Below are 72089 nucleotides of genomic sequence, written 5' to 3' on the forward strand. Positions count from 1 at the left end.
GGCCTATGTTTGATACTAGTATTCCCTTGGCTAGGAAAGCCCTTTTTGCCAGTGCTAGTCTGCATTTGATGTCACCTTGCTCGGTACTCATTGGTTATTTTTCTGCCCAGGTAGCAGAATTTCTTAACTTCATCTACTTCGTGGCCGTCAATCCCGAAGTTAAGTTTATAGCTGTACTCATTTCTGCTACTTCTCATTACCTTCGTCTATCTTTGATTTACTCTCAACCCATACTCTGTACTCATTAGTCTGTTCATTCCATTCAACAGATCACGTAATTCTTCTTAACTTTCACTCAGGATAGCGATGCCATCAGCGAATCGTTCGTCTCTCCCTCAATTTTCCTCACATTATGGAACATCTTGCACTATTTTACATTGTCGAACGCTTTTTCCAGGTCAACTAACCCTATGGACGTACCTTGATTTTTCTTTAGTCTTGCTTCTATTATCAACCGCAACGTCAGAATTGCCGCTCTGGTGCCTTTACCTTCCCTAGAGCCGAAATGGTCGTCATGTAACACATCCTGAATTTCCTTATCCATTCTTTTGTATATTATTCTAGTCAGCAACTTGGATGCATGATCTGTTAAGCTGATTGGGCGATACTTCTCGCACTTGTCAACCCTTGCAGTCTTCGGAAATGTGTGGATGATTTTTTTTTCCAAAAGTCAGACGGTTAGCCTCCAGACTTATGCATTCTACACACCAACGTGATTAGTCTTTTTGTTGCCAATTCCGCCAACGATTATAGAAATTCTGATGGAATGTTATCTATCCCTTCTGTCTTATTTGGTCTTAAGTCCTCCAAAGCTATTTTAAATTTTAATTCTAACACTGGATCCCATATCTCTCCTAAGCGGACTTACTAATAGTTATTGTGAAATCGTTCCTTCGGATTTAGATCTGTAAGTTCCTCTGCTGCCTCATCTCTAAAAGTTCTCAGGACTGAAGAAACTTTGGTCTATCGTGGACATTATCTCTATTATAATATATTGGTAGTAGAAAATGAATTTTCATTTCGAAAAAGTAAAGAAAGTGTAGTGTCGGACTAAATGGACTAAAATCTGTTGACATTACACCAAGAAATAAATGTTTATCTGGCAAAGTAAAATGTCTGCCATGATTGTTTCACAAAACGTATTGTGTGATAATCATTGTAGCAGCATCCGAGTTACTGAGGATTTTATTTAGGAATGGAAGTTTGCAGAAACTTTAAGAGTCAAATTACGAACAGTGTACGCAAAGCAGGAATTTCACCTCTCCAGTTCGGCAAGAATATTTCTAACTGCACCTCGAGTTCGATTTCCAATCTCGTCCACAGCAGCCGCTATTCTCATATTAGCGACAATGTTCCGGCTGACAACTGGCTTGTCAAGAGAGGGTGCTGTTGTCAGCCTACTGAATTTCGGCGAACTACAAGCAGAATCCGTTCTAAAACGAACGCTCGAAAACCAAGTACTAATGAGAAAATACTCTCGGTCTCTTCACAGCGGCATTTGGACCATAACGGAAACAGCAGCAAGACCATTCAACCGAAAGCTGTATCTTACCCATATGCGTTCTATTGTACATTCAGGAATACGAAGCACATTTGAATATCGATATTAGTTTAATTTTGTATTCCTTACCAAGTCCTTCTGCGGTATAAGAATTGCAACAGAATTAGAATTGTTTTCCGACGCAACTGTGTTAGAAGAACATCTACGAAACGCTAAGTGCTGTTGAAAATAATAAATATCTCTAATGCCTGTTAGTATGTTTATTATCTGCATACAGTACTCCACAGTATCTAAAGGATACAATCATTCATTAAGTATATCAATGAACACGTGTTACATAGCAATTTCAAACAGGTTGTAGATTTTCCATATTTTATCGTTTAGAAACGTAAACTATTCTATATTACAAGTAAATACCCTTTTCAGAAAAGAAAATCAAAGTAATAATGATGTGTTCTAAGAAAATTAAGCAAAACGTAAGCTGCAAGTTAGTTGAAGATAACGGTGAGTGTCAAGTAGAAACGTTAGTAATTTAGAAGAGAATAAAATGAAAAAAATGGAAGGATAGATGAGATGACAGCCAGTCACAGTCATTGATGGGAAAGGAAAGCATTGGAACTGAATCGAGCCTTTGGGTTTCGAGGTTATACTACGAGTTTTGTGCGTAAATGGACTGTATATCAAGAGTAACTATTTGCTGATATATGTACTGAGTTGTGTTATTTGGTTGTACAGTTAGTTTCCTAATTTAGTTGCACTTTTTAAGAGTTTCTTAAGCAACAGTAGCCAGTCTTCCTATGATTTATACACACTGCGTCGTGAATTCTCAAAAGTAGACATAAGTTTTAAGTTACTTTTAAGCAACAATAGTCGGTCAATGTTTACGTACTATTGCGAAATACACATTAAAAATAATTATTGTAGGTCTTACTACTGTAATTCTTTAACTGGTCTATCAGGATTAGATAATTGAGTTATGTATTACTGGACAGCACTTGGAACCAATTATCCTCGGAGTAGTGAAGCAACTTAAATCGCTTAATAAAAGCAAATATTCCAGTCCTGAATGTATACCAGTTAGGTTCCTTTGAGAGCATGCTGATGCAGCAGCTCCACACTTAACGATCATATACAACCACTCGAGTCTACCCCTCGCTTTTCGTTCGTGATATGAAGGAACAACAGAGGAGAGGGATGAAAATTCTCCATTCGCATGAGCAAAAGGTACTGCATCTTTGCTACGAAACGACACTGCAGTACCATAGATAAAGAATTTAAACTTTTAGATGACAATGAATGAGAAAAAAGTTACAACGACAGACATCGTTCATTATTCTGTAAATCAAGAAGCAGCTTTTGCTAAATTTGCAGGCATGGAGCACATGAAGAAATTGGTGGTACAAATAGTAAAATTTCTGAAGTCGCACCCATTAGTCAATTTACAGCTGCAAACAGTTTTCAATGGAAATGAACGAAGAGTATGGAGACTTCATATATTTTTTCGAAGTAAGTTGGTTAAGACAAGGGGCACGCGTGGAACGACTTTTCGATTTAAATCTCGCTGTTGTTGAATTTATGAAGGAAAATGGAGCCCAGGAACGAAAAACAGAACATTTGGAACTGATTACAGACTTAGCATTTTAAGTAGACTTAACTGCACACTGCCCACAGTCAGACATCTGTTTCCGAACTGTTTTCAAGACTAGTTGCCATTTCAATAGAAAGCGCCCGTGCCCATGTGCAGATGTAACTGACTGAGGTGCAAGATAGTTCCAGTTTTAATTACAAATATTTTTACATTAAAACTGTTCAGGACATCTACATTACTTTTCGCAGATTTTCCAAGTCTCCAGTACGAGGTTCCAAACGTGCTACAATGTTTCGATTTGCTATTTGTGTGAATGACTTTTTTTTCGATTATGAAACTAAATAAGTCACGATTACGTGGCAGTGAGTGATAAACTCTGTGAAATTTTCTGCGTCTGTCGGTATGATGGCAAGTTGTACCAGATAAAAACTATATTATGTCTTCAGCGCGCCAAAAATAATTAATCAGTGCTAAAATCTTTTTTCGTTTGTGATCTGTGTTGTTAAGAAAAGTGAAGCACAGAACTAAGTCATATGCAGTACGACCGTTCTGACATCTAAATGCAGCGCGTTCGCTATTTTTCCCTCTTGCCCCTCGTTGCACTCAGACAGTGCTGCGTGGTGGTGGGGGAAATGTGAAACGTGGCTGAGCACTGACGCTCGGACAAAGTTCGCGACGGAAAATTTTGGCTAATGCTGCAGATATCTACCAAGCAGCGGTATCCGGTTTGCTGCCCTTGTTACTGTTTATCTTTAAACCGAGTATCGTCTGAGCACTATGGGACTTTACATCTGAGGTCATCAGTCCCCTAGAACTTAGAACTACTTAAACCTAACTAACCTAAGGACATCACACACATCCATACCCGAGGCAGGATTCGAACCTGCGACCGTAGCGGTCGCGCGATTCCAGACTGAAGGCCCTAGAACCGCTCGGCCACTCCGTCCGGTTCTCTTCACTAGTCATTGGAGTTCAATTTCAATTGGGACTCAACACACCAGTCAGTGATGTACCAGAACGAAGACGTGTTTGGCGACGCCCAGGACAGTGACATGTTAGTGACCAATCTGGTGCCAGCCATACACCCCGACATCAGGACTGAGTGTCTTGGGTGACATTTCATAACAGGACACCTTTGGTTGTCATCCGCGATATCCTTACAGCGCAGCGTTATGTCTACGATGTTGCACGCCCAGTTTTTGTGGCCCTACATGCCAATCCACCCTGGGTTTACATTTCAGCAAGATAATCCCCTATGACACTATGTGAGAGTTGCCACCGCTTGTCTTCGTGTTTCCCAAACCCCATCTTGACCAGCAAATTTGCCTGATCTCTACCGAGTTGAGAACGTTTGAAACATTATGGGCAGGGCCTTCTAACCACTCGGCCACTTAAGACGGCCACAAATAATTCAGTTGACTGGAAAGATGAAGGAACATCATGATGGGACTATGTTAAGACCTCAGGGAATAACTTTATATTTTTACTGGATGGAGCCATTGGGGTTAAAAACTGTAGGGGAAGACAAAAATCTGAAATAATCTAGGATGTAGGGCGTGGGTGTTACTGTGAGAAGATGTGGTTGGTAGAAGTGAGGATTTCATGGTGGGCTGTAAGAGATCAGTCTGATGACTGACGAAAGAAGAAAAAAGAACAATGGTGACTGGTAGCAGTAGTGACCCATAGTGGGGGTGGGGAAAATGGCAACACAGATAATTATTCGGACATACTGTTATCTGTGTAATATCTGAAGATTGTCAGGACCACTGAATGATAAATGACAACCTGAGATATTTTACTACTACTGAAGGGATAGGGGTTGCGAATTGGGTGAGGAAAAAGATTTACCCGGCAGATTTCTGACTATTAGGGAACTTGTAAAATTTTAAATTTTGAGTGTGAAGTCGAAACCTCTCTCGTGTCAAATACGACAGCAGCTTTATTATTGTTGTTGTTACAGGATTAATTAATACAGAGATTAACTAATAACAACATTTTGTTGTATTCCTGTTATCGTCAGCCAAGCATCGCTATTCAGTTCCTCCTACTTGCACATCCCGCGATTGGCCGGCCGGAGTGACCGAGCGGTTCTAAGCGCTTCAGTCTGGAACCGCGCGACCGCTACGGTCGCAGGTTCGAATCCTGCCTCGGGCGTAGATGTGTCTGATGTTCTTAGGTTATTTAGGTTTAAGTAGTTCTAAGTTCTAGGGGACTGATGACCTCAGGAGTTAAGTGCCATAGTGCTCAGAGCCATTTGAACCATTTGAACCATCCCGCCCATTGTTCATTATTCCACCGACATGGTCACTAGAGGAACGTTGTGCTCTCCCTTGTTTATGTCTGCCAGGTGGTTTGAGTTAAAAACTTTTCTTTGGCCATCGAAGATCTGACAGTCTCAACAGATGTCCATACCACTTAAGAGATTTTCTATCATTTCCGTCTACCAGTGTTTCATCTGCCTTCATTCGAGCCAGCAATTCGTCATTAGTTTTCTTTTCGAGTCCTGATGTTGTAGCACTGCTTCATCAATAATGAATTTCCACAGTCGTTATTCTTCTTTTCACGCCATCATTTAAAATTCGTAGTTCTGTCCCATAGCATAGAACAGATTCAACCATTAGCCTACCCGCTCTGTTCTCACTTTTATTAGAGATGTTCTTGTCCCACCAAAAAGAATTCATACACCCTATTACTTTTCTGCTTTGTTGTATTCTGAATTTTATTTCTATAGTACCCAGGGCATTTTTGTCAATAATGCCCTTAGATATTTAAATTTTTCTACCTGTATCATAGCTGCTCCGTCACTTACGTGAACTTCAAATTAAGTGTCACTATTCACTACCAGATATTCGGTTTTTGTCAGACTCATTTGCAATTTCCATTGATCATATTCCTCATATAAACACCGTATCACTAACTCAAGATAAACCTGATTTTGTACTAGAACAGCTTGGCCGTCAGCGAAACTTAACGATAACAGCTGTACGTCGTTATTAATAATTCCCATTCCTCCACAGCTCTTCTTCCACCTTCAGAGAGCCACCACCAAATATAAATTGAACAAGGCGAGTGACATACTGCAACCTTGTCTCAGTCATTTTGTGTCAGTATTAGGTTCTGATAATTTTGACTTTCGTTGAATCTCTACCTCACCATCTCGGTACATTTCAATAATAATCTGTAAAAGACGGTCATCAATATCTAAATCTTTCAAAGCTTCCCAGAGGTTTACTCTAGAGACCGTGTCATAGGCTTTAGCTAAGTCTACAAGGGCGATGTGTAGCTCCATCTATATTGCTATGAATTTCTCCATTAGCTATTGTAAAATGTGGATTTTCCTGTACTAATTTTATCCTGCACGTGAGCTCCCGTCGTGGCCGGCCTCGGTACACGATTACTGGAGGCGTTGAGAGGCACACATGGAATATTCCGGCGGTAGGGTCGAACCTCCGGCGACCGACAGACAGACAGGTGTTATTGCGGCAGGCCCACCCGTCACTGCGCTAATCGCAGCCGCTAAAGGAAAACAATGGCCGCGGGGCGGGGGGGGGGGGGGGGGAGCGGCGGACGTTATTGTGTTCCGCCCAGCGGCGCCGGAATCGACAACACACACAAACACACACTCACACGTGCAGAGAGAGAGAGCGCGCGCCGCTGACAGCGCGGCAATTACGCGTCACCCGCCTGTCACATCGATAGGTCGATACGTTCCGACCACTGTGCGGTTGCACAGGGGAAGCCCCCTTCCCTCTGCCCCATACGGACGGGATTCCAGGCGGCCGTTCGATGCCATTGTAAAGCACCCTTCTGACGGCGGTAAGCACTTGTCCAGTAAGCTACAAGTCAAGGACTACTTTCCACACCCAGATTGCCAGCGTCGCAGAGCAAAGAAGCAATTGTTACTGCACAGTCAATCGATTAATGGACACATAAAGAATCCAAGAAATATATGTACACTTGTCAAGTGGCTTCCAGTAGAGGTTATTAGTTGCTTGGTATCTGGAGTCTTTTTAGATTCCAAGGCTACTTTAAATACAAAGAAACATTTTTAACTTGGACATAGGCTTCTCATCTTCTAGATATGCTTTTTATTGACTTTTATTATAAATGCGCAAAATATTTGTCGTTATACCACCGTTCGCAGTATAATAATTTGAAATATTAGCAATGAGGTCAGAAAATACCCCAGCGGTGACTTTAATGTTGTATTTCAATTTTGTTACGAAAATTAACACTTGGCAACAATGCATCTACCCAACTGACCCACTTATATATTCATTGTTGTAACCAATTCGTGCAAAATACATACACAAACATTGTTGGAACAAATTGTACTTACGAATTGCTTTTGCTTGAAACAAGATGTCTTATCATATTTTATTCGTGATGGATGATGATATACGCTTTGAAAGGGGCTGTAGGCTGCAGCAGGTTTCAGTTGACATACAGAAGAGAAATACTGATAATGAATCGATATTGGATAATGGAGATGAGAGTGGTACCGATGCAAATGTGATATAGGAAGATATACAGCTCAGACATGAGGCGGATGTGAGTGGCTGTGAAAAAGACTATAATGGTACAGCATTCAGGAAACCAGTGCGCCTACTCGCGTATCTAGAAGTTGACAGATAACGTAATATGCCATGGAGATCATCCGACTTGTGCAAAAAGTCTTCCAGGAATATAATACGTGGAACTGCACAGAATCCACGTCACCTTAGGCCACTACTGCAGACAATGGCAGATTGTTCCAGACTTTTTTCACCAATCGCAAGCTGTGTGTAATAGTAATGAATACCAAAGTGGTTCAAATGGCTCTGAGCACTATGGGACCTAACATCTGCGGTAATCAGTACCCTAGACTTAGAACTACTTATACCTAACTAACTTAAGTACATCACACACATCCATGCCCGAGGCAGGATTCGAACCTGCGACAGCTGCAGCAGGCGCGGTTCCGGACTGGAGCGCCTAGAACCGCTCAGCCACAACGGCTGGCAATGATTACGAACAATTGTGCAGATTGCCCATATCTTGAACGCTTGATCAAACTTCATTTCACAGAAATACAGGCATTCTTTTGTCTACTGCTAATTGTTGCTTTACGGAAGGCACGTGGCAAACATTTGAGTGATTTTTGGTCAGAAGAGGATGGCTTACCTGATTTTCGGGCCACGATCAGTTTTTCCAGATTTCGTGACATTTTGATGTCCCTTCAGTTTAATGCTAAGCTTACAAGAGAAGAAAGAAAAGCCATTTCTGGATCAAAAGCTGAATCTATGCTGGATGAGTTTTAAATCCACGTCTCCATCTATATGGACACTCTGAAAATCACACTTACGTGCCTGGCAGAGGATTCTTCGAACTACCTTTACACCTCCGCTGATGCATTCATTTCGTCTTAATTCCCTGTGCTTTACATCACAGTTGATGAACACAAGTGTACTTTCTGAGAGCTATCTCCATTCAAGCTGTAGATGCCTTCAAAACCCAGAAAATTAAGTGGAGAAGTGTTAGTCGCCAGTAGACTGTGAGACTAGTCATAAATCTACACATGCTTACAGGGAAATATAAAGGAAAGGAAATAAACCAGTGGAAACGAGTGGTACATGACTTCGTTGATTTCCTGAGCGGAAGTTCAAAAATGGTTCAAATGGCTCTGAGCACTATGGGACTTAACATCTGTGGTCATCAGTCCCCTAGAACTTAGAACTACTTAAACCTAACTAACCTAAGGACATCACACACTTCCATGCCTGAGGCAGGATTCGAACCTGCGACCGTATCGGTCACGTGGTTCCAGACTGAATGAGCGGAAGTGGTAGGACCACTACCACTGATATGTTTCTTACAGGTTTTCAACTTAATTATAGAATACTACAATGGAGTTGCAATTTTAACAATATCCATGTGTCTCACGATAGTTCATTATTATTTTCGTGGAAATTACGTCTCATCGCCATGTGGTCTGCTAATATCACGTTGGAGTCATAAAAGACCCTGCACATGTACTATATTTTCCAGAGCCGATAATGTGCGAGGATTAAGGAGCAACAATTTAGCGGCCGCCGAGGTAAGAGGTAACCGTCGTTAGCTCTGCTCAATAAGGTACAATACACAGTCCTCTCGTCGATGTGATCCGCTCAGTTCGACCTGGGCGACCCAAATAGTTTCTTCACAATGTGCTAGACGAATCTTGGCAAAGCGGGGAGGGGCGTAAATATTCAAGTGTGCGTGCAGGATACCTACTGAGACCTGGCTGTGAACAAAAGCACAGTGAGTCGCTGGGCAAGTCGTGTGCTATCATGGCAACGAGGTGGAACAAACCTTTCTTATCTCGCGCGTGTCGACCGGCTACACACAACACTGACTCCCGCAATATTAGAAAGCGCGGACACTCTCATTCGAGAGAGATAATATTTTAAATTCTACTGTAACAACAATTTGTGTCTTGTGATGTGTCTAAACACAAATATCGTCCTCCATTCACTGCACTTTACTCTTTTAGGGAGTACCCAATTAGGCATTTGACCCGTTTTGAAGAATAACAGTCTGCACACCTGACGAAAGAACATGAGCATTTTCTGTGTTTTGCTGTACTGCAGCATCGAAATGCATAGCAATCGCTTTATGCGTATCTTTGTCATCAACTATCCCATCCCGCTATATTTTAATGCCGGCCGGTGTGGCCAAGCGGTCCTAGGCGCTTCAGTCTGGAACCGCTCGACCGCTACAGTCGCAGGTTCGAATCCTGCCTCGGGCATCGATGTGTGTGATGTCCTTAGGTTAGTTAGGTTTAAGTAGTTTTAAGTTCTAGGGGACTGATGACCTCAGATGTTAAGTCCCATAGTGTTCATAGCCATTTGAACCATTTTTTGCATTTCAATAATTATCATTGCGTCCCCACACTCCCTCTTCCACGATGAGTAAGAGACGAACATACGATAACAAAGGATCTTCTGTTTTGGAAAATATGACCGTGTAAAAACTATAGATGTTGAGATGTAATGTTCAAAACTAACTTTTAGCTCTTTGCGTCATTCATGATTGCTGTAAATCTGCTTATCGAAATTGTATGTTAGGTCGTGTTGTTTCGTTAGCAGCTTCTGATTCTTCCGTCCTCAGGTTCGCTAACCTTCAAACAGTGATTGTGTAGAGATGCAGAGAAGTACAGATTTATTTATTTGTCGTATGGCATACGTCATGAGTTTCCGAATCACAAGAATAGCTATACATATACAAAGAATACCTAACTGGTACCTATCAGCTTTTCAACACAATTCTCCAGCATAATTTAACACAAATAAAAACAGCTGTAGGCGAATATCGAAGTCTTTTATGTAGTTCATTACATCTCTCGTCACTGTCAAAACAAATCTTATAAAGGACTATGTTGATTCGCAGCACAGTCACGTGATGGTGATGAAGATTTGACCACTTGTGGTGAGTGTTGATATATCTACCACGGCCCGTCGAAACTGCCCAAGGCTTGTCAAATCTAGGGGGTTTCTTCTGGATTCCGGAAAGTTTAAGACAATTTAGAAGAAATTTTGCTGCCAAAAGCGTTTCTGTTAATCGATTGCGTTGAATTCATTTTCAGTAACAGTCCAGACTGTGATAAGCGTGGGCTGTGCTGACCTTAATCTCTTTCACTCCAATGGGAATACGTCGTTCAGTATTACAAGGTCGGGCTTATCAAAAATCACCGAGCGAGGTGGCGCAGTGGTTAGCACACTGGACTCGCATTCGGGAGGACGACGGTTCAATCCCGTCTCCAGCCATCCTGATTTAGGTTTTCCGTGATTTCCCTAAATCGTTTCAGGCAAATGCCGGGATGGTTCCTTTGAAAGGGCACGGCCGATTTCCTTCCCCATCCTTCCCTAACCCGAGCTTGCGCTCCGTCTCTAATGACCTCGTTGTCGACGGGACGTTAAACACCACTAACCTAAGACCTAACCTTATCAAAAATCTTCCGATATTCTCTCAGTAGCGCACTCCTCCTTCTTATATCGGGACGGGGAATCTGACTCAAGGCAGGTAATCAGCAGTAGATCGTACTGATCCACTAACAATGCGCACGGCACCTATCTTTACTCCATAAGGGCTTCTAAGCCACACAGGCTCACAGTACTCTGCTGCTGAGTATATCAGTCCGCTGATGCCTACATCTACATCTACATGGTTACTCTGCTATTCACGCTTAAATGCCTGGCATAGGGTTCATAGAACCATTTTCATACTACTTCTCTACCATTACACTCTCGAATGGAGCGTGGTAAAAAGGAATACCTACATCTTTCCGTTCGCGCTATGATTTCTCTTATTTAATTGTGATAATCATTCCTCCCTACGTAGGTGTGTCTCAACAAAATATTTTCGCATTCGGAAGTGAAAGTTGGTGATTGAAATTTCGCAAAATAGATCTCGCCGGAAAGAAAACCGCCTTTGTTTCAGTGACTGCCACCCCAACTCGCATGTCATATCAGTGACATTCTCACCCCTATTGGGCGATAACACGAAACTGTGCATTTTTCCGATGTCCTTCGTCAATCCTACTTGGTAAGGATCCCATACCGCACAGCAGTATTCCAGCAGAGAACGGAGAAGTGTAATGTAGGCTCTTTAGTGGGTTTGTTGCATCTTCTGAAGTGTTCTGCCAACAAAGCGCAGTCTTCGTTTCGCTTTCCCCACAATATTATCTATGTGGCCTTTCCAATTTAAGTTGCTCGTAATTGTAATTCCTAGGTATTTAGTCGAACTGACAGCCCTTAGATTTGTGCGATTTATCGTATACCAAAAATTTATCGGATTTCTTTTAGTATCCATATGGGTGACCTCGCACTTTTCTGTGTTTATTGCCAATTGCCACTTTTCGCACCATACAGAAATTCTATCTGTATCATTTTGTAATTAGAATTGATCGTCTGATGATTCTACTAGACGGTAAATTACAGCGTCATCTGGAAACAATATAAGGGGGCTGCTCAGATTATCACCTACATCATTTATGTAAATCAGGAACAGCCCATGGCCTGTGACACTACCTTGCGGAACGCCAGATAGCACTTCTGTTCTACTCGATGATTTACCGTCTATCACTACGAACTGTGACCTCTCTGAGAGGAAATCACGAATCCAGTCACACAACTAAGACGTTACTCCATATGCACGTAATTTGATTAATAGTCGCTTGTGAGGAGCAGTATCAAAAACCTTCTGGAAACCTATGAACATGGAATCGATCTGAGATCCCTTGTCTACAGCACTCTTTACTTCATGGGAATAAAGAGCTAGCTGTGTTGCACAAGAACGATATTTTCTGAATTCGTGTCGGTTACGTATCGGTAAGTCATTTTCTTCACGGTGATGCCTTATGTTCGAGTACAGTGTATGCTCCAAAATCCTATCGCAAATTGAGGTCAGTGATATGGGCCGGTAATTCAGTAGGTTACTCCAAGCTTCTTTCTTGAATATTGTTCTGACCTGTGCAACTTTCCAGTCTTTAGGAACAGACCTTTCGTCAAGTGAGCGATTGAATATGATTGCTAAGAAAGGCGCTATTGTGTCTGCATACTCTGAGAGGAACCTGACTGGTATACCATCTGGACCGGAAGACTTACCTTTCTTAAGTAATTTGAGTTGTTTCGCAACGCCTAAGAGACCTACTTTTATGTCACTCATGCTAACAGCTGTTCTGGTTTCGAATTCTGGAATATTTACTTCGTCTTCTACCCGGAGAGTGTCTGCTGACGATCACCAACGAGTGCCACAGGGTTTATAAACAGTATTATTTCTGCTTTTGAGCTTAGCAGAAGTTCGTCTCAAGTGCTCCTTAAAAGAAAATTGCGTGATTCCTAAGTATTTTGGATGCATGTTATGACGGAATGTGTCTCCCTCAAGATACAAATCAAGGGTTCTGTTTGACAATCTACAGGCCAGATGGAAGAATGGAACTTCTGTTTTAGTTTTGTAACCCACGTGTACGGAAATACTTCCATAAGATATCTAGGTCAGAAGTCAAGATTTCATTAGTTGTTGCGGGGCTTTTGTGTTGAGCATGTACTGTCCAATTACCCGCCTAGCAAAGAAAAGGGAAATAGGGCCGAGAAGTGGAAGCAAGCAAATATTCTCAAAGATCTCCTGGCTAAAGGGATTTGTCACAGGACATGGCCTACAGGTTACTTTAAGGACCCTCCAGTTATGAAATCTGGATCAGTATCACAGGTAAATGATGTTGAAGGGTGGCGCAACAGACACATCTCCGAACTTGAAAATAACTTTTATTCAGCTTTAGTCTTGTAATGGGGAATACGTACCATGTACGTTTAGGTGAAACCTGTTCGAAGATCTGTTGCCACACGTGTGTGCAACTACATCTATATCCGTTCTGCACAAGCCACAGTGCGGCAAAATATACTGCGAACACTGTGGCTTATTTTCCGAGTATTCATCGAACATGGCTTCGTGTGTACTGATAGTACCAGCAGACTACTCTTTGAGGTCTGCGGATTTTCATACATCACAGACCGAGAGAGATTATCAGAGTAAAACATGTCACTGTGTTCTAGTTTTAAGATCTATAGTAAACCTGTCTGCCGCTCCGTGGAAAAAAAGTTAAAATGTAACCCAAAAAACGGGGCACACCGAAGCGCTCAGAGAGCTGCTCGTTAATTAACCATTCTGCAAAATGGAAACTGTGTAAAAAATTAACCCTTCCCTTCCAACGCGACAAGTTGACTGCTCGGTAATTAGTTGGAGTTTTCGAAAGGTGTAATTAGCCCGGTTGCCAATCAAGCATAAGGCCTGAGCCTCCAACGCAAATGAGACACAGCGCCCAGTGCAAAAAACCATGGCGTGTCATGGCACGGCATGGGCCCACGCACAAACACGCACCCACACACACACACACACACACACACACACACATACACGGGTATATGCTCAAAATTTAATAACCTGGCGGTGAAATATCTGCCAATATCACAAACACTGCTCTTCTATCATTGTGGGTCTAAATTTTTTTTAAGTAGTCCCCTTGCATCTATTTCTACGGAATGCTAGTGACTAGACTATAAAAACAGGCGAGCATGTTACTGATCCCTTCTGACACGTTTACGGGCTGAATTTTGTATCCCAGATTAAGCGTGTGATATTACTGAAAATCTGTGCGAATTATCTGGTGAAGGTATTACAGGACAGCTGAAAAAAGTTGTAGTTCTGACGACACAGGCATGTTGATCTAGAACTGGGACTCATTGACGCCAAAACACGCTACGGAAGTAACTGAAAAATCCCTGGAGCAGTTTTTCAGGCCTTCCGGTGTGGCCGAGGGGTTCTAGGCCCTTCGGTGTGGAACCGCGCGACTGCTACAGTCTCTGGTTCGAATCCTGCCTCGGGCATGGATGCGTGTGATATCCTTCGGTTAGTTAAGTTTGAGTAGTTCTAAGTTCTAGGGGACTGATGACCTCATTTATTAAGTTCCATAGTGCTCAGAGCCATTTGAATCATTTTCGAACAGTTTTTCAGCGATAGACTCAAATCTTACCTATATATTGGTTAATCATTACCTTAGGGCAAGGATTCCCAATCTTTTCCTCTAACGGATCACAATGAGAATTCAGTTACACCTTGTTTATTTTGAAGGTTAATAAAATCAAAAACTAACGAGAAAAACTTGTCTAATTCAGTGATTACTTCAATTTTAAATCGTAAGTAATAGTGCAGAAATGATTAATATAATTTTAAAAGAAATAATTAGGCAAAGAACTGGGAGAATATCGGGTTGCTCTTCGAAGTGGAAGATCTTGCACTTAAAATTAATAATTTGCCACAGAATGTTAACCAGCTAATCTATAATAGTAACATTTATTGATTTCAAGAAAGTATCCGAATCTATAAGCAGAGAAACAATATCAAAAGTCATTAGGGAGTTTGGTATTAAACCCAAATTAGCAAAAAAAAAAAAAAATCGTGAGACTCTAAAAAATACGATATTTAAAGTAAAATTTATAGGAGAAGTGTCTCAACCTTTTGAAATGAAAACTGGTGTTAGATAAGGGGATAGTGTATCACCTTTACTGCCTAAATCCGTACGAGAAAATATTGTAAGCATCTGCAATCTCTAGATAAAAATTCACAAAACTGAAGCAACAATTCGGCGAAGGATAACAAACGGAATTAAGGTAAATGCCTGGCTTTTGCAGACGATTTTGCAGTATTTTGAGGATATCTGGCAGGAGCAATTATTCAAATAAACCATAAAAAATGTCAAGTAGAACTCATGTCATAATATCAGCTGATAAAACAAAATTCACGACAAATTTAAAAAAATGTACCAAATTTTACAGAATGCAAATAGCTAAAATAGAGCGAGTAAGTAACTTTAAATATCTTTGAGTAACTATACAACACAATGGACCAGAAAAACTTGCAGCAGGTGTAAGAATCAACGAAACAGAAGGAGCATATAGTTTTCAAAAATATGTGTACAACGAGAATCGCAAATCTACCACAGTGGTATGAACAGAATGTTTATATGGATGTGAATATCAAACAACGAATTTTACAGGATAGAGATTGGAAGACCGATTGATAGTAAGTTAATGGGTGCAATAAAAACTACAAATGGTTGAAAACTGAGGCGTGATGAGGAGAGCTACAGAAATCTAAAGTAAATATCGGAAGTAACGTCGGAGAAATGATTAAACTTCTTGTGATACCTTTTTGAGGACTGGCTAACGAAACAAATATTCATGTGTTTCTGAAAGAAGAAATCGATAGTAGCATTGATTTCAGAAAAAGTGGAATAACTAGAAGAAAAAGAGCATCCAAAAATTGGAAATAACAGACAGAAACTTTTTTAAAACTACGATACCAAATAAGAACGCTTTCAAAGCAGAAGAAGCAAGAAATAGGAAGCAACATCTACTGAAGAAAGGAAAGGAGAAAACGGGGAGAAAATGAGGGAATACTGGAAAAATAGGAAACAAGAAGGAAATGAAGTTGTTTCGTCATCCTAGTTGGACACTACGAAATAAAAAAATTAAGAAAACAATATTATCAAAATGTCGGAAAGAACTCTATGTAATTAATATGTTTTGCGGAGCACATATCCACTTCGTTTGGCACAACTGTGGCTCGCGAGACACAGTTTGGGGAACCCTACCTTAGGTTACTATCCCATAGCAAAAGGACTGCGTCCTCATCCCACGTCAGAACACTGTAGGGTGTTCGTGCTATTCTTTTACTTTTTCTCCTCAGTTGCCTGGAAGAACTGTATTTGGGGACCGGTTACTATTGTATCGCATAAAGTAAGTAAAGCTGTCCTCAACCAGAAAGTTTACTTTGAACACCGCAGAGCTCTACTAGGCGTGGTTCCATTAGACACGGTCTGCCCTTGTTTTCGTCTGAACTGATTTACCCACCCAACTGTAGATGGAACTATAGTGTTCCGTATTCAAGGAGATGTAGTTTGCAAGAGTTTTGCAGAAACGCAGAGGCTTGCACGAAATAACCTAGCTTGAAGAGGTGAATCAACTCAGTATTTTGACTGACGAACGCAACAACATCATCATCAACAAGAATAGTTTAAAGTGGACCGAAATACAGTGCAACTTAGTACTTAACATGTTATCACCTTATTGCTAGAGACGGAAGAAGCGAAGAATCACAGAGTAACCTTTGGATCGACAGCATAGGACCATGGAATTTAGAATTTATAGCCTGACACTTGTTCCGATGGTCACCTTTTTCATTAATCGAACCTCAAAATCGTATTACTTGATGCTTTATTGGTTATTATGTGCTCTACATTTCTTTAACAGCTGTTCAATGACCAGGTCTATCGCCTCTGGATAAGATGGCTCTCTCCATGCTATTCCACCCCCCTTCCCCAACACTGATGAGATCTTAATAGAAATAAATAATTTTTCAAAAAAAAAACGTACAAAACACATTCAAAAGAAAAAGAATATTATATATGGGGTCAAAAATATATGGTAGTAACACAACAACTGGCACACTATGCACAAAAGTTGTTGGGATCAGTGTGGATAACAAATTCCACAGTACACTACAACGTTTTGAAGCGACTGAAGTAACACAATTGGACATATTGTGAAGCTTTTATTTCGTTGATGAAAAGACTTTAGGTTGTTTTTCACCCTTCTGCTGCCAACAAGAACGTCAAATACGCTGTGTGGTAATACGTTTTGTTGGCCCCAGTTAAATAATATTTGCCTCTTTTCACATTTACTGCTTTATAAAAAGGAAAGTGAATCTGATTTGAAATATTCTTATTATCAGCATACTTATTACCATGAGAGCCCAATGCCGTTGGGAAGTGAAAAAACTTAAACTCTTATAGAGCTTCTTATACGCAAAGTCCATAGATCAACATCCCTATTGATAGCGCACTTGACAAGCAGACGTTCACTTTTACAACAAGTATATATTTTTCACAGTCAATAGTGCTCTCATAGAAATGTGTGCATTAGTACTAGAGTACTGATTTTAGAGTTCCCCAAGGTAGTGTTATAGGCCCTTCGATGTTTCTTACCTATATAAACGAGTTGGGGGACAATTTGAGCAGCCGTCTTAGGTTGTTTGCAGATGACGCTGTGGTTTGTCGACTAGTAAAGTCATCAGAAGATCAAAACAAATTTCAAATAGATTTAGAAAAGATATCTGCATGGTGCGGAAATTGGCAATTAATCCCTAAATAACGAAAAGTGAGGTCATCCACGTGAGTGCTAAAAGTAATCCGCTAAACCTCGGTTACACGATAAATCAGTCAAATCTAAAGGCCGTAAGTTCAACTAAATACCTAGGAATTACAATTACGACCAACTGCAATTGGAAGGAACATATAGAATATGTTGTGGGGAAGGCTAACCAAAGACTCCGTTTTTTGGCAGAGCACTTCGAAAATGTAACAGATCTACTAAGGGGACTGCCAACACTACGCTTCTCCGTCTTCTTTTAGAATACTGCTGCGCGGTATGGCATCCTTACGAGATAGGATTGACGGAATACATAGAAAAAGTTCAACGAAGGGCAACCCGTTTTGCATTATCGCGAAATAGTATAGAGAGTGTCACTGAAATGATACAGGATTTGGGGTGGACATCATTAAATCAAAGGCGTTTTTCCTTGCGGCGGAATCTTCTCACGAAATTTCAACCACCAACTTGCTCATCCGAAGCACCTTAGTTACGGAGAAGCGATCGCCATAATACAATAAGGGAAATCAGAGCTCGCACGGAAAGATATAGGTGTTGGTTTTTGCCGCGCGCTATACGAGATTGGAAGGTGGTTCGATGAACCCTCCGCCAGGTACTTAAATGTGATTTCCAGAGTATCTATGTTGATGTATATGTAGATGTAGAGCTAACTGCAGCGCTGTATATATAATCAGGGTGTTGGCACATATATAAGTATCCTATTGGATTGCATATTAGTGTCGAATCCATTGTTTTCGTTGTTTCTAGTGTGGTGATAGACATGGGGACATTCGTCTCGCAATGGTAGTTGGGTGTTTACAACGTAGATACTTTCATTATTTCCTCTCAAAATAAGACAGATAAACAAATGGTGGTCACAGGTCGGTAGTCAACTAGTGGTACCCGCCACCTCAGTCTGCAAAAGCCGCAGTCGAAAATTCTCGGCCTGTTTATTTACCTCCATATATCACAGACATCAGTGATGATTAATGCGTCATAGTTTTCAAAACAAGCAGTGTTTCTGTAGATGATCAGAGTTGACGAACTCCCACGTAGCTAGCAAGTGATTGGGATGTACGTTTAACCGACACCATTGTTTACATACGTAAGCACTATACTAATATATACCAGAACAGTCGAAGGTATGAATCAAAACTTCTTCTGCAATTATTATTTTCCCTACCCCTCCAGATTAGTTAATCAAGAATATTGGAAGATTTCTGTTGATCGCAAGGTAAATGCTGGTTCTAGTAACACGCTCACTGTTATTGCAAATAGGATAGCCTCTGGTCCACTTGCAGGTTCTATAACGTGGATGAAGAGAACCGAGTAGTGCAATGAAACATATTCTAAAATACTCCAATAAACTTGCTGCTGTAGATTAAACAATTCCTGAGAAAGAAGAGAGTGAAAGTTTTCAACAGTGAGAAAATAGTCGAAATTGCCGTTTTGTGTCAGTAATTACTCTCAGAGAAAGGAAGACGCACCACGAAGGAATTATCAGAATGGGACGGGAATCGGTAGTTGTGATGTACATGTACAGAAAAACAAATGATTGCAGTTTCAGAAAAATTGGATGATTTACTAGAGACAAAAAGATTAAAAAGTTGAGCAGTTCAGTAACGCGCTGGTCTACCTCTGGCACTCATGCAATCAGTTATTCGGCTGGGGATTGATTGATAGAGTTGTTGGATGTCCATCGTGTCACTGAGTTACATCGTCAGAACTCCGGGACAGTTTGGGAGCCCTACCCGTAATGCTCCAGTCGCTCTCAGTTCGGGACAGATCCTGAAACCTTGCTTTCCTAGGTAGGATTTGGCATTCACGATGACAAGTTCTCGCTGTGTGCGGACGGTCATTATCTTGCTGAAATGCAAGCCCATGTGGCTTGCCATGAAGCACAAGAAAACGGGCATAGAATAGGGTCGATGAACTGTTGTGCTATAACTGTGCCACGGATGACAAAGGGATGGTTGTCGAGCAGTATGCCGGGCGCAATCATGCTCTTATCCCACCGCTGTCTACGGCATCTCTAAAGATGTCTTCAGCGTGGAATTTCATTGACTGGAATGGAGTTGTCTTCAATGGCAAGTCCGGATTAGAATCAGCTCCGATGTCCAGTGAAGACGTTCATGGAAACGCACCGATACCGACATGAATGTCTCCCACTTCTCCGCGCGACAAAACTGTAATTATGGTCTGGGATGCCATTTCATTTCATAGAAGAACCGCTTTTTTTCTTATCCACGCGACGCCTACAACACAGCAGTAGGTCGACAGTATTCTACAACCCGTTCTGCTGATCTTCATGGCAATGATGCCCGTCAGCACACGGCGAGAGTTTCCACCGCTAATCTTGGTGCTTGCCAAATCGTACCTCAGTCAGTAAGCCTGCCGGATCTCTCCCAAATTCAGAACGTTTGAAGAGAGCACAGTCCTCCAACCACTTCGGGACTTTGACTATGTAACGCGCCAGTTGGACGTAATTTGGCAAGATATCTTCCAGAAGGTCGTCCGATAACTCAGTCAATCAATGCGAAGCCAAATGATTGCTTCATATGTGCCATAGGTGAACCAATGCGTTATTGACTTACTCAATTTGTAAAGGTATTTCTCTTGAATCACTCGTCAGGTTTTCCTGACATTAAAATCACAAGTTTGTTGTACATGTATAACAGAGCTATCAATTCCAGTCCCATTCGGATAATTCCTTCGTCGTGCGTCGTTTTTCTTTGGTCTTGGAGTAAATAATGATGACGTATTTTGGGGCCACTCAGCGCACTCACCAAGAGCATGATGTTCCCAGAAAAGTGTGAAAAGTCTGAAGTGCAATGTGAGTTCACGAAATTCGCATAGGCCGTTATTTAGGTGACTCGGAGTTCTTGCCGTCCCATTCCTGTACATGTACTCTAACATGGAATGTGTCTGACTCATGTAGAATAAATTACGACATTCTTTCAGTGAACACTAGACTGACAAGTTTTATACACTGGGATAGCACGCACTGAACGGAAAGATGTACATTCTTCAGCAGGATTCACTTTCAGTAGGTTTTCAGTTGAACTGGACAAATTGAGTGGTTAAGCGTAAGTACTCAAACCCAAATTGAGAACTTTCCTTGTAGCTTACTCCTGTACAGAAGCTTCTTCTAGTAGTACTTGAGTTCTTTGTAACGACTTATTACTCGTATAGTCTCTCACAATTTACGGATTTTTAATTAATTCTTACTTCTTTTTTACATATTTTCTAATTATCTTTCTGTGAACCATGTACTGACTCTTTCCATGACCAGGCAACTTTAATCTTATAAAACAAAATCCATAAATAAATAAAAGACAAAATAGTGTCAATACCGTGTTTTAGTAAGGTGTGTCGCGATTCACATTACAACCGTGTTAGCGTTTTATGGCAGCAAAATGCAGAAATGTTTCCTGCCAGCTGTTCTTAGGAATCAGTGTATATCTCATTTTACGCAAATCTGCAACATAAATCGAATGGAGGCGGTATCAGGGTATATTCACGATCCCATGTGTGAAGATATGTGGAGACTCCAATAGAATGAATTCACTTACGTCGACTAGCTCTTGAAGGAATATGTCGTAATATCTTTTTGGTTTAGTGAGACAATTACGCAGTTAAGTGAGAAGGCACAGCAATCGCTATCACTATTTGGGTTCATATTGTCGCCACAAACCTGTGCGCAGTGGTGAGTCAGAAATGTCGCACTGCAGTTACTCTCAGTTAATATGTAGCTGTTTAGATGCTATGAAATCTAACTTTAAGGAAACGGCGTTTCTGAGTGGCAAACATGTCTGAAAGGAAATGCGGTTCGATCACTCGTTTCCGACGGAAAATGAAACATGATGCAATGTCCTATGTCGGTTGAAGTCAAGTAACGTTCTGTGTATTGACTCTGAATGTTAGGTGCTGTTTACCGTAATGGTTGCCGTAGGGGGCTGTTGGATACACTCATTTGAGGCGAAACGACCACTATACGCGACGAATAAGCCTGTCAACGGTCGTATGTGCTGTGTTTTGGTGACACGCCCATCGTGTAAAACAGCCACTATACGCTCAGACGTTAGTAATCTCCGCGACAATTCGAGAGTTTACAAGGAAGCTATACTACCGACATATACGATCCGTCACACGTTCGTTCGTTGTGTAAGGCTGACCTTAGTGATGGCAAGGTTACAGATGACTTTTCCGTCTTCTTAAAATCCTGCAGTTATAAATCCTCGTAAAACTTTCCCGAAGTATTGTGGTCATAATCTCACAATCGACAGTTTTCTCAGAGACATTAGTTCTCGCTGTTTTGTCAAAAACTGACATATTGAGCCCGTGGCTGTGTAATAAATATAGGTTGACTCTTTCATAAAAGATTACAGCAACCATCCACTTTTTACAATGCTGTTTACTTATTTAAATAGCGCCATTAGATGGCTAATTCACGTTTTACATTACATTTCTTGTTATGTTTGCCTACCTGACGAAACTTCCTTGGGGTATCATTAAAACCATAGCCTCAAAAAATGAGTACAACCCTCTCATGATAAAAAATCTAAAAACCATCAGTCAACAAACCTGTGAACCAGACAACCATGCAACTTACACAAGACACAGTAGAACAGAGCAGAAAAAACGTTGCACTACATTTCTCAGGGAGCATATCATATAAAATATGTAACCTATTTAAAAACACAAACATTAAAGTAAGCTTTCACACAAACAAGAAACTCCAGCAGTTATCAGTTCAGAGCTTAAAAAATAACAACCCCCCATACAAAAAATCTGGCATATACAAACTCAGATGGCAAAGTTGCCCCTCTTACTATATAGGAAAAACTGGAAGAAGCATTATGACACGGTTCAAATAGCATATAGATGCCATATGTTTGAACAACATTTCAAAATCCACATTTGCCATGCACACAACTACCAACGGTCATGGAATAACGAGCACTGAAGACCATGTACAAGTATTGCACCATGCTGAGAAAGGTAGCCTTATGAATTTGCTTTAGGATATGGAAATATATGTACATAAAAGGAAATCACCACAAAATATCTTCAAAGAACAAACCGAGTTAGCCAATGCAGCCTTTATTCAAAATTTCATTCACCTGGTTTCCAATTTAAAGTAAACAATAAAAAATAGAAATACCACTTTTGTAATATTTGTAATATTTATATATGTACATCCATCCCAACCCATTTACTGTGCTTTCAACGTATGCCATAATATGTCCATAGTTGCAACATTTATTTATGTACGTCTTATCATTTACTTTTGTTCCAGTGTATGCCGTAGTAACTACGTAACAACACTGCAGTAACGATTTATAACTGACTGCTTTATTTGTTTATCTTAATTTTAATCAGTTCTTTTTCAATGTAAATAGTAAGTGATGTAACATTAGCAATTTGTAAATTTCTAATTTCACATACAAGCACCTAATGGAGTATCTCTGAGAGTGGAAGTCTTTGGCACTGTTGTGGTTGTAATATCTCCATCTTTGTATGCATACCTCCATGTGATGAAACATCTAAGTGCGTGAGTGGTGCGTTACATTATGTGCATATACATAGGCAAAAAGTTGCATCATACTGTTTTCGATGTTACAAGATGATAAGAAACGTGCACTGGATTGTAATGGCGCGGATTCTTCATTGTAAGTAACTGAAACATATTCCATTTAATAATAATGATTTGTTTTCATCACTTAAAATCGTTGTGAGGCACAATTACAACTAAAAAGACGTTGTCTCATATCTTGTTTTGGTTGTAGGGTATCACCATTCCAAGGAAGTTTCGTCAGGTGGGGAAGCAAAACAGGAAATATAACGTAAAAAGTGAACTAGTTCCCACTAGATTCCTATATGCAGTCCTTTACAGATGAGCCACGCCTTCCCAAAATTCTCCCAAATAACAGAAGACCATTTTCCTTCCCTAGCACAATCCTCACATGCCAGTTCTATTTCATATCGCTTTGCAACCTTACGCTCATATATGTAATTGACTTGACTGGTCAAGCAGGACACTAATGGTTCAAATGGCTCTGAGCACTATGGGACTTAACTTCTGTGGTCATCAGTCCCCTAGAACTTAGAACTACTTAAACCTAACTAACCTAAGGGCATCACACACATCCATGCCCGAGGCAGGATTCGAACCTGCGACCGTAGCAGTCCCGCGGTTCCGGACTGCGCGCCTAGAACCACTAGACCACCGCGGCCGGTGGGACACTAATAATACTGTATCCGAACACTGCGCGGTTTTCTTTTCTACATGCAGAGCTGTCTGACATTCATCATAATTTTATCCATATTTTGCAGCTTCAAACATGACTGTATTCAGTACACTGGAAGTATGAATTAAAAAACGCATTCAGTCTCAAATTTTATTGTTTTATTAAATACACGATGCATTTCGGACCATGTGCGTCCATCATCAGTTCTAACTTGTTTTAAAAAGCAATTTATTTTTTCTCTTGAATGGTGTGAAGTGCATATTCCCGTCATGATAAGGTTTTATGTTAGGTTATGAATTTCGTAAGTCAGACGCGGTAAAAATATGTGCGAAATAGTGGAAAAAATGAACAGTGTAGACTTAAACCACTGCTCATTTTTTCCATTATTCCGCACATATTCGTTCCGCGTCTCACTTATGAAATTCAGTATCTAACATCAATCTTTTCATGTCAATAACATACATTTCATCTCATTCAAAAGAAAAAATAAATCATGTATTAAGACAAGTTACTCCTGATGATCGAACCACAGCGTCCGAAATGCATCGTGTATTTAATAACACTGAAAAATTTGTGGTTCAAGCCATTCCAACTAGAAAGTCACTCAACTTCGATTTCTTTTTTTTTAAATAATCTTTATACATCAAAATATCAAAACAATATTATACATAATAACCCACCACCTAAAACATTTGTGGGTCCTAATTACATACAATGTACTTATTATCAAGCAACATTTACTATTCTTTAATGTACTTAATATTAGTATTAACTACAGGATGGAAAGCTAGCTACTCTACAGGAAAGCCTACTATTCAACCCGCTATACTAACTGCTCTAACAAGATACATCCTGCAACGTTACAAGTGTGCCAGCAAACTGCAAACCTACTCTCTCTTGGCCGTGCCCACCGAGCTAATGCCCCCGGCACTGGGCTGGCCTTAACTGGAAATCGCTGCAGCTCTTTCAAAAGTATCCTAAGAACTACATTCTACTAATGAATTCTATCTACTAGGGTCTACTTCGACATCCAAACGTATACCACAGCTCATCAGCAAGCAACCGTACATTGCTGCCCAAACTGTCCACCACATCATTTTTATACATAAAGAATAACAGTGGTTCTACCACACTTGCCTGGAGCACTCCTGATGGTACCCTTGTGTCTGATGAAAACGCGCCATCGAGAACTAGATGTCCTGTTAAGCTGTCCCTTCTTCTTCGATGGCTTTCTCGTTCAGTAGGTTTCTTAACGCGAATAGGACAACAGAAAGAAATTCGTCTCTCTTGCCTAGTCTCAGCTGTATGAATGTTTATCACTCACTCAGTCTCCGGGTTTGTGTGGTTTCACTCGATGTGAGAAAACCGAATCACACAAGCTTCTGACAGTTACGACAGTTAACACTATGTGATCAAAAGTATCCAGACAAAAACATATCAGGTGCATAGTGCTACCACCTATCCACAGGAACTCAATATCAGCGACCTCAGTAGTCATTAGACATCGTGAGAGAGTAAAATGGGGCGCTCCGCGGGACTCACGGACCTTGAACGTGGTTAGTCGATTGGGTGTCATTTGTGTCATACATACGTACGCGAGATTTCCACACTCCTAAACATCTCTAGGTCCACTGTTTCCACTACGACAGTGAAGTGAAACCGTGAAGGAACACATACAGCAAAAAAGCGTACAGGCCGACCTCGTCTGTTGATTGACAGAGACCGCCGACAATTGAAAAGGGTCGTAGTGTGTAATAGGTAGACATCTACCAAGACCATCACACAGGTATTCCGAACTGCATGAGGATCCACTACAAATATTATGACACTTATGTGGGAGGTGAGAAACCATGGATTTCATGGTCGAGCGGTTGCTCATAAACCACACATGACGGCGGTAAATACCAAACGACGCCTCGCTTGGTGTAAGGAGCGTAAACATTCGACGACTGAACAGTGCTGAAACGTTGTATGGAGTGACGAATCACGGTACAAAATGTGGCAATCCGATGGCAGGATGTGCATATGGCGAATGCCCGGCGAACGTCATCTGCCAGTGTGTGAGGTGCCAACAGTAAAATTCGGAGGCGGTGGTGTCACGGTGTGGTCGTGTTTTTCATGAAGGGGGCTTGCACAGCACAGGCCTACATTGATGTTTTAAGCACCTTCTTGCTTCCCACTGTTGAAGATCAATTGGGGGATGGCGATTGCGTCTTTCATCACGATCGAGCACATGTTCATAATGCACGTCCTGTGGCGTAGTTGTTACTCGACAATAACATCCCTGTAATGGACTCGCCTGCACAGAGTCCTGACCCGAATCCTACTGAACAGATTTGGGATGTTTTGGAACGCCGACTTCGTGCCAGGCCTCACCGACCGACATCGATACCTCTCCTCCGTGAAGAATGGGCTGCCATTCCCCAAGAAACCTTCCAGCACCTGATAGAACGTATGCCTGCGAGAGTGGAAGTTGTCATCAAGGCTAAGGGTGGGCGAACACCATACTGAATTCCAGCATTGCCGATGGAGGGCGCCACGACCTTTAGAATCATCTTCAGCCAGGTGTCCGGATACTTTTGATAACATACTGTATACGAACGTGTTCACTCAGTCTCCCGATTTGATTGGTTTCACTTACATACTTTTTCAGCCTTTCTATTATACATCAACCATTACTACTGTTGCTTAACATATTTACAGACAAATAGCCTATCTTGTTTCAAGAAGAGATGACTAAGAAGTATATTGCTAAAAAGCAAGTATTTTCTAAATTTGTGTATTTATTTGCTTCAGTACGAATAATAATCAGCGTTGGTGGCCGAAGAGTTCCGGCGTAAGAAGTTATCCTCATTCTGAAAACGGACTTGTCAAAGAGGGTGGAGGAGCGGACAGAGGTTCAGGGGACTCTCTTGTCCTTGGGGTGGGAAACTGCCCCCAAAGGCGGAAGAATCAGCGATGATCAGCGGCATAAAGATGCAGAAAGTGATGGAAACCACCGCATTAAAGACACGTGACGTGTACCCACAGACATGTGGCCTGTGATTGAAGAAGGGTCATGATGATCTCTCCATTGGGAAAAGATTCCGGAATAGTCCCCTATTGGGATCTCTGGGAGGGGACTGCCTAGGGGGAGGTTACCATGAGAAAAAGATTCAATAATCAAAGAAACGATAACGTTCCAAGAGATGAGGCGTGGAATATCAGAAGCTTGAACGTGGTACGGAAACTAGAAAGTCTGAAAAGGGAAATGCAAAGGCTCAATCTAGATATAGTAGGGGTCAGTGAAGTGAAGTGGAAAGAAGACAAGAATTTCTTGTCAGATGAGTATAGGGTAATATCAACAGCAGCAGAAAACGGTATAACGGGAGTAGGATTCGCTATGAGAAGGAAGGTAGGGAAGGGAGTTTGTTACTGTGAACAGCTCAGTGACAGGGTTGTTCTTATCAGAATCGACAGAAAACAACAACGACAACGATAGTTCAGGTATACATGCCGACGTCGCAAGCTGAAGATAAACAGATAGAGAAAGTGTATGAGGATGTTGAAAGGGTAATACAGCACGTAAAGGGGTCTGAAAATCTAATAGATATGGGGGACTGGAATGTAGTTGTAGGTGAAGGAGTAGGAGAGAAGGTAACAGGAGAACATGGGCTTGGGACAGGGAATCAGAAACGAGAAAGACTGGTTGAGTTCTGTAACAAGTTTCAGCTAGTAATAGCGAATACTCTTTCAAGAATCACGAGAGAAGGTGGTATTCTTGGAAAAGGCCTGGTGACACGAGAAGATTTCAGTTAGATTGCATCATGGTCGGCCAGAGATTCCGAAATCAGATACTGTATTATAAACTGTACGTAAGAGCAGATACAAAATCAGATCACAATAAGGCAGTGATGAAGAGTAGGCTGAAGTTTAAGACATTATTCAGGAAGGATCGATACCCAAAGAAGTGGGATACCAAACTAATAAGGAATGACGATATGCAGTTGAAGTTCTCTAAGGCTCTACATACAGCAATAAGGAATAGCTCAGTTAAAGAGGAATGGACATATCTAAAAAGGGTCATCACAGAAGTTGGGAGGGAAGATGTAGGTACAAAGAAAGTAACTGCGAAGAAATACTTGACTTGATCGATGAAAGGAGGAAGTAAAAAAATGTTCCGGGAAACTCAGGAATACAGAAATAAAAGTCACTGAGATATGAAATAAATAGGAAGTGCAAGGAGGCTAAGACGAAATGGCTGCAGGAAAAATGTGAAGACATCGAAAAAGAAATGATTATACACTCCTGGAAATGGAAAAAAGAACACATTGACACCGGTGTGTCAGACCCACCATACTTGCTCCGGACACTGCGAGAGGGCTGTACAAGCAATGATCACACGCACGGCACAGCGGACACACCAGGAACCGCGGTGTTGGCCGTCGAATGGCGCTAGCTGCGCAGCATTTGTGCACCGCCGCCGTCAGTGTCAGCCAGTTTGCCGTGGCATACGGAGCTTCATCGCAGTCTTTAACACTGGTAGCATGCCGCGACAGCGTGGACGTGAACCGTATGTGCAGTTGACGGACTTTGAGCGAGGGCGTATAGTGGGCATGCGGGAGGCCGGGTGGACGTACCGCCGAATTGCTCAACACGTGGGGCGTGAGGTCTCCACAGTACATCGATGTTGTCGCCAGTGGTCGGCGGAAGGTGCACGTGCCCGTCGACCTGGGACCGGACCGCAGCGACGCACGGATGCACGCCAAGACCGTAGGATCCTACGCAGTGCCGTAGGGGACCGCAGCGCCACTTCCCAGCAAATTAGGGACACTGTTGCTCCTGGGGTATCGGCGAGGACCATTCGCAACCGTCTCCATGAAGCTGGGCTACGGTCCCGCACACCGTTAGGCCGTTTTCCGCTCACGCCCCAACATCGTGCAGGCCGCCTCCAGTGGTGTCGCGACAGGCGTGAATGGAGGGACGAATGGAGACGTGTCGTCTTCAGCGATGAGAGTCGCTTCTGCCTTGGTGCCAATGATGGTCGTATGCGTGTTTGGCGCCGTGCAGGTGAGCACCACAATCAGGACTGCATACGACCGAGGCACACAGGGCCAACACCCGGCATCATGGTGTGGGGAGCGATCTCCTACACTGGCCGTACACCACTGGTGATCGTCGAGGGGACACTGAATAGTGCACGGTACATCCAAACCGTCATCGAACCCATCGTTCTACCATTCCTAGACCGGCAAGGGAACTTGCTGTTCCAACAGGACAATGCACGTCCGCATGTATCACGTGCCACCCAACGTGCTCTAGAAGGTGTAAGTCAACTACCCTGGCCAGCAAGATCTCCGGATCTGTCCCCCATTGAGCATGTTTGGGACTGGATGAAGCGTCGTCTCACGCGGTCTGCACGTCCAGCACGAACGCTGGTCCAACTGAGGCGCCAGGTGGAAATGGCATGGCAAGCCGTTCCACAGGACTACATCCAGCATCTCTACGATCGTCTCCATGGGAGAATAGCAGCCTGCATTGCTGCGAAAGGTGGATATACACTGTACTAGTGCCGACATTGTGCATGCTCTGTTGCCTGTGTCTATGTGCCTGTGGTTCTGTCAGTGTGATCATGTGATGTATCTGACCCCAGGAATGTGTCAATAAAGTTTCCCCTTCCTGGGACAATGAATTCACGGTGTTCTTATTTCAATTTCCAGGAGTGTATAAAGGACAGACTCAGCGTACAGGAAAGTCAAAACAACCTTCGGTGTCATTTGAAGCAAGGGTGATAAAATTAAGGGTGCAACGGGATTTCCAGTGTTAAATGCAGAGGAGAGAGCGGGTAGGTGTAAAGAATACATTGAAAGCCCCAATGTAGGGGAAGATTTGTCTGATGTGATAGAAGAAGAATCGATTTAGTAGAAACAGGGGATCAAGTACCAGAATCAGAATTGTAAAGAGCTTTCGAGGTCTTAAGATCAAATAAGGCAGAAGGGATAGATAACATTCCATCAGAATTTCCAAAATCATTGGGGGAAGTGGCAATAAAACACTATCCATAGTGGTGTGTAGAATGTATGAGTCTGGCGAAATACCATCTTACTTCGGAAAATCATCATTCCGAAGACGACAAGAGTTGTTAAGTACAAGAAGTATAGCCAATCAGCTTAACAGATCATACATGCTAGTTGCTTACGAGAATAATATACAGAAGAAGGGAATAGATAATTGTGAATGCGCTGGATGACGATCAGTTTGGCTTTAGGAAAGGTAAATGCACGAGAGATGCAATTCTGACATTGCGGTTAATAATGGAAGCAAGACTAAAGAAAAATCAAGACACGTTCATAGGAACTGTAGACATGGATAGAGCATTTGACTCTGTAAAATGGTGCAAGATGTTCGAAATTCTGAAAAAAGTGAGGGTAAGCTTCAGAAGGAGACGGGTCACGTACAATATGTACAGCAGCCAGGAGGGAATAATAGATCATTTGACTCTATAAAATGGTGCACGATGTTCGAAATTCTGAAAAAAGTGGGGGTAAGCTTCAGAAGGAGACGGGTCACGTACAATATGTACAGCAGCCAGGAGGGAATAATAAGAGTGGACGACCAAGAACGAAGTGCTCGTATTAAGGGCTCGTATTAAGCGTGTAAGACAAGGATATAGCCTTTCGCCCCTACTGTTCAGTCTGTACATCAAAGAAGCAATGATGGAAATAAAAGACAGGTTCAGGAGTGGAATTAAAATTCAAGGTGAAAGGATATCAATGATACGATTCGCTGATGACATTGCTATCCTGAGTGAAAGTGAAGAAGAATTACACGATGTGCTGAACGGAATGAACAGTCTAATGAGAACAGAATATGGATTGAGAGTAAATTGAAGAAAGACGAAGGTAATGAGAAGTAGTAGAAATGAGAACAGCGAAAAACTTAACATCAGGATTGATGGTCACGAAGTAGATGAAGTTAAGGAATTCAGCTACTTAGGCAGTAAAATAAACCAAGACGGGCGGAACAAGGGGGACATTGAAAGCAGACTAGCAATGGCAAAACGGGCATTCCTGGCCAAGAGAAGTCTACTAATATCAAATATGGGCCTTAATTTCAGAAAGAAATTTCCGAGACTGTACATCTGGAGTACAGTATTCTATCGTAGTGACATCGACTGTGGGAAAACCGGAACAGAAGATAATATAAGCATTTAAGATGTGGTGCTAGAGACGAATGTTGAAAATTAGGTGGTCTGATAAGGTAAGGAATGAGGAGGTTCTGCGCAGAATCGGAGAGGAAAGGAATATGTGTAAAACTGACAAGGAGAAGGGATAGGATGATAGGACGTCTTTTAAGACACGAGGGAATGACTTCCATGGTACTAGAGGGAGCTGTAGAGGGCAAAAACTGTAGATAAAGACAGAAATTGGAATACATCCAGCAAATACTTGATTACGTAGGTTGCAAATGCTATTCTGAGATGAAGAGGTTAGCACAGGAGAGGAATTCGTGGTGGGCCACATCAAACCAGTCAGAAGACTGAGAACAAAAAAAAATTTTTTTTCGTACTCCTAACATTAAATATGGACTTTTGTCTGCTTTTAAAAGCTTAATAACTGGTGCTACGTTATAAATTTGTGTTTAAATAAATGAACAGTCGCTTTTTAGTTTAACTTTACTGAAACTCTCTCTCTCCCATCACAGATAATCCTCTTTCGGTAAATGCTGGGCTCATGTGGACAGAAAGCATGTAAAATACATTGTTTCAATTGTTTGGTGACTTAATCACTTATCTTTCAAGCCTATTCTGTCACTTGTCGGAAGTATTTTTTTTTTCTGCGGGAAAATCATGTCATTATTTATAAATTTTCTTTGAATTTCTTTATTTAACACAATACATAAAATGAATTATCTTCCCAGATACGGTACATCGCACTGAATTCATGTCGAGGATCACTTTTTGTCCAATCATTGATTTCTACCCTTCCGCGCCACTTAGCTTTTCAGCACTTTGATAAAGACACAAAGTTCGCTCTGAAGCAAACTTCCGTTCATAAACATAGACTAATGACTCAAGCTACTTACTGGCCCTAATTATAAAGCAAATATCGGAACGACAATAAACATGACAATAATTTAACAATGCAATAACGATCGAATGTTTCCACTGAGAACTGAAAAACTAAACTAAACTAAAATCTGTCCGAACAGGCCTTGGAAGGCCCAAGAGCACCGACCGGCCGCCGTGTCACCCTCAGGCCACAGGCGCCACTGGACGCGGATATGGAGGGGCATGTGGTCAGCAAACCGCTCTCCCGGTCGTATGTCAGTTTAGAAGACCGGAGCCGCTACTTCTCAATCAAGTAGCTCCTCAGTTTGCCCCACAAGGGCTGGGTGTACGCCGCTTACCAACAGCACTCTTCAGACGTGATGGTCACCCATCCCAGTGCTCACCCTGCCTGACAGCGCTTAACGTCGCTGATCTGACGGGAGCCGGTGTTACCACTGCGGCAAGGCTGTTGGCCTCGGAACTGAATGCGCCGAGTATTATTTGACCCCATCGCTCTACCAACGGTCAAGGGGGGGGGGGGGGGGAGGGGTGCGAACGTGGTTGCAGATGCAGACTTTACGGTGATTATTAGAAACGATTTAACTGTGAAACTGAAGTACCATTGTTTGAATAGTACGTCCGCATGCTACTTTTCAAAGTTTCTAAAATCTAAACGCGTTTGCTTGCAAGGAAATGATTTGTACCGGTATAGTAAGCTAATTTTCTGAAGAAGGGTACTCGGAATTTTATTCCACACAGATAAATGACTGTTAAGTGTTTAAACGCTGGATGCATATGATTTTTAATGAATGAATGTCATCACATCTCTTCAGTAAAGCTGAATGCAATCAGTCGCTAAAATTTGGGGACGTTCTTCTCGTCTTGACGCACCAATTTTGTAGCCCCAATGATATATCATCTCAATTCGTCAAGTATTAATTCATCTACATGAATTTAATCCACAGTAATATATTAATCAGTTTATTATGAAAATACTGGTTTCGCTCGTTAAGAATATATTGGCAGTAGAGTCAACTAAAAGACTACATAGTGGTTTCCGTGGAAAGAACTGACACGTAACTCAGTCGGCAAAAAAACTGCGGTCTGATTTCACTTGAAAAGAAAGAACGAGGAGTTCAGTCAATATATAAAACTACAACGGAATGAATCGACCTTTTTCATTCGGTTGCTCACACTGACTGGTTTGACTAGAAGCAATTAAATGTATAGTAAAACAACCAATAGGCGGCCTGGCTGGCCGAGCGGTTCTAGGCGCTACAGTCTGGAACCGCGCGACTGGTACGGTCGCAGGTTCGAATCCTGCCTCGGGCATGGATGTGTGCGATGTCCTTAGGTTAGTTAGGTTTATGTAGTTCTAAGTTCTAGGTGACTGATGACCTCAGAAGTTAAGACCCATAGTGCTCAGGGCCATTTAAACCATTTTGAACCAATACAACCAATACAAAAGACGAACATGACTGAAGCAATTGTTTTCATTCCTTTGCACCTACAGACTGGTTTCACTCAAAAGACTGAGTGAATAGCTCAATCGATAAGTCAAACTGCTTCCGAATGAGTGCATATTTTTATACAAACGGACGGAATCGGTGGTTTGTGTTAGGTTTTGCCCGTTACTACAGTCGACTTGGGGTAAGAAGGATGGCTACAGTTGCAGTGGGCTGGGAGGAGAAGGTTCGCGCGCGTACTTCAGTCACGCAACGCGATTTCGTAAACGTTTCTGTGACAACGGCCCAATGTGTTCAGAGTTCTGCAGGCGGCTGTTTTCGCCTGCAGCCGTTAGCGCTTCGCAGGTGGCAACAGGATTCTTCGCTGTCGGACAGCGTCTTACGCCGAGTGCACTGAAGTTCCATCCAGCCTTGTTCCATCTTAATGATAATTACTGCGTAATTCATCATCATCATCATCATCATTATCAATGGCACTGATTCGCCTACGAGTGTTTTCGTTTGCCACTAGAAACATTATCCTCTACGAGTGTTTAAGCGGCTGCGGAGACCAATAAAGTAACCACATTTTCCACACAGTGAGAGCGCGTCCTGTATATGCGAACCACAGGCTGTTGCCAATTGTTTGCCATGAGGTTCTCTTGGTCTTCCCTACAGTTCAGCTTGCCCGATTTATGCCTTCAGCATTGTTGTTCGAAGTATTGTGAATCATCGTGGACAGTTCGATGTCTTGTCGGACGATGGGAGGCTGAACTTTTCAAGTTGGTAGTGTCCATTTGGCTTTTAAGTAAAGTGTGACTTCAAAACTCTTTATATTGTCTCAGTTGCACTCAATGTTTACCTTGTCTATGTGTGAGTTCGGAAAGCATTATTTGATATGGTAGATATGTTTCGGACACGCGTGTAATAAGACCAGCTACCTGAAGTCTGAACTGATACTGTTTCGGTAGTCCTGCAGTTTTGTCTTCAGGATTTTCCTGAGACAGTATTAATTATCAGTATTGAGCCACTTCATATGCTTTTCATAGCTGATCCAGGGTTCAGTCCCGTATGTGAGAGTTGGCATTATGATGATTGATATGCAAAGAGTTTAGTCACGTGTGGTGAGGTTATGGTTATCCAAGACCCTGTCCCATAAACGACCAGGAGGTGTGCCAGCACATCTTATGTGTTACTGAATTGCCACGTGAGTATTTGCATTACTCGATACATATTTGCTAAGATCAGGAAAGCGTTCAACATTCTATAGGATTTCGCCATTGAGTGTTTGGGCTGGTGTAGGTTGATGCAAAAGCTGAGTGTTCCCATGTTAACATGTATATTGATGTTTACAAACTTATTGAAGGGCATCATCTGAGCTAACTACAACAAAACTGTCGTCGATGTGCTGGATTTCGATGACAGAGGTGATGAGTACATTGAGTATACGCCTTACTTAGAGTAATAAGACTGAGACCTGGCACTTTTCCTCCAAGGGATGGAGCAAATTTCCAACAAATATAAAAAACAGAATAGGGGCAATTACAAAACCGAGCTTAGTTAATGCCTTGGTTTCGAAAGCGACTTGGTGTACCCTGTAATTGTCGACGATGATGGGCACTCTTGTTGTCGTGAAGCAGGTGAAATACGAAGCTGTTCAGCAAGTTAAGTTCGATCGGTCGCTAAATGGAAACCACTGTGAAAAGCCGATGAAGCTTTGCACAAATGTGTTTGGCAGTATCTCCAGTACGCCAATCGATCGCATCAGTCGCATTTTAGAGTTCTGAGCTCATAGTGAGCACATAAAGATGCCTAGAATATAGTGCCTCCTGCTACGTGCGACTGGTGAGAAATTTCGCCTAAAGCTATGTAGCCCACGTAACATAATTGTTATGCGTTTCCTTCTTCAGGACAAGTCTCAGCCGCGTTCTGCAGGAGTAATGGAGATGCCTTTCCCATGAACCACGGACCTTGCCGTTGGTGGGGAGGCTTGCGTGCCTCAGCGGTACAGATGGCCGTACTGTAGGTGCAACCAAAACGGAGGGGTATCTGTTGAGAGGCCAGACAAACGTGTGGTTCCTGAAGAGGGGCAGCAGCCTTTTCAGTAGTTGGGCAACAGTCTGGATGATTGACTGACCTGACCTTGCAACATTAACCAAAACGGCCTTGCTGTGCTGGTACTGCGAATAGCTGACAGCAAGGGGAAACTACGGCCGTAATTTTTCCCGAGGGCATGCAGCTTTGCTGTATGGATAAATGGTGATGGCGTTCTCTTGGGTAAAATATTCCGGAGGTAAAATAGTCCCCCATTCGGATCTCCGGACGGGGACTACTCAAGAGGACGTCGTTATCAGGAGAAAGAAAACTGGCGTTCTACGGATCCGAGCGTGGAATGTCAGATCCCTTAACCGGGCAGGTAGATTAGAAAATTTAAAAAGGGAAATGGATAGGTTAAAGTTAGATATAGTGGGAATTAGTGAAGTTCGGTGGCAGGAGGAACAAGACTTTTGGCCAGGTGAATACAGGGTTATAAACACAAAATCAAATAGGGATAATGCAGGAGTAGGTTTAATAATGAATAAAAAATAGGAGTGCGGGTAAGTTACTACAAACAGCATAGTGAACGCATTATTGTGGCCAAGATAGACACGAAGTCCACGCCTACTACAGTAGTACAAGTTTATATACCAACTAGCTCTGCAGATGATGAAGAAATTGAAGAAATGTATGATGAGATAAAAGAAATTATTCAGGTACTGAAGGGAGACGAAAATTTAATAGTCATGGGTGACTGGAATTCGAGAGTAGGTGAATATGGTTGCGGCTAAGAAATGAAAGAGGAACCCCCTGGTAGAGTTTTGCACAGAGCATAACTTAATCGTAGCTAACACTTGGTTCAAGAATCATGAAAGAAGGATGTATACATGGAAGAATCCTGGAGATACTAGAAGGTATCAGATAGATTATATAATGGTAAGACAGAGATTTAGGAACCAGATTTTAAATTGTAAGACATTTCCAGGGGCAGATGTGGACTCTGACCACAATCTATTGGTTGTGAACTGTAGATTAAAACTGAAGAATCTGCAAAAAGGTGGGAATTTAAGGAGATGGGACCTGGATAAACTGACTAAACCAGAGGTTGTGCAGAGTTTCAGGGAAAGCGTAGGGGAACCATTGACAGGAATGGGAGAAAGAAGTACTGTAGAAGAAGAATGGGTACCTCTGAGGGATGAAGTAGTGAAGGCAGCAGAGGCTCAACTAGGTAAAAAGAAGAGGGCTAGTAGATATCCTTGGATAACAGAAGAAATATTGAATTTAATTGATGAAAGGAGAAAATATAAAAATGCAGTAAATGAAACAGGCAAAAAGGAATACAAACGTCTCAAAAATGAGATCGACAGGAAGTGCAAAATGGCTAAGCACGGATGGCTAGAGGACAAATGGAAGGATGTAGAGGCTTATCTCACTAGGGGTAAGATAGATACTGCCTACAGGAAAATTAAAGAGACCTTTGGAGAAAAGCGAACCACTTGTATGAATATCAAGAGCGTAGATGGAAACCCAGTTCTAACCAAAGAAGGGAAAGCAGAAAGGTGGAAGGAGTATATAGAGGGTCTATACAAGGGCGATGTACTTGAGGACAAATTATGGAAATGGAAGAGGATGTAGATGAAGATGAAATGGGAGATTCGATACTGCATGAAGAGTTTGACAGAGCACTGAAAGACCTGAGTCGAAACGAGGCCCCTGGAGTAGACAACATTCCATTAGAGCTACTGATGGCCTTGGGAAAGCCAGTCCTGACAAAACTCTACCATCTGGTGAGCAAGATGTATGAGACAGGTGAAATATCCTCAGACTTCAAGAAGAATATAGTAATTCCAATCCCAAAGAAAGCAGGTGTTGACAGATGTGAAAATTACCGAACTATCTGTTTAATAAGTCACAGCTGCAAACTACTAACGCGAATTCTTTACAGACGACAGGAAAAACTGATAGAAGCCGAACTCGGGGAAGATCAGTTTGGATTCCGTAGTAATATTGGAACACGTGAGGCAATACTGACCTTACGACTTATCTTAGAAGAAAGATTAAGGAAAGGCAAACCTACGTTTCTAACATTTGTAGACTTAGAGAAAGCTTTTGAAAATGTTGACTGGAATACTCTAATACTCTCTTTCAAATTCTAAAGGTGGCAGGGGTAAAATACAGGGAGCGAAAGGCTAGTTACAATTTGTGCAGAAACCAGATGGCAGTTATAAGAGTCGAGGGGCATGAAAGGGAAGCAGTGGTTGGGAAGGGAGTGAGACAGGGTTGTAGCCTCTCCCCGATGTTATTCAATCTGTACATTGAGCAAGCAGTAAAGGAAACAAAAGAAAAATTCGGAGTAGGTATTAAAATCCACGGAGAAGAAATAAAAACGTTGAGGTTCGCCGATGACATTGTAATTCTACCAGAGACAGCAAAGGACTTGGAAGAGCAGTTGAACGGAATGGACAGTGTCTTGAAAGGAGGATGTAAGATGATCATCAACAAAAGCAAACCGAGGATAATGGAATGTAGTCGAATTAAGTCGGGTGATGCTGGGGTAATTAGATTAGGAAATGAGACACTTGAAGTAGTAAAGAAGTTTTGCTATTTGGAGAGCAAAATAACTGATGATGGTCGAAGCAAAGAAGATATAAAATGTAGAGTGGCAATGGCAAGGAAAGCGTTTCTAAAGAAGAGAAATTTGTTAACATCGAGTATAGATTTAAGTGTCAGGAAGTCGTTTCTGAAAGTATTTGTATGGAGTGAAGCTATGTATGGAAGTGAAACATGGACAATAAATAGTTTGGACAAGAAGAGAATAGAAGCTTTCGAAATGTGGTGCTACAGAAGAATACTGAAGATTAGATGGGTAGATCACATAACTAATGATGAAGTACTGAATAGAATTGGGGAGAAGAGGAGTATGTGGCACAACTTGACAAAAAGAAGGGACCGGTTAGTAGGACATGTTGTGAGGCATCAAGTGATCGCAAATTTAGCATTGGTGGGCAGCGTGGAGGGTAAAAATCGTATAGGGAGACCAAGAGATGAATACACTAATCAGATTCAGAAGGATGTGGGTTGCAGTAAGTACGGGGAGATGAAGAAGCTTGCACAGGATAGGGTAGCATGGAGAGCTGCATCAAACCAGTATCAGGACTGAAGAACACAACAACAAACAACAACAATGGAGATGCTTCTGCTGCATTTCCGATTGTTTGATCATCCGTATTACATGCCGTAATTCTGCTTGTATGAACCGCTGACTATGAAGAAGATCATTTTGACACAGACAACTAGCTGCAGACCAGCGTAGAGAACTTGGAGGAAAGTACAGGCGGTTGCCTTCTATGAGGAGTGTATTGTAAAGTTGGTACAACGCTACGACACATGTATAAGTCGGAGCGGCGATTGTGTACATAAATAGCTGGTAGGTGCAGCTAACTGTGAAAAATAAAATATTTTTTATTTTCACAGTGGTGTCCATTTTGCGGCCGATCGGAACTTTCTTTCCGAAAACCCTTGTAGTTACCCGTGTTTTGCAAGCAGTCCGTTGCTTTGACCCTCCAAAGAGTATCTCGATTAACTGAGCGGCAGAGGTTTTGTTTTCTTGATTCCACCTGCATTTGTGATACTCTAAATACCACTCCTCGGTTTGATCTAAGATCACGTTCTGTTTCTGGCAAGTTATCTTCAGCAAAGGTCATCAGGCAGTAACGATAAGAGAGCCACTCTCGTTACCGGGGGAGCTGCACCTCAGTAAGCGTCTTCCAGCAAGAAGAGGCAGACGCGGCCAGCCTAAACAGTGTGAGTGGTGGAATTTGTTCCGGCCGGTAACGCCTGGTCCCACGGTTCGGAGGTTGAGGTCCCTGGCTTGGCCACAGGACGGTGTAGTGTCCATGCGTCGCGACGAAGCCGTGACAAAGAAATTCTAATAAGCGGCTCGACCAACCCTTGGAGCTATTCTCGATTTTGCGAATTATTATGAGCAATTAAAACAAGACTTGGGAATTTTCCCCTCATCCAGTGGACAACAGTTCTATGATTGGGAAACCTACTGACATCCGAAAATGCCAGGAAAAATTAGACTGACACCGTTCACTAATGTATGAAGTAGTGTTGAAGGGAACTGACACCATGAATCCAAGAGGGCTGTCCATAAATCCGTAAGAGTACGAGAGGGTGGACAACACCTCTGAATGCCGGCCGAAGTGGCCGAGCGGTTCTAGGCGCTTCAGTCTGGAACCGCACGACCGATACGGTCGCAGGTTCGAATCCTGCCTCAAGCATGGATGTGTGTGGTGTCCTTAGGTTAGTTAGGTTTAAGTAGTTCTAAGTTCTAGCGGACTGCTGACCTCAGCTGTTAAGTCCCATAGTGCTCAGAGCCATTTGAACCATTTTTTGAACACCTCTGAACAACACGTTGCAAGGGAGTCAAGATATGTTCAATAATGCTCATGTCTGGTGAGTTTGGTGGCCAGCGCAAGTGTTTATACTAAGAAGGGCGTTCCCTGTGGTTTTGTAGCAATTCTGGAGGCGTGGGGGGTCGCATTGTCCTGCTGGAATTGCCCAAGTCCTTCAGAATACACAATGGACGTAAATGGATGTACGTAGGTGGTCAGACAGTATGCTTACGTACAAAGCACCTGTCAGGGTCGTATCTAGACGTATCAAGGGTCCCATATCGCTCCAACTGCACACGCCCCACAGCATTACAGAGCCTTCACCAGCTTGAACAGTCCCCCACTGACATGCAGGGCGCCTAGATTCAAGGATTGCCTCCATACTACTACCCGTCAATCCACTTGATTCATTTTGAAACGAGACACGTCTGACCAGGCAGCATGTTTCCAGTCATCAACAGTCAAATGTCGGTGTTGACTGGTCCAGACGAGACATAAAGCTTTGTGTCGTGCAGTCGTCAAAGGTACACGATTGGACCTTCGGCTCCAAAAGCCCACATCGATGATATTTTGTTAAATGGCTCTCACGCTGACTCTTGCTGATGGCCAAGCATTGAAATCTGCAGCAGTTTGGGGAAGAGCTGCACTTGTGTCCCGTTCAACTGTTGGCTTCAGTGGTCGTTGGTCCCTTTCTTGCAGGATATTATTCCGGCAGCAGCGATATCGGAGATTTGATGTTTTACCGGATTCCTGATATTCATTGTACACTCGTGAAATGGTAGTACGAGAAAATTCCCACTTCATCGCTGCCTCGGAGATGCTGTGTCCTATCGCTCGTGCGCCGACTATAACACCACGCTGAAAGTTACTTAAATCTTAATAAGCTGCCATTGTAGCAGCAGAAACCGACCTAGCAACTGAGCCCGACACTTGTTGTGTTATATAGGCGTTGCCGGCCGCAGCGCCTTATTTTACTTGTTTACATATGTCTGTATATGAATATGCATGCATATACCAATTTCTTTGGAGCTTCAGTATATTATGAGCAATGAAACCAAGACTTGGGAAATTTTTCCGCATCCGCTAGACAACAGTTCTCCGATTGGGAAAGCTACGGCAATCTCTAAACGCCAGGGAAAATTAGTTTTACTCCATTTAATTAATTATTAATGTCTTCGAATTTCGGATTATTACTTGGAGGGACTCATAACATGATATGAAACGTTTCGCGAATTTGGGTAAAATCTGAATGCAATATCGAAAATTCAAATTATATTTTATTGACACACTCTCTTCTTGTCAGGAATGCGGAGCAGGTCGACAGTGGTCCCTACTGCACGCCTTGTGACGGGCTGGACAAAAGTCAGTGCTAAGTGTTTGCATGTATCAGTCTGTCACCGACAAATCCCCCCAGAGTTCTGCTACTCAAGCGATCGTGATGTGTCACTTCCATTACTGTTCCAGGATTTGCTAGGCGTGCATACCATTGTAATTTACTATGCCATTTTCTGTCAATCCTGCCTCATCTGCAAATAACACCCTTCACTCGTCACAAGTAAACCAGTCGATATCTCAACAAGTGTTGGTTTCAAAAATATATTTACACGAACATTTCTTCTAGTTTTCAACAATATTGCCACCTTTTGGAAGATGTGAGACCTATTTTAACCAACCCGTACCTTTTATTGTAACACGATCACGGAAAACTAATCTAGCAAAATGGCTAGTGATTATTGCGTAGCATTAGCTGCGGAGAAACAGTCCCGGTCATACAAAGTCCAAAGCACTATTCCTGCCTGACGCCGTACACGGAGTCTCGCCGATAAGGCAGCAGCAGACGCCATTCGCGACGTCTCTGCCTCCAGGTCGGCCGCGTGGAAACAGCCGGTGGACACGGCACACCACGTCGTGTCTCGGCTGTGAAGACAGGGCAGGTCCCCTCCCTGTCCGGTAGCGTGGCAAGCTACCGTCAGGAGCCGTAACGCGTGGAGACAGAGGAGCCAAGAGAGAGCACGTGAGGGGGCGGCGGGGGCGTTGGTGACGACAGGGGGAGGGGGAGCCGGCGTCCTGACCTGCAAACTGCTGAGTCCACCGCAACCTCGCTGCCGGCAACTCGCTGCCCGGACATGCTCGCGCCATAAATGCGGTAGTAGATTAAGAGAACGAAGAGGAGGTGCGACGGTTACTCGAAAAGTCCGATCGGTCGCGAAATGGAAACCACAGCGAAAACCAAAAATGTTTTATCTCCAACACATCTACACCTACATCCATACTCCGCAAGCCACCTGATGGTGTGTGGCGGGGGGTACATTGAGTACCTCTATCGGTTCTCCCTTCTATTCCAGTCTCGTATTGTTCGTGGAAAGAAGGATTGTCGGTATGCTTCTGTGTGGGCTCTAATCTCTCTGATTTTATCCTCATGGTCTCTTCGCGAGATATACGTAGGAGGGAGTAATATACTGCTTGACTCTTCGGTGAAGGTATGTTCTCGAAACTTTAACAAAAGCCCGCACCGAGCTACTGAGCGTCTCTCCTGCAGAGTCTTCCACTGGAGTTTATCTTGCATCTCCGTAACGCTTTCGCGATTACTAAATGATCCTGTAACGAAGCGCGCTGCTCTTCTTTGGATCTTCTCTATCTCTATTATCAACCCTATCTGGTTCGGATCCCACACTGCCGAGCAGTATTCAAGCAGTGGGCGAACAAGCGTACTATAATCTACTTCCTTTGTTTTCGGATTGCATTTCTTTAGGATTCTTCCAATGAATCTCAGTCTGGCATCAGCTTTACCGACGATCAACTTCATATGATAATTCCATTTTAAATCACTCCTAATGCATACTCCCAAATAATTTATGGAGTTAACTCCTTGCAGTTGCTGACCTGCTATATTGTAGCTAAATGATAAGGTATCTTTCTTTCTATGTATTCGTGGCACATTACACTTGTCTACATTGAGATTCAAATGTCATTCCCTGCATCATGCGTCAATTCGCTGCAGATCCTCCTGCATTTCAGTATAATTTTCCATTGTTACAACCTCTCGATATACCACAGCATCATCCGCAAAAATCCTCAGTGAACTTCCGATGTTATCCACAAGATCATTTATGTATATTGTGAATAGCAACGGTCCTACGACACTCCCGTGCGGCACACCTGAAACCACTCTTACTTCGGAAGACTTCTCTCCATTGACAATGACATGCTGCGTTCTGTTATCTAGGAACTCTTCAACCCAAACACACAGTTCGTCTGATAGTCCATATGCTCCTACTTTGTTCATTAAACGACTGTGGGGAACTGTATCGAACCGCCTTGCGGAAGTCAAGAAATACGGCATCTACCTGGGAACCTGTGTCTATAGCCCTCTGAGTCTCGTGGACGAATAGTGCGAGCTGAGTTTCACACGATCGTCTTTTTCGAAACACATGCTGTTTCCTACAGAGTAGATTTCTAGTCTCCAGAAAAGTCATTATACTCGAACATAATACGTGTTCCAAAATTCTACAACTGATCGACGTTAGAGATATAGGTCTATAGTTCTGCACATCTGTTCGACGTCCCTTCTTGAAAACGGGGATGACCTGTGCCCTTTTCCAATCCTTTGGAACGCTGCGCTCTTCTAGAGATGTACGGTACACCGCTGCAAGAAGGGGGGCAAGTTCCTTCGCGTACTCTGTGTAAAACCGAACTGGTATCCCATCAGGTCCAGCGGCCTTTCCTCTTTTGAGCGTTTTTAATTGTTTCTCTATCCATCTGTCGTCTATTTCGATATCTACAATTTTGTAATCTGTGAGACAATCTAGAGAAGGAACTACTGTGCGATCTTCCTCTGTGAAACAGGTTTGGAAAAAGACATTTAGTATTTCGGCCTTTAGTCTGTCATCCTCTGTTTCAGTACCATTTTGGTCACAGAGTGTCTGGACATTTTGTTTTGATCCACCTACCGCTTTGACATAAGACCAAAATTTCTTAGGATTTTCTGCCAAGTCAGTACATAGAACTTTACTTTTGAATTCATTGAACGCCTCTCGCATAGCCCTCCTCACACTACATTTCGCTTCGCGTAATTTTTGTTTGTCTGCAAGGCTTTGGCTATGTTTATGTTTGCTGTGAAGTTCCCTTTGCTTCCGCAGCAGTTTTCTAACTCGGTTGTTGTACCACGGTGACTGTTTTCCATCTCTTACAATCTTGCTTGCCTCATACTATTCTAACGCATATTGTACGATGGTTTTGAACTTTGTCCACTGATCCTCAACACTAGCTGTACTTGAGACAAAACTTTTGTGTTGAGCCGTCAGGTACTCTGAAATCTGCTTTTTGTCACTTTTGCTAAACAGAAAAATCTTCCTACCTTTTTTAATATTTCTATTTACGGCTGAAATCATCGATGCAGTAACCGCTTTATGATAGCTGATTCTCTGTTCTGCGTTAACTGTTTCAAATAGTTCGGGTCTGTTTGTCCCCAGAAGGTTTAATATGTTATCGCGACGAGTCGGTTCTCTGTTTAACTGCTCAAGGTAGTTTTCAGCCAAAGCAGAGATGATAATCAGCGAGAGCCAAGTATTGGCTGTATTGTGGGTGATCAAACAATTCCCATCGAAAAGACGGCAGGAGCATTGTTATTGTCCCTGCAGTGTGTGGCCGAGAACTGTTATGAAGAAAGAAATGCGTGACAGTTATGTTACGTGGGCTCCATGACGTCAGGCGAAATCTCCTCAGCAGACCTTAATTCTTGGCGGTGTCGCGCAGGGTAGTCGAGCGGTCTGAGGCGCCTTGTCACCGTCAGCGCGGCACCCCTCATCGGAGGTTCAAGTCCTCCTTCGGGCATTGGTGTGTGTGTCGTCCTTAGCGTATGTTAGTTAAAGTTAGATTAAGTAGTGTGTAAGCTTGGGGACCCATGGTCTCAGCAGTTTGGTCCCATAAAACCTTACCACAAATTTCTAATTTCCAAATTCTTGGCGGAGGCGCTATTTGTCCAGACATCTTTACGTGCTCACTGTGCGCTCAGAACTAACAAGAGCGACGTGACGCTATCTGAGGGCACAACAGAGACACATCTGTGCAAAGCTTCATCTGATATTCTCTGTGGTTTCCATTTCGCGCCCAGTCGGACCTTACTTTAGGAGTAGCCCTCTTGTATGTGCACTATTTCAGAACAGAACGTCCATACTGCCGATACCTTCACCACTTTAACCAGAGCAGTATTTAGTCTGAGGTCTTTGACTTCGACAATAACGTGGATGTATTACGATTTTTTAAACAGCAATTCCCTGGCAAGAAACTGTCGGTATCAACACGACCCTACACGTTATCTTGTTCTGGGCCGGCATTGGAAGATTTCACAGAAACAATGAAAGAAAAAAAAACTGGCACAAATCATTTTACTGCTTACCAAAAGATACGATGGTTCAGATGGCTCTACGAACTATGGGACTTAACATCTGAGGTCATCAGTCCCCTAAACTTGCAACTACTTAAACCTAACTAACCTAAGGACATCACGCACATCCATGCTCGAGGCAGGATTCGAACCCGCGACCGCAGCAGCGCGGTTCCGTACTGAAGCGCCTAGAACCGCTCGGCCACATCGGCCGGCGCTTACCAAAATATTAGCCTTTAAAGTTTATGCCCTTTTTCATGTATTCGAAATAGTTCTGGTACCATGTTCTTGAACCTCAAGAACAGAGTTTTCGGAAGGATTTAACATCTGGAGTAGATGAAAATCGATGTGCGCCGTATCTTGGTTTTGCATACAGGAACTAAAAGATGTCATTAAGCGATACATTAGTTTAACACAGACAAGACAATAATTCACTTGCTTTTTCAAGAAAGTCATTCGACGTGTTGTGTGGTAATCCGCCATCGACAGGGTTAAGAATATTAGTTCTTGTTCATTTTATTTTATTTTATTTATTTTTTTATTTTTTTACCGGACCTGTGTCGCTAAATGCCCATGAATTAAACCGATTTGATTTCACAGAACTTCTGTAAATGTTTTTGGAGATTTCCTTTAACATTTTAGATGGTTTTCAGCAGTCATGCTGCCTCACGCACAACACAATGTGCAAAAAATCAGGATGTGCCGAAAACCAGCTAAAAATAAAATAAAATCTTTAAAGACATCTACAGAAATTCTGTGCAGGCAAAGTAATGAATTACACGGCCATGTAACCCTGTACGGTCCTGGGCAAAATAAACAGGCAGACTTGTATATACAGGCTGTTAGGAGTGTAACTGCAGGCATCGCTATTGGTGAATGCGGTCAGTGCACTGCACAACGTTACATAAATATTTGTTTCATTTGCAGACTAATAATTATAACTATAACGAGTAGTATGTTTTTAGTTTGGTTAGTATCTCCAAGGGCGTATAGGACATGCAAGCCATTAATTATCGTGTTTTTCCCAGGGCAGCAAGTCAGGTACTGAAGTGTCGACGGGTGGATGCAAAATAGAAGCCAACACTGAGTGGCATAGTTCACTTTGCAGTGCAGTTACGACTGTGCAGAAAACATCAGGAAGTACATCAGGTGATGATTTGCAGGAATATGGTTACATGTAGAGAAAAAACACGCGGAATATGCACATATTAACATATTAATGATCACAGTATCTGTACCTGGACCACTAACACGCTGAACGAAATGTTATTCACCGACTTAATAATGGCTGCAGGACACCAGACGTACGAAACGAACATTTTAGTGCTTTCAGTTGCTTTTTTCCTGATTTCGTCGATGACTTGTGTCAAACAAATTGTTATATATCATTGAGCATTAACAGTTCTTCCATACACTGAAACAACGGTCACTACGCATCAAGTACAAGCAGAGCAAGACCGCATCATTGTCTGGGAAGTGCTCCACCAATGAACCACGTTTGTTGGTTTCGGTTCGGCTGTTAACAACCAAACACTGGATTGCTGCTTAGTTCGCAGCTCAAAAGAATATATCCAAGTTTCGCCTTCCGTTGGATGTTCTGTACGGATTTTGCATCTCGTCAATTGAATCTCTTTAGGAGTTCTATACACAAATCTGTTTCACTAAGCGACTATCCTGTAACACGATCAAAGTACCAGTTGCCGATTGCCTCTTTAACGGCTTTCAGAGACAACTATTTTTTTCCAATATGTCGCAAGACTACGGACAGAATTTGGAAATTTAAATGCGGTCGTAGTTTTCTCGTGAAGAGGTTCACTGAGGTGACAAAAGTCATGAGATACCTCCTTACGTCGCGTCGAACCTCCTTTTGCTTGGCATAGAGCAGTAACTCGACTTGGCGATGACTCAGCAAGTCGTTGGAAGTCCACAGCTGAAATACTGCTCGATTCTGCCTCTATAGGCATCCATAATTCTGAAAACGTTGCCGGTACAGGATTTTGTGCACAAAAGGACCTCTCGATTATGTCCCATAAATGTTCAATGGTATTCATGTTGGTTGTTAAGGGTGACCATATCATTCACTCGAATTGTCCAGGATCTTCTACAAACCAACTGCGAACAGTTGTGGCCTTGTGATATGGCGCATTGTCATCCATAAAAGTTCCGTCGTTTCCTGGGATCGTGAAGTCCATGAATGGCTGTAAGTGGTCTCCAAGTAGCCGAACATAACCGAAATGTCAGATACGAGTCCACTCTGGAGAGACATCAGCTTCTGACAGAGACCGCACTAATGTTTACATAACATCAAATTTTACAGAAATTATTTCTATTAATTTCATATGAAACTCCCACAAGGTTTTCGAAAAAGCGAAGACGTAAAAAGAAAAAAAAAACATTATGTAGGGTTCCCACGAGCATGCACAAGTGCCACAACACGCCATGGCATACACTCGACTAATGTCTGAAGCAGTGTTGGAAGAAACTGACAACATGAATCCGGCTGGGCTGTCCATAAATCCGTAAGAGTGCGACGGGGTGGAGATCTCTTCTGAACAGCATGTCACAAGCCATCCAATATATATATGCTCAATAATGTCCATGTATGGGGAGTTTGGTGGACAGCGGAGGTGGTTAAAGTCAGGAGAGTGTTCATGGAGCCACTCTGTAGCAATTCAGGACGTGTGAGGTGTCGCTCTGTCCTTCAGGAATTGCCCAAGTCCGTCGGAATGCCCAATGGACATGAACAGACGTTGGTGATCAGACAGGATGCTTACGTATGTGTTACCTCTCAGAGTCGTATCTAGACGTATCACGGCTCCCGTATCACTACAACTGCACACACCCCACACCATAACGGAGCCTCCACCATCTTGAACAGTCCCTTGCTTACGTGCAACGTCCATGGATTCATCAAGTTGTCACCATACCCGTACACGTCCATCCGCTCGATACAATCTGAAACGGGACTCGTCCGACCATACATGTATCCACTCTTCAACAGTCCAATTTCGGTGTTGACGGTCCCAGTAAAGCTTTGTGTCGTGCAGTCATCAAGGGTACACGAGTGGGACTTCGGCGACGAAAGCCCATATCGATGATGTTTCGTTGGATGGATGGCACGCTTACACTTGTTGATGGCCCAGCAGTGAAATCTGCAGCAATTAGCGTAAGGGTTACACTTCTGCCACGTTGAACGATTCTCTTGAGTCGTCGTTGGTCCCGTTCTTGGTTGATCTTTTTCCAGCCACAGTGATGTCGGCGATTTGATGTTTTACCGGAATTCTGATATTCACGGCCCACACGTGAAACGGTCGTTCGGGAAAACCCCCATTTCATCGTCACCTCAGAGAACCTGTGTCCAATCGCTCGTTGGCCCACTGTAACACCATGTTCAGACTCACTTAATCTTGATAACCTGTCATTGTAGCACCAGGTACCGATCTAACAACTGCGCCAGACACTGACACTGACCAGGCTACGATTTTATAGTAATCAGAGTCCAACCGATACGGCCATGATCCCAGGAGAGGCGCTGCTGCCGAGGTGGTGCTGTCAGCAAAGGCACTCGCGTCGGTCGTCTGTTGCGATAGCCCATTATCACCAAATTTCGCCGCGCTGTCCTAACGGGTACGTTCGTCGCACATCGCATATTGATTTGTGCAGTTATTTCGCGCAGTTTTGCTTGTCCGTCAGCACTGACAACCCTAGACAAATGCCGCTGCTCTCTGTCGTTAAGTGAAAGCCGTCAGCCACTGTCATGTCCCGTGGTGAGAGGTAATTCTTGAAAGCTAGTATTCTCGGCACACTCTTGACACTTTGTATCCCAGAATACTGAAATCCCAAACGTTTTCCGATATAGAATGGCCCAAACGTCTCGCACCAAATACCAATCCTCGTTCAGAGTCTGTTAATGCCCGTCATGCGGCCATAATCGAAATGAGCGTACGGCGTCGTGTGCCGGAATCGACCGCCGAGAGCAAGTGCTTATTGCATTCGACGCCACATTGGGAGACTTGCGCGCCGGAGATGGGGATGAAATGATGATGAGGACAACACAACACCCAGTCCCTGAGCGGAGAAAATCTCCCGCCAAAGCCGGGAATCGAACGCGGGCCCCTTGGCGTGGTAGGAGGTAACGTTTCCGCTACGCTACGGAGGCGGACATGCGGTCATAATCACACCAGAAAGCTTTTCACGTGAATCACCTGATTAAAAATAACAGCTCCGCTAATGCAGTGCCCGCTTACACCCTGTGTACGTGATGCTACCGCCATTGTAACTGTGCCTATATCTGTCACATTACTTCTGTCACCTCACTGTATAATCCTTTGTTAGAAGTTTAACACAGTAAAACAAGTATTTCAGTTAGAAATTGTGTGTTTGTTCTGAGGTAGTCTGAAGACGCGCAAATACCCGGATATTATTCAATGAGTATTTGAGAATGAGAGCACTTAGCAACTTCCAACAAAACTTACAAATCCTAGTAAAAGAGTTTCTCGCAGACATCCTCCACAAAATTATGAAAGGAGGGAAAGTATCGCTTTCTACTCTTTCGCTCTTCATCCAGTAAAACTTAAGCAACAGGCATGACACTGTAATTTACTACATCTTTAATACTACTATTCGCATCACAGTACACAGACAGTATCCACATATAATGCTGAATTTACTTGCAAAATTATTTCATTGTATCTCACATAGTTCATGAGATATTACGTATTAGACATTTCGATTCGTGAAAAACTAGTTTCTGCTTAAAATGGCGCCGAGTCAGACTTTAATATCAGATACAACGTACTAACTTAATATATCTTCATTACTTAGTCTACTCTCAACACACTTTGCAGACAGTTTACACATATTTCACTGAAATTACAAGCAAAACTGTATCATTGCACGACAAATAGTTCAGGAGATATGACGTCTTAAGCACTGAGTTGCGTGGAAAACTTGCGTTTGCTTGATATGGTGTGAAAATTGCCTTATGTAATGAGAGTACTTAGCTTGTTCCAACAAACTGCAAGCCCTACTTCAAATCGTTTCCGAACTTTTTCTCACTTAACTGCTTACTGTCAGATATTTAACGCACTAAGTAATTTTCAAAGTAATCAGATAACTGAAGCTGTTTTATTCATGGGACTTAAATTCTTTATACGACTGGGAGCTCATTGGTTTACAATAACTTGTTTTGAACATCAGTCAAACTGTGTGGTATAAAACTCGAATAGTTCTTCTCCACAGCTAAATTTTCGTGCAAATTCAAATGCATTGAAGCCGTCGGGACGGTTAAAGAAGCCCTGTGACTCACAGTAGGCTACATACGCCGTACTTCTGGTATCATGTGGCGCTCGGCTCGCAGGTATCTTGGAACGTCAACCCATTTTGTTCCGTCCTGACGAATCATATCGCTGACGCAAGCACGAGCACTAGAGATCTGAAAATATGTTGCGAGTTGCCTAATTCGCGAATCGAGTCCACTCAGGAAAGACATCAGCTTCTGACGGAGACCGCACTCATATTTACATAACATCAAATATTACAGAAATTATTTCTATTAATTTCATATCACCCTCCCACAAGCTTTTCGAAAACTCGAAGACGAAAGAAGAAAAAATCGGATACAGCATGACGCCAACCTGTCTCCGACCCACTGCTGCTTTATTGACACAGTGGCTCAACCATCTACGCTTAGCTGAAGTGCTCTGTCCTTATCGTCTTTTTGAGTTTAATGCTACCAAATGTCATTGATTCTCATTTATATAATACACTGAAAAGCCGAAGAACAACGTACACCTGTCTAACATGATGTAGGGTTCCCACGAGCATGCACAAGTGCTGCAGCACGACGTGGCATATACTCGAGTTAATTCTGAAGTAGTGCTGGAAGAAACTGACAACACGAAACCTGCTGGGCTGTCCATAAATCTGTAAGAGTACGACGGGGTGGAGATGTCTTCTGAAAAGCACGTTACAAGCCAATCAAGATATGCTCTATAACGTTAATTTCTTGGGAGGTTGGTGGCCAGCAGAAGTGGTTAAACTCAGAAGAGCCACTCTGTAGCTATTCCGGACGTGGGTGGTGACGCATTGTCCTTCTGGAATTCCCGAAGTCCGTCGGAATGCACAATGGACATGAATGGATGGAGATGATCAGACAGATGTTAACGTATTGTGTTTCCTCTCAGAGTTGTATCTAGACGTATCAGGGATCCCGTATCACTCCAACTGCACACACTCCAAACCATTACAGAGCCTCCACCAGCGGCAACAGTCTCTGCCGACGTGTGGGGTCCATGGATTCATGAGGTTATTTCCATATCTGTACACGTTCATCCGCTCGATACAATTAGAAACGAAAGTCGTCCGACCAGACATGTTTCCAGTCTTCAATAGTACAATTTCGATGTTGACGGTCCCAGTCGAGGAGTAAATCTCTGCAGCTATTTGCGGTAGGATTGCATTTCTGCCAAGTTCAACGATTCTCTTGAGTTGTCATTGGTCCAGTTCTTGCAGGATCTTTTTCCGGCCGCAGCGATGTCGGAGATTTGATGTTTTGCCGGAATCCTGAAATTCACGGTACACACGTGAAACGGTCGTACGGGAATAACCCCACTCCATTGCTACCGCAGAGATCCTGTGTCCCATCGCTCGTGTTCCCACTGTAACACTACGTTCAGGCTCACTTAAATTTGATAGCCTGTCATTGAAGCAGCAGGTGCCGTTCCAACAACTGCGCCAGACACTTGTTGTCTTATATAAGCCCTGCCGACCGCAGCGCCGTATTCTGCCTGTTTACACATCTCAGTATTTGAATACTAGTTTCTTTGGCAGTTCAGTGTGGATCACAGTAAGAACGATATGCTATCGTGACTCGTAAGTGGGTTGCTATTTTAAAACGGCTAACTCTCACTACACACGTGCTGTAACGTAAGAATAACTGCATACGAAAATTCTTTAACCACCAGTATGACCTATCCAGTCATTTTGTTCTGCATCTACATTTACATCTACATCTATACTCTGCAGAACACCGTAAGGTGCATGGAAGAGGCTACGTCCCATTGCACCTGTTATTAGGGTTTCTCCCCGATGCGTTCGAATATGGAGAACGGGAAGGATAATTGTTTGAATGCCTCGCTGAGTGCAGTAATTATTCTAATCTTATCCTTGCGATCCCTATGTCAGCGAGACGTAGAGAGTTATAGTGTATTCCTAGAGTAATCATTGAGAGCCGGTTCTTGAAACATACAGGTTATTATATCTGCCTTTAGAAGTCCTGTGTGGTATACTGGAATTCATGACACACTCTCCATATGAGATATGGTCATTATTTAATTAATGATAAATGTGATGTTGTGGCTTAATCTGTTTTAACACTATTCCGTGAATATTTTGTGTGACTGAAACCGGTCGCTATTTGGATTTAAAATAAAAAAGCAACTTGTGGCTAAACATGCATTTTATACGCAAATATCTCGTTTAAAAATAATAGTTGGAGGATGACAGGCCATTTCGCCCTCCCACACAGGTTGCACAAATCTCCTGCACATCGGTAATTTTTTTTTTACATTTGCAGTTATACGATTCATTCCTTGTAATGAACTAGCGGGAACTTCCTCATACTACACTATGTGGTCAAAGGAATTAGATACCTGACTGAAAATGACTTACAAGTTTATGGCGCCCCCCACCGGTAATGCTGGAATTCAATATGATGTTTACCGACCCTTAGCTTTGATGACAGCTTCCACTCTCGCAGGCATACGTTCGATCAGGTGCTGGAAGGTTTATTGGGAAATGGCAGCCCATTCTTCACGGAGTGCTGGACTGAGGAGTGGTATAGATGTCGGTCGGTGAGGCGTGGCACCAAGTCGGCGTTCCAAAACATCCCAAAGGAGTTCTATAGGATTCAGGTCAGGACTCTATGCAAACCAGTCCATTATAGGGATGTTATTGTCGTGCAACCACTCCGCCACAGGCAGTGCATTATGAACAGGTGCTCGATCGTGTTGAAGGATGCCATCCCCAAATTGCTCTTCAACAGTGTGAAGCAAGAAGGTGCTTAAATCATCATGTAGGTCTGTGCTGTGATAGCGCCCCGCAAAAGAACAAGGGGTGCAAGCTCCCTCCATGAAAAAACGACCACACCATAACACACCGCCTCCGAATTTTACTGTTAGCACTACACACGCTGACAGATGATGTTCACCGGCCATGCGCGATATCCACACCCTGCCATCGCATCACCACATTGTGTACCGTGATTCATCACTCCACACAACGTTTTTGCACTGTTCAATCGTCCATTGTTTACGCTCCTCACATCAAGCGAGGCATCGTTTGGGATTTTTACGGGGTGATGTGTGACTTATGAGCAGCCGCTCGACCTTGAAATCCACGTTTTCTCATCTCCCTCCTAACTGTCGTAGCACTTGCAGCAGATGCTTATGCAGTTTGGGATTCCTGTGATATGCTCCGGATAGATGTCTCACTATTACACATTACGACCCTCTTCAGCTGTAGGCGGCGTCTGTCAGTCAACAAACGTGATCGGCCTGTACGCTTTTGTGCTGTACATGTCCCTTCACGTTTCAACTTCGCTGTCACATCGGAAACAGTGGACCTCGGAATGTTTACGAGTGTGGAAATCTCGCGTACAAATGTATAACACGCGTGACACCCAATCGCGTAACCACGTTCGAAGTCCGTGAGTTCCACGGAGTCCCCATTCGGCTCTCTTACGATGTCTAATGAGGTCGCTGATATGAAGTACCTGGCGATAGGTGGCAGCACAATGCACCTAATATGAAAAACGTATGTTTTTGGTGGTGTCCGGATACTTTGCATCACGTAGTGTAAGTCGCCTGGCACGGTACAATCTGTCACCGGGTGCGACGTGCTGAGGGAAGTAATACTGTGTGGGAGGGAATGGAGCAGGTTTTAACCATTCCTGTGTTTGCGGAAGATGTCTGCAGGCGGCCGCGTCACTGACGCAGAGTTCACCTGCAGCGTACAGTAGAAATCAGAAGTGTCCGAGGGCTGGTGGCTTCCGACCTGACAAGACAGTGTCCTCTCATCAAGGTCAACGTGGAGCTTTGGCCTTTGTGTATAACTGCCGCTCCTGGCACCCTCCTTTATCTCAGGATTCAGAGCACAGGACAACGAAACGTCGCAGTCACCACAATGGCAGAAAGCTGCATTTAGACGAGAGGCTCATGCCCTGAACAAAAAAGGCATGGCTCCACGCCGCAAACGGTGTACCTTTTCAATAACAGTTGGCGGAAAGTGCCACCCAACTCTGGGCCTACCGACCATGCGGCTGCGTGCACACAACAGGTTCCGTTAGCGCCAGTTTAACAAACTCTAAGGCCTCTGTGTATAGTCTTTCATGATATCCGCTTGTGGTTGCCAGTACTTGAGTCCTGTCAAAATAAATGTGGTGGTCTCCTGGCTACAGAGCTTGTTAACGAAACAGCTGATCTGGCAGTCTCCACTCTTGTGCAATTGCCCTTGTCCTCCTCTAGTTGTTTTCGACCGTTCTTTCTCTAATACCCACGTACCCCTTCCCACAACTACACGTTCTAAAAATTCCAGCTTGTAAAGCACACTAGGAATATCAATAGGAAGGGAGAGTTCGTGAAATTGAATGACATTTGGATTCCGGTGCTGAAAGAGATGTATAACAGTCTTCGACCATGGGATGATAGCAACGGTGGACGACGGCAGTCGACAACGGCGAATTGCGCTCGCGTATTCAAAACATGTGACGTCACGCCACTGCGCGGAAGCTCGTGGAAGCGGAGTTTTACCGTAGTCAGTAGCGAGCCTGGGTGAGAATCGGACATTCAAAGGAGCTACGATACCCCCTGAAATTTTCCTCCGCAGATGGGGATGAAACGTTGGTTTTAAGGTGAAATCCATTCGACCACGGCATAATAGCCGGGATTATTTCATTAATTGTAATCCTCATTCTGATAAAAAAATACTACTCTGAACCAATATATGTTTAAAGACAGAAAATGAATTGTGTGATTGTAGGATTGCATTTATCAGTTTATCAAATCTACTTTAATTCCTACTGATCGCTACTGGAGGGCACATATTTTTATCAGTGTATTAGATTACTATGTGAAGCTAGCCCCACCAAGCAGATTTCGCACCAAGGTCTAATGAAGATTGTTGTAATTAATGTGATATCTCTAGTGTAGAATTTGCATTAGAATATGACGCTCTGATCAATGGAATTCCACATAGTTGCTCACTGAGTCGCACCCGTGGCTTGTTTCCATAGTGAAAAAGCAGCCACAGCGTTTCCACTCATAGTTAGCAAATAAATTTGAACTGGTTTTCTCTTGTATGTCTAACGTACGCTGTTTCTAGAGTGAGGACAAGAAACCGAGTGATTACGTGACGTGAATGATCCAAAGCGCAGATAAATACAGTCGATGGGCATACGTAGATTGCAATAACTTAGCACGGCTGAATGTGCCTCGTGAGGCAACTTTATGAATCATATTATAATGCAACGCAGAGAAAAGAAGCGATGTAAGGTCAATGCATTTGGACGTGTTCCTGTTTCATTCAATCGTAACACAGTTAACTACGTCGCAGACATGCTACTTCTGCAAAGTGTGATTTCGACCTTCGCGATGCCATTTGCAAAAAGCGCCACACATACCGTAGCAATCAGGCAGATGGGTCACATAAATAAGTACTATTCGCAAACGGGCATTCCGCTGCTGCCACAAAATTTCTGTACAAAGACACTCTTCCGGATTGCCTTCTACACTGACAGAGAAATGCCTCTCCATTATGCAGTATTGCTGGAACAGGCTCCCGGTAAAAGTCCATATCCCATTTGTCTTTGTCTTCCTATCTCTTCGAAAGCCGGTCGAATACTCGCGGTGGGAAAATGTTTTTCATCAGTTAAGCCTACAAGGTCAGCGGAGCTGACGGTTTGGTGTTTACCCAATATGCCAGCCGGAGTGGCCGAGCGTTTCTAGGCGCTTCAGTCTGGAACCGTGCGACAGCTACGGTCGCAGGTTCGAATCCTGCTTCGGGCATGGATGTGTTAGGTTTAAGTAGTTCTAAGTTCTAGGGGACTGATGACCTCAGATGTTAAGTCCCATAGTGCTCAGAGTCATTTGAACCATGTTTTGTTTACCCAATATTTCCAGTAGTTGGTGCCCCACAGCTTGCAGATACTCGCAGAAAAGTCATGTTGTAACGCCGCCATCTGGTGCGACAATGCTATTCCTTCCAATATATAACTTGGAAATGTGGTTTTGTCTTTAACAAATACAAAGCCTTCGTGTTTTAATACAGAAACCTGCTTCCGTGAAGTTTCTACATTGTCAATAGTTTCTACATTCTGTCAAATAACACTTAATGGTTGCACCACCGAGCGGGGTATCCGCGCGGTCTCGGGGACCTTGCTACGGTTCGCACGGCTCCCCCAGTCGGAAGTTCGAGTGCTGCCTCGGGCATGAGTCCTGCCTCAGCTATGCATCGAATATGCATAGCTATTCTTCTGATACAAAGACTCATGACGTGTGCCATACGATCAATGAATAAATCTGTACAACTCCGCGTATCTACACAATTAGTGTTTGAAGGTTAACGAAACTGAGGATGGCAGAATCAAAGACAGCTGAAGAGACAGTGTATAAAAATGAAAAAAAAACAACAAATTATGAATGTTTGTGAAGTTAACTGAAGGACTTTTCCTAACAAAAATCTTGAAGATTCTCTGAAAATTATAATAATTATTATTATTTTTGTATCTCCATCAACAGATCCGCTGGAGGAAGAATTCTATTTCTGAATCTCGACGATGTCGATCCTGGGACTCCACAGCAGAGGCGATCGACTATTTAGTGCTGATGGTTCTGCACAACCTAAAAGGAAAACGGGAGGCGAATGAAAATGGCAGCAGATCCTTAATCGTTGTAGCAAGAATAAATCCACGCCCGGGCTACTGACTGTTACTTTTATGAAAAGACTGCAATGTCGCTCGTCACTGGTTTTTATCCGCTATTTTCGCCACGGGCTGTAAATCTTGCTGGCAAAACTTAAACATATGTAATGTCCAATGTGAAGTGTCGGGTTTTTAAAAGAATGAATTACCTTTTCCTGTTTTGTTGTCTTTGATAATGATTATATTCGCCATTTATTCATCAAGATGAGCTCTTTCGAATTTAAATGGTTTTTAATCTTTCCACCTTTTCTATATAGACACAAAACATTGAAGTCACAATTCTGATTGCAATAGCGGAGGACTATCCCATTCACACAGCAATATATACCTGTCTCTACACCCTCTAGGAAGACAACAGAAAACAAACAAACAAAAAAATTAGAAATTACATCGAAGTCAGCTAACAAAGCCATAGATAAAATGTACAACGGTCTCTTTCTAGCATCGCTGCTGCCACTCGCAGCCACTATATCTTCGAGTGTCTGGTATTACCGTTGTAGTTAGCCAACTTGGATTGGACATAATCTACTTTAATTATGGAATACATTTCAGAACTTTGGCGAACTGAACATTTGGTCACTATTAGCTCTCTCATTTTCGCACAGACGTCATAAGACAGAGAATACAATGAAAGATACGATTCATTACGCATTACAATTCAAGACATGCGCGAAGTGAACATTTGGTTACTGTCAGCTTTCGCACACGCGTCGTAAGACAGAGAATAAAATTTAAGATCCAATTCTCTCGACGTGATACTACATACTGAAAGTTTTGCTAAAACGACCATGCTCTTTCTATAGTAGTTCGACAGTTATGATTCTTTGAAATGTCAGCACGACTACTTCATGGAAACCTCAATAAATGACGGCAAAGCGATAGTATCTGGGGAATATTGCCAAAAAAGTGACGATATACATGTAACCGATGTTCTGCGCTGCGACTGGTGAACAGACGTGTAGCCTGTGGCAGATCTTCACTTTTAACAATATCGAAATATACACTGCGGCTGCCTCCCTCCCACGAGCGTGAACTACGAATGGGAAATGCCGACGCTTTTAGTACCGATACTGGTATATGAGTTGTGAACAACGAATAGATTTCGGTATTTGTTTGGTCTTGGTCGTAAAAGGTGATTTCCCTTTCTTATTAATAACTAGATAAAGAGAAACGGTATATCAATTTGCCACAGCAGTGGTGCTACATAATTTTTCGTTTGTAAACAAAACTTTATTAAGAAACGTAGAATGTTTATTAGTGAAATTACCATTGCTTTGAAGTACTGGATTAGTACAAAAAATGGGAAAAGCAGTCACCACCTACAATTAGAAAAGAGCAACAATCACATGACATTAGAACTAATACAGCATTACTATGATAACATTGTACCTGTTGCCGTACGGTGTGGCCTGTTGGACTGCACGTGTGTACGAGGAGTGTGATCGACGTGGTCCGACCTGGTCTAAACGGCACACATCGCTGTCGCGGCCGGACATCGTTTGTATTACAGAGCGACACCATCTCTAGTTTGGAAGTATTGTAAGAAGTGCGTTAGCAATGAGGTACAGTACACCATTTTCTTTAAAATATTATAAAAGATACGAGGGGCAACGAACGTGTTTCATCATACTAAGAGAAAACTAAAAATTTACGACTTTATTCATAGTTTATAGTAAAAATGGGAAGTACTTGATCTGCTGTGTCTACGCAGTACGCCTTCATCTGCTTGTAGCCCTTGGAAACGGGCAACTTAACACGGAAAACAAGAGTTCTCAAACCTCAGATTTAGCTTCTTCTCAATGACTATTTGTAATACCAAGGTAGTAATAATAACCTCAATTATGATTTTATTGTTTATTCAACTCCTTATTACTTTTCAAGAAAAGTGGAAAACGGAGAACGGACTAGGTGTTCTTTTATTTGCTTATTTTATTTAAAATTTTCTGTCTTATAAAAGACATCGGGAAAATACGTCAGCAAAGATAAAAATTCGCAATAACTTCTTTCAGAGGCTGTGGGCACAGCCTGGGAGGGGGCTTCAATGGAAGCTTTTGCGTACATGGGCTCTCGCACTGGCTTTTTCGCCGCAGGGTATTGTTTCATTGTGGTGTAATAGTGTTCATGCCAGCCTCATCGATAGGCAGCTCAACAACACGATGTGCATGATTACTGCTACAATCAAACAACTCCTATCTGCTGTCTCCCCCTGCTAAGAAATATCTTCCCACCGAAGATTCGCAGAACTGAGAACCTGCTTAGAAATTACAATGAAGCGCCAAAGAAATTGGTATAGATATGCGTATTCAAACACAGAGATATGTAAACAGGCAGATTACGGCGCTGCGGTCGGAAACGTCTATATGACGCAGTTGTTAGGTCGGTTTCTGCTGCTACAGCGGCAGCTTTTCAAGATTTAAGTGACTTTCAACGTGGTGTTATAGTCGGCTCACGAGCGATGGGACACAGCATCACCGAGGTAGCGATGTAGTTGGCATTTTCCTGAACGACCATTTCACAAGTGTGACTTGAACATCAGGAATCCGGTAAAACATCAAATCTACGACATCGCTGCGGCATGAAAAAGATCCTGCAAGAACAGAACCAACGATGACTGCAGAGAAGCGTTCAACGTAACGGATTTGCAACCCTTCAGCAAATTGCTGCAGATTTCAGTGCTGGGCCTTCAACAAGTGTCAGCGCTCGAACCATTCCACGAAACCCTTAATGACTGCACTACGCACAGCTTTACGCCTCTCCTGAGCCCGTCGACACCGACGTTGGACTGTTGATGACTGGAAAAATGTTGCCTGGTCAGACAAGTATCGAGCAGATTTGACGTGTACAGGTATGGAGACCACCTCATCAATCCATGGACCCTGCATATCAGCAGGGGCTGTTCAAGCAGGTGGAGGCTCTGTAGTGATGTGGGCCGGGTGCAGTTCGAGTGATATGGAACCCCTGACACGTCTAGAAACGACTCTGGCAGGCGACGCATACTTAAGCATCCTGTCTGATTACCTGCATTCATTCATGTCCATTGTAAATTCCGACGGACTTGGGCATTTTCAACAGACAATACGACACCCCACACGTCCAGAATTGCTGCAGAGTGGCTCCAGAAATACTCTTCTGAGTTGAAGCACTTCCGTTGGCCTCCAAACTCCCTAGATATGAACGTTATTGAGCATATCTGGGATGCGATGAACGTACTGTTCAAAAGAGATTACCAGCCCCCTGAACTCTTTCGAATTTATGGACAGTCCTGTAGGATTCTGGGTGTCAGTCCCCTGCAGCGCTACTTCAGACATTGTTAGTGTCCATGCCACGATCGTATTGCGGCATTTCTGCGTGCTCGCGTTGGCCCCACACGATATTAGGAGGTGTATCAGTTTCTTTCGGTCTTCAGGCTACCACAATGTACAAGATAGTAATAAACTACCCATTCATCACAACATACCTGTCTTACGATGAAACAGGCTTCGATCGAGGCACCTGCAACTACTGTACGCTGAACATTTAGCAAGTAACAGCTAGCAAGTAACTCCATAGTAAGACATCTCTGGAACAAGAATTGTCAACACATCGGAAATTACCAAGAACGGGAATGGTTCAAGAAGTGTAACTGTGCATCTGTGGGTGTCGAACTTGACAGAAAACTGTGGGTTAAATTAAGCAGAATCCACACTGGGTGTGGTCGACGTTCTGCGTCACTCTATGAATAGGGGTACTGTTGAGTCTCCGAGTCGTGAAGGTGGTACACTGACAGACGTATAAGAGAGTAGGGCGTCCTACTATGTTATAACGGCTCGTCGAATGATTTTACAAACCCAACTACCACAGCGGTGGAATGGACTAAAAACCTAGATATTAATCTTTAGTCGTTTTGTTTTTCTTTTATGCAGTGACATTCAATATATATTGCCAATGTACAGCATGTGTGTGTATTACGAATGATGATGACGATTTAATATTTTGCTTCTGCCTGTCTTGAAGCTTATGAAGTCTGGGAGGAAGTCTTAGAACTTTCAATCTTTATTCGATGTCTACGTTTACTGCTGGAAAGTCTCTGATCTCAGAAACCGCTTACTTTGAGTGCTTTCGTCAGTCAGGCTTAACCGGATTTGAAATGCGGTTGTACCAACGGTAACTGCCATTCCTAACATAAACACTACGGTGTTGCCACCCTGACCCTAATCTTCTTGAACATTGCACAAGCATTCGAGAACGTCTGGCATGACGGTTTAATTGACAAACTAACCCAGTTAGACATTATGGGACACATGATTAGCATGACTGATTCGTTCCTGGCAGGAAAGCTGTACTCTGTCAGGTGCGGCAAGCATTTTAGCTCAGTCAGGAACGCTGTGGCTGGAGTTCCGCAGGGATCGGTTCTTGGCCCCATGTTGTACACGCTCTACACCAATGACGTACCAAAACTGTTAAATGGCACTATACGCAGGCGACACGGCATCTTTTAGGAGCAGCGCAAATTTCATGACCAGGAAACTCCACGGACACCCAACGCAATCACAATATGTTGCAACGCCGGAAAATCAAGCCAAACCCATAGAAAACCACAGTTGTCATATATATACTAATAAATAAACTCCGCCAGAACGCCAGATAGTTTTGAGCGACATGAACATTTCGTGGAGCGACTTGGCAACCTACCTAGGTGTTGTTCTAGATAGACGACTCACTTTCGGCAAACACATAAAGAAGGCCTAAGCTAAAGGTTGCACAGTCTACAACCAACTATACCCCCTCCTCCTCCTCAAGGGTAGGGGACTAAGAGTTGAGACGCAGCTACGGCTTTACAAGAGCATCATCCAGCCAACCACACTGTATGAATCAGACGTGTGGTCCATAGCAGCGGACACCCCCATCAGCAAATTACATTCGCTTCAGAGCACAGTCCTCCGCGCTATAGCTGACGCTGACACCAAACACAGACATTAGCGAACACCTAAATGAACCACCCATCTCCTTCTGCATCAAAAAGAAGATACCATCTCTGGACGAGAAGGTTTCAACATCAACCCACTATCTCATCCAATAATTAGGCACGTATTACCCCGACACTTCATACAAGACATCTTACTCCACAGTCAACAGACATTTTAGGCAGTAACAAGATACTCACATACACCATGCATACGATCTATCATTCAGATCTATAAAACCCTCCATTTTCTGTCTTCATTATTACCATGCTTGAAGTCAGACGCGCATAACCCAGTAGAGCTTCAGAGGGAAAATAGTACAGTAAAAAGCAGCCCCTGGCCCCCTTTCCCGATAATACCTCGCGCATTTTTATGTGGAGTCATTCACACAAAGAAAACAAGAAAAAAGACTGCTAAATGAAACAAGTTTATTGTTACCAGTAACTGTTTATTTATCTCCACGACGCGTTTCAAAGGTTTAAACTTCCATCATCACGTGGATTTATATTTGTTAATATGACATTTGTCTGTGTGTTGTGTTACGATTTTTGTAGGAACTTGTGGCACTGCCTAGTGGAGAAACAAAACACTATTTCAGAACATGGTTTTGGGCAAGGGCCACAAGTTCCTCCAAGAAAATCGTAGCACAACACACACAAAAATATCGTATTAACAAATGTAAATCCACCTTATAATGGAGATTTAAACCTTTGAAACGCATTGTGGAGATAAATAAACAGTGACTGGTAACAGTAAACTTGTTTCATTTAATGTCAACAACAGTCACGGTAAAGCCTAACCTAAAAATGTTCGCGTTTAAGGAGTGCTAAACTTACATCCATCCATTCGTCCGTCCATCAAGAGTATCAACGCACGAGTGTCTGTGCTTGTGCAATAGACGGCAGGATCCTCAGGCAGTGCTGAAACAGCGACTTGGGTCGCCCCACGGTTAGAGAGAGCGTTACGCGACAATCGGCATTGTCCGCTGTCAGCCGAGCGGAGTTTTCAGGTGAACGTCCTCTGGCGCGAGACAATGACTGCGATATGAGGGGGCGTGGTGTGCAGCACAGCAGGGAGCAAGAGCTCTGCGCCCTTTTAACAAAGGGCCAGCGCGGCACGCACTGCGCATTCGGCCCTTCCCCGTCTGCCGACATCCCAGCCAAGCGGAGAGCACGCAGCACATTGTCGTACTGGGCTCGCTCGCGCCAGTGCATACACACAACAGGTTGTGAGGATACCAGGGTGCAGAGCCAAGTAATTCGCTCCACCAAACTTCTCCCTCTGACACTGTCGACTAGAAAGGTCCCTCGTACCACCGACTTCCGTGTTTTACGGACATCTCTCGGGAGTTCAATTGGAACCTATTAGAATTCCACTTACGCGATGAGGCATTTGTTTCTCTGTGAGAAGGCATCGTCCTCAAAACTGGGTGCCCGGTAATGGTGACTTCTGTGGAGAATCGGAAGAACTCCTATGTATTAATCACCATGTCTTCCGGAAGCATCTGTTGTGCTCCGTTCTCCAGTAAGATTCAGATGGAAGTAGATACGAGAGCTCAGGTTGATATTCCGTATCTTTTCTTTCCGTTTGTCCGTTGTGGATGACGAACTGCGACTGTGATTTAAATTGGAAAATTATCTGGTTATAAATATGCAACCAGTCGCTTTTTTGGATTATAGATTTCACTGTACCATTAACTAGTTTTCGAGACACTGCAGACTCATAATGAGATGGAAGTGTTACAGGAACAATGTATCGTGGACCAATTGTTGCCAGGTGCTGTAGTGATGGGGCTGGTGAAACTCAGAGAAATTAAGTAATCGGTGAAGAAACGTTTGTGAAACGGAAATGTTGTTACCTTTTGGGTACTTATAGTGCAATGCACCATCATATCCGTACCACATCTACTTCCATAATGTACATTACCAGTTGTACACATAAATATGCGTAGTATTTAGCTGCACTTCGTTTCACACTTGTTCACAGGATGTAAACATTTGGATGTAGATAAAAAAAAAACATTTATGCAATAGATATAACACGTTGGTACGTCATGATCTTTGGTCTGAGATTCATTGTGTTACAAAATAAATATTTACAATTACAGAAAATACATTGAAATGAATCTTGCTAGCGGCATCTGTGTTCTTATATTGATAATATGCACCTAATGTGGATTAAAAAGGTACACAAAACATAAATCGTTCGGCCTGGGGAGTGTACACTTCTATCCGAAGTGGTTATGAGGACCTCTCGTGGTAAGTGGGAAATCCGGATTCGAGTTCCGGTGTGGCGCAAGTTTCTCCAGACCCAATACAGGTGATATCAAGGATTCGCATTCAGTTAATTGATTTCTAGTTATGGAACGTTTCTCCTAAACGTAAATAAACTTGTGGTGTGCTTTAGTAGGTTAGTAGATTTGTTATCTTTTGACTATTCTATCGGCACTCAGTCACTTCTACTATCTATATGTTTCTGCCCAGAGTGACTCAATGTGGAACGACAGCGCGCTTGTAACTACCTATATATGTAAAGCATCCGTCTTGAAATCATTATTTTTTAACTGCAGCCAGCATTTTTAGTCGAAGGAAAAGAGAAAAACAAGACCAACGACATGGTGAAATCGCGCGATTTCGCGAAAGTCACTACCGAAAATGCACCGACAGTCAAGTAAATCTATTCAATGTGCTCAATGTTTCGATTTTAAACATCATCATCAGGTCACAAAACACCACCTTAGCGTCTTAGCACAGGTATGTACTGCCAACTCTATTTCAACAAGAAAATATATAATCTCATAATTGGTCCTACATTTCTGTCTTCGGAATGTCAGCTGCGAAGAAAAAAACAGAGGTTGGATGTACGTGGTGAAAGGCATCCTACACTTTAGTACCTGGCTCACATTTCGAAGGTAGAAGCAGATTTGATGCTAAGTATTTTAAACCTGAAACTGACTGGTCATTGTCAAAAAAACGCTAAATTGAGTATGCATTCGTAATGTGAATTTTTTCGTGGCCTGATCATGATCATGTAGACAGAAGCTGCCAGCACAATAAAGAGATTCACTTATCATCTGTTGTTATATTATCCGTGATGAGAGTCTTGCAACATTTGTCACTGTAGAACATGCCCTATTCTACACAGAGTACGCGAAAGAACTTGCCCCCATTCTAACAGCCATGTACCGTAAGTCTCTAGAGGAACGGAAGGTTCCAAATGATCGGAAAAGAGCACAGGTAGTCCAAGTTTTCAAGAAGGGTCGTCGAGCAGATGCGCAAAACTATAGGCCTATATCTCTGACGTCGATCTGTTGTAGAATTTTAGAACATGTTTTTTGCTCGAGTATCATATCATTTCTGGAAACCCAGAATCTACTGTGTAGGAATCAACATGGATTCCGGAAACAGCGACCGTGTGAGACCCAACTCGCTTTATTTTTCATGAGACCCAGAAAATATTACATACAGGCTCCCAGGGAGATGCCATTTTCCTTGACTTCCAGAAGGCGTTCGATACAGTTCCGCACTGTCGCCTGATAAACAAAGTAAGAGCCTACGGAATATCAGACCAGCTGTGTGGCTGGATTGAAAAGTTTTTAGCAAACAGAACACAGCACGAAACTTCCTGGCAGATTAAAACTGTGTGCCCGACCGAGACTCGAACTCGGGACCTTTGCCTTTCGCGGGCAAGTGCTCTACCATCTGCGCTACCGAAGCACGACTCACGGCCGCTACTCACAGCTTTACTTCTGCCAGTATCTCGTCTCTTCTAGAACACAGCATGTTGTTCTCAATGGAGAAACGTCAAATGTTTCAAATGGCTCTGAGCACTATGGGACTTAACATCTGTGGTCATCAGTCCTCTAGAACTTAGAACTACTTAAACCTAACTAACCTAAGGACATCACACACATCCATGCCCGAGGCAGGATTCGAACCTGCGACCGTAGCAGTCACGCGGTTCCGGATTGAGCGCCTAGAACCGCTAGAGGAGAAACGTCTACAGACGTTAAAGTAACCTCTGGCGTGCCACAGGCGAGTGTTATGGCACTTTATATATAAATGACCTAGTAGATAGAGTCGGAAATTCCATGCGGCTTTTCGCGCTTGATGCTGTAGTATACAGAGAAGTTGCAGCCTTAGAAGATTGCAGCGAAATGCAGGAAGATCTGCAGCGGATAGGCACTTGGTGCAGGGAGTAGCAACTGATCCTTAACATAGACAAATGTAATGTATTGCGAATACATAGAAAGAAGGATCCTTTATTGTATGATTATATGATAGCGGAAGAAACTCTGGTAGCAGTTACTTCTGTAAAATATTTGGGAGTATGCCTAGGGAACGATTTTGAAGTGGAATGATCATATAAAATTAATTGTTGGTAAGGGGTGTACCATGTTGAGATTCATTGGGAGAGTCATTAGAAAATGTAGTCCATCAACAAAGGAGGTGGCTTACAAAACACTCTTCGACCTATACTTGAGTATTGCTCATCAGTGAGGGATCCGTACCAGGTCGGGTTGACAGAGAAGATCCAAAGAAGAGTGGCGCGTTTTGTCACAGGGTTATCTGGTAAGCGTGATAGCGTTACGGAGATGTTTAGCGAACTCAAGTGGCAGACTCTGCAAGAGAGGCTCTCTGATCGCGGTGTAGCTTGCTGTCCAGGTTTCGAGAGGGTGCGTTTCTGGATGAGGTATCGACTATATTGCTTCCCCATACTTATACCTCCCGAGGAGATCACGAATGTAAAATTAGAGAGATTCGAGAGCGCACGGAGGCTTTCCGGCGGTAGTTCTTCCCGCGAACCATACGCGACTGCAACAGGAAAGGGAGGCACGTAAAGTGCCCTGCGCCACTCACCGTTTGGTGGCTTGCGGAGTATAAATGTAGATGTAGATTTGAAATACTTAGTAAATGGTTCCATAAGTAGTAAAGTTACAAACAGTTTTTCTGTGTTTATATTATTTCGGTTAGGATGTTCTTCATGCGATGGACTTTTAAATTTCATAAATTAGGTTTTTCGGTAAATTGGCGGCTTACTTAATTTCATGCCACTTCTCTTTCCTGAGTTATTGTGGTTCCTGGAACGCTCTGGGAAAACACATGAAAGATTAAATCTTCCCTAATTTGATGTAATTCGTCTGTCATTAAGTAGAGCGGCGGTTGCTGTAGAACTGTAATCTTCTGGAACTGGGACATTACTGAACCATGCCATAAGTGTCATCAGACCCTATTAGGGCATAAATATTTTGGTGCAATGTCAAAACGAGAACACGCGATTGCATCACCTATGCATCCCACGTGAATTTCTTCCGTTTTTGTGGTGTCAGTGAGCGATCTGGTGGGATGATTGAACACTGCACGCGTAGCAGAACAGAATATGCAGTTCAAAAAAATTTTGTTGCATCGGTGTTGTGTGATTGGCATGTTTATAAATAGTCGACGTAAATGTATTAAATCATTACTAACATTTCGGTGAACTGATACTGATGGAATGGTCATAGTCAAATAACCATCATTTGTGTGAGCATGGTATTGTCGCTGCTACATAAATAGTTTTTTAATTGTGGTTTTGTGCACTCAACTGTCACGGAACACGTTTCGTGCTATGCAGTGAAACCATAGCGCGGTGGCGGGTGGAAGGGTGTAGGTTCTCGTGTGCTTCTTGTTCACAAGGATAGTTTGAAGCCTGCATGCAGCTGACAGATTACTTTCACCTTTCGCACTGATGCTGTAAATAAGATACCGTTAATGGAAGATAAGTGTCATAGGTGCAATTCGTGTGAAATGTACAAGCGTGCAACACATCCCTTTGTGAGCAAGAAACGGAATATGGGACATGTGCACTGATAAAATAATGGTTCAAATGGCTCTGAGCACTATGGTACTTAACATCTAAGGTCATCAGTCCCCTAGAACTTACAACTACTTAAACCTAACTAACCTAAGGACATCACACACATCCATGCCCGAGGCAGAATTCGAACCTGCGACCGTAGCGGCCACGCGATTCCAGACGGAAGCGCCTAGAACCGCTCCGCCACTCCGGCCGGCGTGCAGTGATAGCTTTATAAGGGAGTAACATGCGACATGTAGGGTGGCAAATAAAGACACGTTTTACTAGTTACAAACACAATTATTGTTGTGAATCATATCAATCAGTTTTCCCCAAGGAGGATTAGAGTTTAACGCCCGCCGACAACAAGGTGATTAGAGATGGCATTACGCATTAAGCACTGACGCTTTATGCATGTAGTAGCTGAATTCGAACATAGAAAGGCGACACAGCAAGGCAGGCGATGTAGTGCAACCTGCTACTGAGGCAGCATTCTTTCGACGGCCGATACGACAGACCAAAGCAATGAGAGCACTACGGGGTGAGAGTGAGGGAGCAGAGGAATTATAGTCCCCATCCCTCGTCGACCCTCTCAAGCGTTCGCCTCAATTGCTTCTTGCAGATACAGCGAGCAAGCCATGATACAATTGTGGATGTCACCAGTTAAGCCGTAGTATGCTGACGAATGTAGCGAAGATACCTCTTGAGGGGAATACATTTTTAAATGTTTAATACCAAAGCTGCTGTTTATTCACTGACTGATTAGTTTCCGTCTTTACCAATTTTCTCAAGCCACGTATTTTTTAGTTAGGGTATATTTGATGTGGTCGGTTCTATTTTGTCATCACACTTGTGAGGCCGTGCTGAAAAGTAACGCATTAAAGCTTTTTGAATGAAACAAACGTTACTAACACTCTTCATCTTTATTCATCATGTTTACATATTTAGTGTAGGCACCCTGGTGACGAACACATTTCTCCCAATGAAAGACCGATTTGTTGACACTATCATTGTAGAATATCTAACTTCGGTGACGGAGCCATAATCTCACCTCTGATGGCACATTTCGTCACTGTCAAAGTTATGTCCTAGAAATTGTTCTGTAAGTTTAGCAAACAGACGGAAAACAGGTGGAGCCAAGTCGCGACTGTACGGAGAATGGTCGATGCCAGTGAACGCAAGGCATCGGACTGTTGCAGATGTCGCAGCGCCCGTGTGTGGTCTGGCGTAGTCATGGTGAAGGAGAGGGTGCGTCATGTGTGGACGAATACTTCGAATTTGTGAAACTCCATTACAGTAAGCTGTTTCTCTTTCAGCGACATAGTTACGTTACACATGGCCATGTTACACGCTACAGTTCGGAGCCCTCGGGCGGCAGACGACTGCATACAGGTAGACATGAATAACAGAGTTGTAGAATGTTGCACTCGTTTGTTTTAATTAAAAATCTACAAGAGTTTTCAAATAAAAACTTCGCAGGTTTTACGTTTCAGCACGTCCTCGTAAATGTATCTCTGGTTTGTGCAAAAGATGTCACAATTGTAATGCCACGTTACTGCATTATGTCATTGTATGCGCATAATACATACTTACCTTAACTGTAGTACCTTACCCTAAAGATCCCTCTTCGACGCTTCCACGCCCGTCTCCCCTCCCCCCCCCCTCCACACCGCTCCCTCCCTTCTTCCCTTCTCCATCATCTCCATGCCCCTGGCAGATCCTGTGTTTTGCTCATCGTCGTCAGCGTGCTATGTCAGTGTTGTGTTTGGTGCTGTTCTCCTGTGCGTCCAGAGCTGTGATTTTAATTGCGTGCTGCACTTGTACCTACTGTTACTGTCAGTGATCGTTTTGTGCTACGCCGACCATCGATACTTTTATGCTGCAGCCATACTTCGCCTTGTTGTTGTTGTTGTTGTGGTCTTCAGTCCAGAGACTGGTTTGATGCAGCTCTCCATGCTACTCTATCCTGTGCAAGCTTCTTCATCTCCCAGTACCTACTGCAACCTACATCCTTCTGAATCTGTTTAGTGTATTCATCTTTTGGTCTCCCTCTACGATTTTTACCCTCCGTGCTGCCCTCCAATACTAAATTGGTGATCCGTCGATGCCTCACAATATCTGTCCTACCAATCGATCCCTTCTTCTGGTCAAGTTGTGCCACAAATTTCTCTTCTCCCCAATTCTATTCAGTACCTCCTCATTAGTTATGTGATCTACCCAGCCGGCCGTTGTGGCCGAGTGGTTCTAGGCGCTTCAGTCTGGAACCGCGCTGCTGCTACGGTCGCAGGGTCGAATCATGCCTGGGGCATGGATGTGTGTGTTGTCCTTAGGTTAGTTGGGTTTAAGTAGTTCTAAGTGTAGGGGACTGATGACCTCGGATGTTAAGTCCCATAGTGCTTAGAGCCATTTGATCTATTCATCGAATCTTCAGCATCCTTCTGTAGCACCACATTTCGAAAGCTTCTGTCCTCCTTTTGTCTAGATTATATATCGTCCGTGTTTCACTTCTATACATGGCTACACTCCATACAAATGCTTTCAGAAAAGACTTCCTCACACTTAAATCTATACTCGATGTAATCAAATTTCTCTTCTTCAGAAACGCTTTCCTTGCCATTGCCAGTCTACATTTTATATCGTCTCTACTTCGACCACCATTGGTTATTTTGCTCCCCAAATGGCAAAACTCTTTTAACTGTCCCAGTGTGAGGTTTTTGTGCACAATACTTTTTTAAGGTTTTTATCTCCATTTTACAGTCTCCCCATTTTTGTCTGTTCTCTTCCATTATGTTCCCCCTTTATTATATTTTTGTCCGCTATATTTTTTCATTTGTAATTATTCATTTCTTCTGTTGTATCATTATTGTCTTATGGCTGAAGAGGAGCTCATATGCTGTTGCCAGCCCGCCCCGGTCGGGGAATTGAGGTACAATAAAGAAAAAAAAGAGTGGCACCTTCAATATCTATCAAGAGATGATCCACTTAACAACGATGCTTTATCTACCATGGAGCTGCTACACAGTTTAGTCCAATGCGAAGGAATTCTCAATTGAATATAAGACATAGCTAAATTCCATTTACAGATTTAGATGACAGGTTCCTTTCACGAAAACTAGAAAAAATGTCTCGTAAGCATGGGCTCTTAAATGAATACCTTAAGAGTTATGAGAACTTGATCAAAAGAAGAGATGTATTTCACAGTAGCGAAGATGGAAAAGTGCCCATAACTCTTGACGTAATCACTTCAGAGTTCATGTTTACTGTACATTTTGTCTTGTTTGCTCCATTCTACATCCTCCCAACATTTGAAACGTAAAGAGGCTGCAGTAGAAAAAAGGGTTTCACATTATCTGAGATGAAGAAGTGTCCATGACAGCTTTTAAACTATGTATTTTAGTGCCCTTCATTAGCAGTTACTCTTTTCTTTTATTAGTATAAGAACTCCCTGCTCAGAGTCTGTAAAGGGAATTTAGTGTACACACTGTATGAAATATCGCTGTCGCGTCGCTAACATCGTGCTGGATAATGACGGTACCACAATTAAGAAATATATATATTATGCATACTTATTAACATAATACGAAAGGTGTAACTACGATTCTGATAGCCGGCCGGAGTGGCCAAGCGGTTCTAGGCGCTTCCGTCTGGAACCGCGCGACCGCTACGGTCGCAGGTTCGAATCATGCCTCGGGTATGGATGTGTGTGATGTCCTTAGGTTAGTTAGGTTTAAGTAGTTCTAAGTTCTAGGGGACTGATGACCTCAGACGTTAACTCCCATAGTGCTCAGAGCCATTTGAACCATTTTTGAACAATTGTGATATCTTTTACCGCAGATGTGAGATACATTACAATGTGATGACATAAAGAGAACTGTCTACATCAGACATATTCTACCTAGAAAGTACGTGGCTTACGAAAATGGACAAAAGTCGAAATTACTCAGCTAGTAAATAAATAGCAGCTTTGGAGTTAA

The sequence above is a fragment of the Schistocerca piceifrons genome, chromosome 8 (assembly GCF_021461385.2).
Source record: "Schistocerca piceifrons isolate TAMUIC-IGC-003096 chromosome 8, iqSchPice1.1, whole genome shotgun sequence".
NCBI lineage: Eukaryota > Metazoa > Arthropoda > Insecta > Orthoptera > Acrididae > Schistocerca > Schistocerca piceifrons.